The sequence below is a fragment of the Chionomys nivalis genome, chromosome X (genome assembly GCF_950005125.1).
Source record: "Chionomys nivalis chromosome X, mChiNiv1.1, whole genome shotgun sequence".
NCBI lineage: Eukaryota > Metazoa > Chordata > Mammalia > Rodentia > Cricetidae > Chionomys > Chionomys nivalis.
This window is the reverse complement of record NC_080112.1, coordinates 109,922,007-109,994,095: the sequence shown is the minus strand read 5'-3', so window position 1 is coordinate 109,994,095 and position 72,089 is coordinate 109,922,007. Positions and strand designations below refer to the sequence as shown.

General features: G+C 34.6%; 1 pseudogene; it reads left to right on the top strand.

Moving 5' to 3' along the window:
- The first annotated feature begins 29,105 nt into the window (after nt 1–29,105).
- Nucleotides 29,106–29,710, top strand: LOC130868162 (28S ribosomal protein S33, mitochondrial-like; annotated as a pseudogene).
- Nucleotides 29,711–72,089: the final 42,379 nt, after the last annotated feature.

The following is a 72,089-nucleotide window of genomic DNA, read 5'->3' as shown; positions in this document are numbered from 1 at the left end:
CACTGGTTTATCACATAATTTTATTATAGTTTTATGCCAATTGATTTTACATTGTTAAGCAATTGCTGCAATTGTTGATGCATATATCACATCAAAAAACATGATAGACCTTTCATACATATGACATGTGAATGTCAAAATATAAAATATCTTAAAAGAAACACTGATGTCTATAAATTCATTTACTTTTAATTCATTTTGATATGACATTTTTACTGACGGTCTTTTTACTGATGTGTGACTTAAGTTCTTGCTATCAATTAAATATGACGAGTAAGAAGAGTCTGTCTAGAAGTAGAAATAGAATGATCTGAAAATAACTAGGATAAGTAAAAACCCATGATTTTTCATCCCTTAGTAAAGCCAATCATTATTTAATAAGCCGGGACTTTAAATATTTTGGTGTAAGCATTTTCCCTGTTCATGGAGTGCAATATAAGTCAATCTATTTTGTTACCATATTCATGTTCAAAAGTTCAAAAGGAAGTGGTGGAGAATGATTAAATTATTTAACAAAAGACATTATTCTTTATCTTTCTTGTCTATAATTCCTAATTACATATAAAATATGTAATAAAACATAAATAATATGATGATTTTAGTAAAAATAGATTATTTGTACTATTAAGAAGATGTTGAATTTTTTCACTTTCTTGACTATGACAACATTTCAGAAAAAGTAATAAGATATGATCTTAACATATTCATCCATAAAAGACAAATCTGAGTGTCATTATATACTAAATTGATCTTCACTAAAGCTTCAGGTCCCATGTACAATTCTGTATATAAATTCAATTTAGATCAATGGCAATGGGTTTTTGATCCTACTGCACGTACTGGCTTTGTGGGAGCCTAGGCAGTTTGGATGCTCACCTTACTAGACCTGGATGGAGGTGGGTGGTCCTTGGACTTCCCACAGGGCAGGGAACCCGGATTACTCTTAGAGATGATGAGGGAGGGGAACTTGCTGGGGGAGGGGGAGGGAAATGGGAGGTGGTGGCAGGGAGAAGGCAGAAATCTTTAATAAATAAATAAAAAAAGTGATAAAAAAATAAAATAAAATGTCAAAAAAAATACATTATATCAGTGCTAGAAATTTGACACGGGAATTAAGAGAACCCACTATTGGGTTTTGCAGAGGACCTGTGCTCATTTCCCAAAGCCTATATTGGGTTGCTGGAAACAGCCTCTCAATCCAGTTACAGTGGGTCAAAAGCCTTGTACCACCCTCCCCGAGCACTGTCCCCAAACCCAGAACCCAGACACAGACACACATGTGCACACATAGACATAAACTAAAATTTCAGCTTTACCCATAAGATTTTAGCAAAGAGAGAGAGAGAGAGAGAGAGAGAGAGAGAGAGAGAGAGAGAATGAACATGGAGATTGCAAAAAAAAAAAAACACATCAAAACTTCAAGAAAGGAAATATATTATCTATTACTCCTGGACTACGTAAACTAGCTACGTAACTAGCTACAGATGATCTCAGAAATCAATATGCTACTATTTGTCACTTTGCATAGAAAAATTCTAAAAATGAAACTCTTTGTAAAAGACTGACTTATCAAACTGGGCAAGGAATTCCAGTATTTGGTGGCTCTCTTTCTTGTTATAAAGCAGTATTTCCAAAGAGAATTTATCAACTTTAAACAACAAACATAAAATACAAAGCAAAATAAGGATAGGACTATTTACATCAAACCCATCATTGTCCTCTCCATCCATGGAGCTCATTGCTTATATAGATTTCTCTAAACCAGTGTATTAGTTAGGGTTTCCTACAGAAATAGAATTTACAGAATGAATGAATATATACATATAGAATATATACATATATATATACACCTCTCTATATATGTGCACACACAAACACACATATATAAATAAATATGGGACTATTAGGATGGCTTATTTATTAGACAGACTATGTTCCAAATAGTCCAACAATGGCTGTATATGAATAGAAGTTTCAGAAATACAGTAGTTAGTTTTCTGGTCCATGAAGGTAAATACCTCAGTTTTCTTCAGTATATGCAAGAACCCTGAAGAAGTAAGCTTTAATGCAAGTGTTAGAATGGACTTGAATTGTTTAGTAAGGGCAACCAGGCAAAGAGCCAAGAGTTTCCTTATTCCATGTCCTATATATAGGCTACTACCAGATGGTATGGCCCAAATTAAAGGTTTGTCTTCCCACCAGAAAAGATCTTGATTAAAAGTGGAACTTTCTATTTTAAATAATTTAATTAAAAAAAAAACTTCACAGATGTACCCTGCAGCTTGGTTTTCAGTTAAGTCTAGATTTAGTCATGCTGACAACCAAGAATAGTTATAACTACCAGCTTTGACCAATCATTGCATTAAATTACGTTCTCTTTGCTTTGATTTTAATCCTAATTGTAAACAAAATGAATTTCAAACTAACTGTGTTATTATGAAAATTATATTCCAATATTATTTGTTTTCAGTTGCCTGATAGACCATTTTGTGTGTGTGTTTATATTCTTTCCATAACTGTTTTCTTAATCAGAAATATGCTTATTCTTCTTTACTTCTGTTCAAATTTATAATTTGATCTAATGAAGTTATCTTCTACATATCTATATTGCAAAATGTGAACAGAATCACTAAATACCATGTGTAACATTTTCTTGTATGATCACAATGGAAAAATGAATTATAATCCTGCAATCTAATATAATGATGAAGACAGACATGATGAACAATAATTTATGTCAGCTAATTGAAGAGAGTACTACCATAATTTGATTAAAAGATTCATATTCTTCATCAGATTTGAGAAAGGCAAATTTCAAAAAGCATTAAGATCATTTTTTGCTCAGCAGCATAATTCACTTAACAAAATTTCATTCAAATAATAAAGCTTTTTAAAAGTAGTGCTCATTTGAAACACAATGACAAGTCTATAAGTATTTGTAGCCTACAGCATAAAGATTATTTACATATTTCCAGGAAAACAAGATTTACTATAGGTGTTCACGTGTTTAAAGCATTCACACCTTTACATCATATATATTAAATATAAAACAAAATAAAGGCTGTTATATTTATTTCACACCCATTATGATCCTTTCCAATTGACAAGCCATTGCATTAATATTTTTAAAGACATGGATTTCAGTTGGTAGGAATTAGTAGGTCACAGATTAACTGTTGCTATAATAGTAAAGGAACTGTATCTCTCTTCATGTATGTGCAAAAGCAATTAAAGAAAAATATGCCATGGAATTGAAAGTAAACAAGGGGGCAGGATTTACATAGAAGATGTTACAGGAAGTAAATGGAAGGAAGGGGATGATAATATTATATTGTCTTATATTATATTATAATCTTAAAAAATGAAAAATGTAAAAATAGAGTTGGAAATTGAAAATATTTTCTTAACTATAGTCTTGATAAATCTTACACATAATAATAGAATAAATATTAATGATATATAATTAATCATTTCCATTAAATCACCATTAACAATAGTTCTATTTTATGATAAAAATGTAAACTACCACTTCTTAATGTACTTTCAGTGGATCACACAAGCAGAATGTAGGTTGTATCTATAAACTTAATGGGTATATTTGTAAAAATAATATCTCAGGGTGATCACAACAATATGACATTATAGAGGGTTTCCCAATTTTCATCCCCTAATAGAAAAAACTTACTCAAATTACCCATGTGTAAATATCATTAGAAATAAAGAACTAGCAAATTCAGGAGAAAAGCAAGGACATTTTAACAAAATACAGGAAAAAATAAACAATAAAAGAGGTCAGTAAGGCAGTCTTACCTTATCCAGATCATTTCTCTCTCAAGCACAGACAACATGGAAACAATTTGAGGGCCAAAGAGTTAAATAAACACTGAATGTTATCACAAAACACACAACCAAGAATGCCACACTTAACCCTAACACTAGGTCTCCACCAGCCTCAACTCCAGGATAGCCATATACCTATAGCTGTAATCCTGCACCAGTGCCCTAACTCCTGTGATTCATTATTCCATGCTATACTCTGTGTTCAGTCTGGCCCTATGGCCTCATGTTCTGTGTGGTCCCTTATAATTCTATTTCTTACATCTACCACAATGTCAGACCAGCATTCATTGTTGAGGCTCAAGGTTAATCTATACTCACCCCACTTCTAGTCTTATCCCATTACCTTGATGAATTCTAGTATCCTGTTGCTAAGCCAACATCAAAAAATCAAGTTCCATGTATTTCCAATGCCATTCATTTTTGTTTGGTATCAGGAACAAGGATAGAAACACTTGGATTCCCAAACTTCATCGTAGTTGCCCTAGATCCAGGCTCCAGAGCAGAATCGCAGGCTTCAGAAGCTGTTCCAAAACTAGGTCTTTTGCAGTAATCTTATAGTCTTTGTCTTCCCAGAATACTCTGTTGCTGAACCACTTGCTAAATAAACAGGTACCAGGGTCTCTTTTATGAATTCAAACTCAAGATTAATCTCAACATACTTTGGATTCAAGAAATCTGTGTACCTAGATGAGTGACACTCAATGCTTCCAGATCATGCCTGTAGGCACAAACTACAGGCCAGCCCCTAGAATCTCTGAGACACTGACTACTGATAAGTATGTAAGGGAATATGTTCCAGTTAATCCAGTGACAAGGCATACCCCTCATTTACAAAGTACTAGACTTGTCCCTGTAGATGTACTTATTAGACTAAGCTTCACCATTTTTAGGACAATGTCTTCTACAGAGACAACAGGCCCCATGCCTATTGTCAGTGACTCAATTGCCAAGTCTACTACACTTGACAAAAGAGTCATGATAGTCCTCTTGGACCCAGGCTTAATGTTCTATTTAATGAATTAAAATCAAAGACCATTCTCCTGAGTTTAAGACATGGATGTGCCTGCCCTACTGACTGAGATACCAGTATGACTCCAGTGAATCTAAATGTCATTTCATCCTGCTTAATAACACAGACCTCAGCAATCAGTCATATAAAATTTCTATCAGATTGTTTATCCCAAATCTCTGGGCAGGCTGGGTAATGAAGGGCTTTCTCTGTGGAAACCAGTCTTTAGAGATCGAAAGACATATTTATTTTGCTAATGCACAAGCTTGCATAATCACCAAAACATATCACCAAACCAAGCAAATAAAGCCCAATAATGGACCCAGAAGTAATGGATCTTGGTGCATTGTATGAAAACTAAAGCAATTGTTTAAAAGATTTGTAAGCTATAAAATGAGAGACAAGAGAGCAGATGCAAGTGTACCTATGTACCAGTTAAGACTGGAGACATGGTTTAAGAAACACATCATTAGGCAATATCATAGAAAAGGTTTATACAATCCTAGGTTGTATAAATCACCAACTATAGCTTCCTGGGGCAATAAAAAACATGATAAACAACAGAATATGATACTATTACTGTCAGAACTTGGCAATTTTTTTTCAGTAAATGCTTTTAAGAAGAGACATGTACGTTAAAATATTTTTAAATGTAGTAAACGTAAAATACTAAACTCAAAGTTTATTAACTTTTTACTTTATTTAATTTTATTTTTCACATAATTTTTTGCGTAATATATTTGTACAGCTGGAAAAATAATTCAATTGTTTACAATAGCAGTGCTACAGATACACATTGAAAGCAAAAAGTATGTTAGAAGTCCTACAATATCATTAGGAATTTTTCAGTTTCATTATAATTTTATGAAAACAAACAGAGACATATATTTTATAATTAACAAAAAAGTTATTTTGTAATATACAAGAGTAAGTGAAATAAGGAACATGAAAAAATTTAACAAAAATACAGGAATAAAAAATAGAGGTCTTAAGAGATGACTCAAACTTAAGAAAACTTGCTGCTCTTGCAGAAGAGTGGAGTCCTAGTACCTATGTAAGACATTTCACAAGTACCTGTAACTCCAGTTAAAGAGGATCCAATACACTCTTCTGGCCTCTCACGATACCTGTATACATATAGCACACATGTAAACATGTACACAGTTAAAAATAAAAAATAAATTGATTTTTAAAGAAAAAAGTAAGAAAACTGTGAAAAACAGTTTGGAACTGAAGACTACAATTAAAATCAACAGAAAATCAATTCCAAAATAAACAAAAGAGATCATTTGAAATAATCTAGTCACAAGGACAAAGTAAAGAAACCCTAAATTAATGAACAGTACAGAAAGCCAGTGGAGATGATGCTATATTACCATGATGATGATATATTACCATGTTGATGATATATTACCAAGAACACATTCATTTGGAAAATCTAGGAGGAGCAATACCAAAATAGTACCATAAGCATATATAAAGAAATCATTTCAGAGCACTTTCCAGTCTCAAGAAAAAGAGAGAGAGAAAGAGAAAAACAAGGTTGTGAAACTCAATAGGTCCAAATAGATTGCACCACTCTCACCTATGTATCATCTGTAATGTTCCTTCCAGAGAAATCAATTTGTTAGATGAGTATGTTTGAATCATAGTTACTGATTTTTTCAAAACACAGGCAACTATATATGATATTTGTAGAAGAAAAATAACAAGGTATTTTTTATGAACAGTTGTACTTTGTTCTTACAATTCCAGTCATGAATATCTATGACTGGCAGTGTCTCAATAAATTCTATTTGGATGTTATGTCTTCATCATTCTACACAAATTGTGTATTTGAGTGGCACAGGTATACAATAATAAAGTTGCCATTGCAGTTTTATCAAATGCATAGAAAAGCAACTTATCATTTTCATATTATTTGAATGATTGTCCACCTGTTCTTTCAAATAAATCCTTACAGATTTTATAGCTATGTTATCAAAAATATATCATTGCCTTCTTTGTTATATCATACCATGGGTCAGTATTACAGAAACAATAATAATTGGGCATATCACCTAAAATTTAACTTTGGGGGCTAAGGGTGGTGGCACTTCCCTTTAATCACAGCAGAGCTCCAGGACAGCCTAATCTACAGAGTAAGATCTAGGGCACCCTGTCTCAAAAACCAAAAAAGAAATGAAATGGATATGGCCATCCTTTGTTACTTTTTTATTGATTTTATTGAGCTATACATATTTCTCTGCTCCCCTCCCTGCCTCTCCCTTCCCCTTTAATCCTCTCCCATGGTACCCATTCTCCCAATTTACTCAGGAGATCTTATCTTTTTCTACTTTCCATGTAGATTAGATCCATGTAAGTCTCTCTTAGGGTCCTCGTTGTTTTCTAGGTTCCCTGGGATTGTGATTTGTAAATGTTTTGACTTACCTGTTTTTCCTTCTATCTATATGCCTCTTTAAGTAGCTTTTAATGATATTTTGTATGTCAAATAATTGCAAGGAAGGTTATTATTGGTAAATATTTAAGATCTTTCAGGTATTTATCTAAATAAGCAGTATTGTTTATTCATGTTTCACAGTACTATAGAACATAGATGGTTCCTAGTTTTTATGAATCAAAATTGCTTTTATTTGAACAGCAGTTTTATTTTATATGTTTATAAAGAGCTGAAAGTATGTGTTTGCTGTGTGCATATTTTTCTATTATATGGCTTCATATCTCAAGGGAATTTTTTTCCTCTGAAACAAGAATGGTTAATCATTACACACAAACTTACTGACTGCTTTCACCTTGGGCAGTATTGTCCATTGATTTTTACAGTGACACTAGCTCCTATGACTACATGTTTCAGGCAGATCAAGTTTTGCTTTACTTTAACCACATATTAATTCCCAGAAGGATACAGAATGCAAACCACTAACATTTGATTGAATATAGAAAATTCAGAGGAGGAAGAAAAGATTTACAATTTTAATATATGTGTTTCATAGGAGAAGTGTAGCTAATGATGTTGGATGGTGTATATACTGAAAATATTCACAAATATCTATTAATGATAAAAATAGTATTATGGAAATTTATAATAGTGAGATGATGCAGATATTTCCATAAGCATGCCATCACCTGTCCAGGATATGTAAGAGATCCCTGGAACTTCTGATCCCAGTACAAACTTATACTTTTACTAGCAACATGCAGCAGGAGCAGGTAAGATGTTCCCGGACCTCCTGTTAACCTTGAATACTTCCTCATTTTATCAAGATCTGTCTTGAGAAAAGAAGAGATCCAAGTAACACTGGTCTCATAGGCACACTTTTTCCACTAAGCATGCTCACCTTGGTCAGGCAATATGAACTCATATGGTGAAGCCAGAGAAACAAAACCTCATCCTCTGCCTCCAAATCACAACTTTACTAGTGGTCATAGTCTTTAACTAAAAAAGCAAAAGAATGTTAGCCACCCACACAGCTGGAACACACACATGACACCCTGTGTGTTTTTCAGTTCTGAAGCTAAATCTGGTGGGATACCCAGCTCCAAAGACACTACCCAAGTATAACTCACCACCCCACCTCTGCACTACACTTATTGTTGCTCATGCAGTGAGATGCTGCATCTTTGAAACTGGGCCAAGATCACTTTTGGCTATCTCATCCACAAATGAACACCATTAGAGACTGTCCAGAACTGAATCTTAAGTACAAGTTGACTAGGCCAAAATACATAAATCAGGGAGAGTAAAAATATTCAAAACAAATGGCAACTTAAGTATGCCAGAAAATCTTAATCTATCAATTTAGTCTACATTAGCATATCCCAATATTTAAAAAGTGTAGTATTATTCATCTTAGGTGTTTGTTTATCTTCTAGTGAGATAGAGAAAGAAAATGTGTTGAGTTGGGTGGATGGAAACATAAGGAGGATCTCAGAGACATTTGAGGAGAAACTGTAATCAGAATACATTGCATGAAAAATATATTTCCAATTAAATAAGTAATCTAGCAAAATGCCAAGAAAGAGTATTTCCTTCAAGAAAACATTTTTCAACCTCTTATTAATGAACCCTAGTGACAATGAGATTACAGACATTGAATTCAGAAGAATTATTACAAAAATATGCAGAAATCTCAAAAAAGACAAAAGGAGATACAACAATAAATTCAAAGAAGACAGGGATGAATCAACAAAGTGAACGAATAAAGAAAATATAAACACCTGAATGAGACAAGGAAGTCTATTATAAAGATGTAAAAATATAGTTAGGAAAGCGGGACTTGGATCCCTGGATCCCAAGTTGGAGAATTATGACAATTGTTTCTGTGGTTGAGTATGTTTTCTTTAAAGATGTTCCTCATAGTAGCCTGACCTCACCCAGTGGGTGGCTCCACACACATGAATAAATTTGGAGTACAAATTGGACTTGGTAAATTATTTTTGTAGAGAAGAGCATAGAGATGGGAATAGGTAGAAAAGTAGGAGCTAGGTCTGGGGAGAGTGAAGTTAAGAAGTTGGGGGTTAAAATATTTTGTACACATGTGTGAAGTTATCAAAGATTAATAAAAATGTTCTTTATGAAAAATAAAGTTCAACAATGAGATAAAAATACTGAATCAAAAATATAGTAGAAACTAATATTTCAATAAACTCCATATTGTCCTAAAATTACCAAAATAAGAGGGATTAATACACACATTTTATTAATAATTCATATGGATTATGACTGAGTTGGAGAAGTGACACCTCATGTTACAGACCCACATGCCTACTCCAGATCACATGTGCTGGGCAGGATGGAAGAAATTATGGTGAGCCACTAAATGGTGGGGAAGGGAGGGAGAAAGAAACAGAATGGTCCATGACTTGTGGAAAGAGAGAGATCTGAAGAAATGAAGGTGGTGAGAAGTGGACTGTAGTGAGAGAGTTGTTTATCACCCTGGGCCTTGGTCTTGGGCTAATACCAGGCCCATGCCATCATGGTCTGTGCCATGGCCCTGTTGTAATTGTTGTCTATGTTGATGTCCAGGGCTCTTTTACCATGAAATGCTAAGAGAATAGGGCTGTACAGAGTTAGCCCGGTGCCCTCACTTGCTGCAGCACTGGAAAGAATTGGTTATGCTCCTCACCAGCTGCAACACTCAGGAGAACAGGCCATGCACCTCACCTGAACAGCACAGTACAGCTTACTCTTTGTGGAGGTGCAGGTGATCAGGACTCAAGGGCATGGTAATGGAAGAACAGGCCCCACTTCTTGTCTCTCATTTGATGGCACTGGCAGAGTAGAGATAACTGCCCTTTGCCTCTTGCCCCTTGACAACTGTGGCAGGTGAGGCAGTTGATCCTGCCCTTTACTGGCTCTGGAACTCAGGAACGTGGGCCCTCCACTTCATCTGGGCTGTACAGTAGAGCAGACCCTGTTGATATGGGTGCAGGTGAGCTGGCTTTGAGGGCAGCAGAGCTGGCCCAACCCCCCATCATTTGGCATGTGGTAGTGTGGGTGAGAGAAAGATGCCCTCTTCCCTCTCCCCTTGCCACCTGTGACAAGTGACAGAGAAAACCCTCCCCCTTACTAGCTGTAGCACTCAGAAGAATAGGCCTTGTACCTCACCTGGGTAACACAGTAGAGCTGACCCTATAGGCAAGGGCACAGGTGAGCTGTCAGAGAACGTAAACTTGAGAGATCTGGCTTTTCCACTTATCTGACGTATAGTAGAATGGATGAGGGATAAATACCTTCTTCCTGCTCTTGCTCCTCACCACACATGACAGTTAGGAGAGCTGCCCCTGTGGTCATGATAGAAAGAGGGCTGTTGATGCCCCTTACCAGCTGTAGCACTTTGAAGAGTGAACCCTGCACATCACTTGGGCAACATAGTAGAGCTGGCACTAGTAGTTCAGATGTCAATAATCTGGTCTTGAGGTTATAAAGACAGAGCAGTTCCCTTTCCTTGCTTCTCTGAATAGAGTGAACTAGCCTGGGCAATGCTAATGAGCTCACCCTAGTGATGAGATGGGGAAAATTGGCCAGCTGAGCAACCCTGCAAATACCCAGGTCCCAAACCAGCACAATGAGTTGGTCCATCCCAACATCCAGCCCATCTGTTATTGCTGGAGCATACTTAGAAGCTCCATATCCAAAGCTACAGGGTCTCTATGACACATGGCAAAAACAGGATATCCAAGAAGATTCCCAGTGAGGGCCCACTATCAGTGTTATAGTAGAGACCAGAAGCTTTGAACCAGACCAATGACTCTTTGTAATGAACACTTGTGAGTCAAGATATATGGAATAAAGGGTATGCTTTGTGACCTACTGTGTCACACTGTAATTTCCATGACAAATTTTTGCATTTTACTTTTTTCTTAAATTTTATGTTAATTTATTTGGGGGTGAGTTTCAAGGGGAGAGGTAGATATAAAAGGATGGGAAGATGAATGGGATCAAAATTCATGATGTGAAAGCAACAAATGATAAAAGTTTAAAACAAAAAAAGAAAAGAATAATAATTTAATATGAATGGACTCAATTTTCTACTAAAAATACTCAAGCTAGTGAATTGAACCAAAAAACAGGATCTCTCTTTTTTCTGCTTTTAAATAACACAGCTCACCATCAAAAACATACACAATCCTAAGATGAAAGGATGGGAAGAGGTATCCCAAGTAAATGAAACCAGAAATTAAACAGGATTTGATGTTCTAAGCTCTGATACAATGGACTTTAAAACAGCAAAGATCAAAAGAGAAAAGGATTATTACATAGTAATTAAATAAGTAGTCCGTCAAAAGAACATTAATATTCTTAACATATTCTTATTTAACACAGAGGCATACAATTTGTTAAAACTATTTCTTAAAATAAAATCTATTTATTAATAGATTTAATGTTACAGACTGATGTAGGAGTGTCTTCTATCTATCTGTTGCTTTCATTGGTTAATTAATAAAGAAAACTGCTTGGCCTGATAGGTCAGAACATAGGTAGGTGGAGTAGACAAAACAGAATTCTGGGAAGAAGGCAATGAGGCAGACGCCATTCCTCTCCTCTCTGAGACAGATGTGGGTTAAGATTTTTCTCAGCAAGCCACCACCTTGTGGTGCTACACAGATTACTAAATATGGGTTAAAGCAAGATGTGAGAATTAGCAAATTAGAGGCTGAAACTAATGGACCAGGCAGTGTTTAAATGAATACAATTTCCTTGTAATTATTTTGGGTAAAGCTAGCTGGTGGCCAGGAGCAGCTTCATCACTACAACAGATTAATCCAAACACAATAACAATCAATGACTTCAATATATAGCACTTACCAACAAATATTCCATGGATACTATATAGGAATAGAGAAACACTGTAGCAAAATGGTACCAATAATTGAAATAAACTAAAAAATTGCCTTAAAACATTAAGTTTAAACGTTACAAAATACATAGTTTTCTCAGAAATCCATGGTAAATATTCTAAAACTGAAATAAAATGATTCCCTTTATTCTGTGAGAACAATGTGATGAAAGTATAGAAATCAAGAGCAGAAGCAAAAACAGATCATACACACATTGGTAGAAAATTAGTAGTACTCTATTGAACAAGGATTGGTTTATGAAAGAAATCAAGCAAGAAATTTAAGCATGCCTACAACCAAATGAAAATAAAAACATATCAAAATTGGGATGCAAAGAAGGCAGTTATAAAAAAGTGAAAATAACATCTCGATATTTCCCATTACAAAGAAAAATTTCAAATATAGAACTTTATCTTGTGTCTAAGACCTCAGAATACCAAGGCAATACAGATACAAAGCTAGTAAACAAAATGATGCAGTTAAGATGGAGAAAGAAATCAATGAAACAGGAATTGAAAAAAAAACAATTGAAAAAAATCAAAGAAATAGAGAGTTGGTTTTTTGGAAAAGTTCTCTAAACAATATTAAAAGTTCTCAAACAAGTTAACCAAATGAATAAAGAAAGATGCAAATGTATATTATTACAGACTTAAATTGAGACATTATGGCATATACCATGGGTTGGAGAGATGATCCAGTAGTTAAAATCAATTGTTGCCCTTTCAGAAGACTTAAATTTAGTTCACAGTAAACATATTATAACTGTTGGGGGAGGCTACTTATTTGTTTTCTGACCACTCAAACTCCCAAAACAATAGAACAGAAATTTGTATTGATTGCAACACTGTTTGGCCAATAGCTTAAGTATATTTCTGGCTAACTCATATCTTAAACTATACCATTTCTATTAATCTATGTATTGCCAAAAAGGAAGGTTGTAACTTTAACATGGCAGGATTACATATAAAAAAAAACAAGTATCAAGCAAAAAATTTCAAAGTCAGTTCCACATATATTGTCAGTTTGTCGGACATTTTCTTCTGTATCCTGCAGAATGTCTGGCAGATTCTTTTATGAAGCAGAAACCCTGAAGGACTGCCTCACCTTTAGGCAAATTCAGCCATTATTTTTCTCTGGATCCTGCTAGTCCAGTCAAATAGTTCAGGCAAGAGCAGTTTCTTGCCAAAATAGCTAACAAACTTTATGAGGATCTTCTTGGATGCCCATCATCCTCTTGAAGTAGATTGGTGCTGCCAAGAAAAGATGTGTCTCACTGTCATAAAAAGTCCTAAATAATTAAAACATTTTAAATGTCATATCCTTCAGTCTTTGAAAGATTTGAAGAATATCTATTAGTCTGAAATAAATCTCTGTACATCTAGAAAACCTAATATGACTAAGGTTGAGTATTATAGATGATCCTTTATTAACCTATATTTCTTAATCATACATTACATTTTTAAGTTAGCTGCTTAATCAAGAGCAGAAATACACATATAACAAAATTGACCTCATACTTGTATCAATAGACCAAATCCATGACATTGCAGATCTCTATAGCATATCCCCCTTTAAATGTAAACAAACATTTATAAACAATATTTATGAATTTGGGTATAGTTCTCTCTAAACTGCTTCCTGCATTTTGTTGGGCAAAGTGAATTTGGGGGGTGTTCTTGGCAACCATCTGGGGGTTCTTGGTCCATCAAACTTTATTTGTCTGGAAGGAATTGCAGGTTCTCATCCTCTGTGAACACAAAAGCAGAACCTCTTTTCCAAAGCAACAGATTGTTAGGCCCAAATTCTGAAGTCAAGATGCCTTTAAAATATATATGTTGGTTTATCTTAACAGCCCATACAATAAAATGGCACTTTGTACTTAGCTTTTTCACAGTCAAAAAATTCAAAGTAAACACAATAATATACATAATCCAGACCCTCTATGTATATTACATCTTTACATAGCTTATTTTTATTTTTTTACCCTATAACTATCTGTACTCTACCTCTTTAAAGACTTTGTTTTATTTTTAAAACCATTCACTTCCTGTTATAACTGTCCATATATTTTTTCTTCTCTCACCCAAGCTCACACTCAATTATCCAGTAACCCATTTAGAGCTCTTTTTCTTCTGAATTTGTCTTTGTTACAAAAGTATCTCTAATTATTTCTGTCCAGAAGTGATTTCTTTAATGCTAAGTGGGTATGCCTAGGATCAACTCTGCAGTCCTGCCTGTGTGCAGTCCAACATGGCAGAGACATGTTCACTGCTTCTGAGATCAATTCTTTCCTCCACAGTTCCAGGGTCACAGCAGGTCTATGTCACCATAAGGTAATTTGTAACTCACTGTTCCCAGACCCCCATTTAAATGCTCTATAACCAGACCTCCCCAAAGTGTCAGACAAATCAAGAAACTGTCATTTTTAAAGAAGCTGAGTAATTTTTACTGCTAAAGCTGAGTCAGGAAACTTAAAGGAACCACATCTCTTCTTTCAGACAGAAAACAGCAAGAGCTGCTTTAAACTCTGTTTTATTGTATCTAAAATTCCTTTTCAAGATCCCTCAGGTTTTTAAAGTGGATTTAGTTGACCACATTGCCACCAATTTGTTGGCAGGAGGCTGCTTGTCCATTTCTCAGCTGCACAGACTCCCAAAATAATTACACAGAAATCTGTATTAATTTCAATACTGTTTGACCAATAGCTTAAGCATATTTTTAGCTAGCTCTTATATCTTAAATTAACCCATCTCCATTAACCTGTGTATCTCCACAAGGTAATGGCCTACTGGTGAAGTTTCAACAGGCTCTGCCAGAGGCATCTGTCTCCTGTGGCAGTTACATGGATTTTCTTGACTCCACCTACTCTCTCCATTTTTAAACAATCTTTATTATTTTACATATCAATTCTAGTTCCCCTCATTCTACTCCCACCACCTTCCCACCCCAGTCTTTTCACTTTTCAGGGAGTGTAAGGCCTCATTTTGGGAATTTGAAAAGCCTGGCACTTTCAGCAGAGGCAGAGCCAAGCCTTTCCTCCCCTATATATAGACTGAGAAAGGTATCCCTTTGTAGGGATTGGTCTCCAAAATACCAGTTTGTGCACTATAAATAAATTCTGATCCCACTTCCAGTGGCCCCACAAACTGCCCAAGCAAACAACAGCAATCCATATACCTAGGGTCTAATGTGTTCCTACTCAGGTTCCCCATTTGTAGGTCTAGAGTCAGTGAGCTCCCACAAGCTAGGGTCAGATGTTTCTGTGAGTTTTCCCATCATGGTCTTGACCTCTTTACTCAAATTATCATTTCCCCCTCTTTGACTGAGCTCTAGGAGCTCAGCTCAGTGCATAGCTGTGGATCTCTGCATCTGCCTCTATCAATTGTTGAAAGGAGGTTCTATTTAAGGTAGTCATAAATCTGATTACAGGGGAAGGCCAGTTCAGGTACCTTCTCCACTATTGTTTAGAGTCTTAGCCGATGTCATCCTTGTGGATTTCTGAGAATTTTCCTAGTGCCTGGTTTCTCACTCACCTGATAAAGTCTCCTTTTATCAAGATATCTCGTCCCTTGTTCTCTTTCTCTGTCTTTTCACTAACTCAACCATAACATTGCCTCATGTTCTCATCTCCCCCCTCTTCTTCCCATACCACTCTTCTCCACATTCCCAATTTACTCAGGGGATCTTCCCTATTTCCCTTTTACCATTGGATCCATATATGTCTCTCTTAGAGTCCTCCTTGTTACCTAGGTTCTCTGGGGTTGTGAATTGTAGGCTCATTATCCTTTGCTTTATATCTAATGTCCACCTATGAGTAAGTACATACCTTGTTACTGGGTCTGGAATGCCTCACATAGGATTTTTTTTCTAGTTTCATTCAATTGACTGCAAATTTCAAGATAGTGTTTTTTTTTCTAACTGAATAGTACTCCATTGTGTAAATGTACCACATTTTGTATATCCATTCTTCAGTTGAAGAGCATCTAGGTTGCTTCCAGGTTCTGGCTATTATGAATAATACTGATTTTGACATAGCTGTGCAAATATCCTTGTGGTAGATATGAGTGCACATCCTTTGGTTATATGCTCAAGAGTAGGACTGTTGGGTCTTGATGTAGATTGATTTCCAATTTTCTGATAAATCAACCTACTGATTTCCAATGTGGCTGTATAATGACATCTTGAAATTTGCAGACAATTGAATAGAACTATAAAAAAAAATCCTATGTGAGGTATTCCAGACCCAGTAACAAGGTATGTACTTACTCATGAGTGGATATTATAGTGGACATTAGACATAAAGCAAAGAATAATGAGCCTAGAGTTCACAACCCCAGAGAAACTAGGTAACAAGGAGGACTCCACAAAGACAGAAATTTTTTTCCTAATTACTCATCCACTCCAGCATAAGTTGTCATTAGTGTTTTTGATCTTAGCGTTTCTGACAGGTATATGATGGTTTCTCAGGGTTATTTTGAGGTGCAGTTCCCAAATGGCTAAGGATGTGGAACAATTCCTTAACTGTCTTTTGGCCATTTGAGCTCCTTCTGTTGAGAATTCTATGTTTAGAAATATACCCCATTTTTAATTGGATTATTTGTTCTTCGATGTCTAGTTTCTTGAGCTTTTTGTATATTTTGGAGATTAGCCCTCTGTCACACATGGGGTTGATGAATATCTTTTCCATTATGTAGGTTGATGTTTTGTCTTGCTAACAATGTCCTTTGCCTTAAAGTAGTTTCTCAGTTTCAGGAGGTTCAATTTACAAATTGTTATTCTCAGTGTCTGCACTACTGGTATTATATTTAGAAAGTGGTCTCCTATGCCCATGAATTTAAGGCTACTTCCCACTTTCTCTTCTGTGGGTTGAAATCCTAATACAATTCTTCAGTGACCTCAAAAGTATAATACTCGATATACCATAAAAGACGTGATTAACAGTGCCCCCAAACAGCAGGAGCCAGTATGAAAAAACCTATGCACATATATCCAAATATTGTCTATAAATGTTTGTTTACATTTAAAGGGGGATATGATATAGAGATTTACATTGGTATGCATCTTGGTTTATTGATACAAATTCAAGGTCAGTTTTGTAATATTGTATATGTATATTTCTCCACTTAAGATACTGTGTTTGTGTAGCTCATTTAAAATGTAATGTATAATCAAGAGATATAGGTTAATAGATAATCATCTATAATAGTTAAGCTTGTAGTCATGTTAGTTAGATTTTCTAGATGTATAGAAATATATTTTAGGTAAGCATTCTTCAAATATTTCAAAGACATTCAGAATATGGCAATTAAAATGTTTTAATAACTTAGGACTTTTCAAGACAATGAGATACATCTGCTCCTGGCAGCACCAATAACTTCAAGAGAAAGATTGGCATCAAAGAGACTCCTTATGGAATTGGTTATTCTGTTGAGCAAGAAACTGCTCTTACCTGGACTGCTTTATGGTATGCTATATACCTGGACATGCAGGACCTGAAAAGAAATGACTGCTAAACTTGCCTAAAAGTGAGATGATCATTTGGGGTTCCTACTTTATTAAAAAAAAGAAAAAGAGTCTGACAGACATTCTACAGGACACAAAAGAAAATGACAAACTGCCAATATAGGTGGAACTGTCTGTGAAATTTCCTGTTTTGTGTAAAACTCTGCTGGATACTATGGTCCTGTAGGCTAAATATGGATGCTCCAACATTACAGAAGAACTTTGGGTGACTGTCCAAGCAGTGAGATGTCTCTGTAAATTCTAGAATTTTGAAAATTGCTTACAATGCACTTCCTGTTTAATTAGGCAATATTATATGCTTCTGGAGTCTTTGATGGAGTTAAAGAATTTATAGTGATATAGTTTTCCTTAGTTATGATAAAAATAAAGTAGATATAAATATTGCAACTGTAATTCTTGCTTGATACCTGTTTTGTTATATTTAGTTTTACTATGTTAAAGTTAAGACCCTATTTTTTATTTAAACAGAAAAGGGGAGGTGATGTGGGAGTCCCCTCTGCTTGTTGTGATTACCATTAATGAATAAAGAAAATGCCTTGGCCTATTGATAGGGCAGAACTTATGGAGGTGGGGAGGACTGGACTGAATTCTGGGAGAAAGAGGGGCAGAATCAAAGATGCCATGGAGCCACCACAGCCAGAGATAGATGTGTTGAAACTTTGCTGGTAGGTCACATCCACGTGGTGATGCACATATTAATGAAGATGGGTTAAATGAAGATATAAGAGTTAGTCAATAAGAAGTTAGAGCTAGTGGGGCCAAGCAGTAACTTAATTAATACAGTTTTTGTGTCATTATTTTGGCTCTGGGTGGCTGGGAAAAACAAGTGGTCCCTCCTCCTAAAATATGGAAGAAAAAAAACACAATAGCCAAAATAAATATCCTGTACAATAATGGAACTTCTGGAGGCATCACCAATTCTGACTTTAGCTCTACTATAAAGCTACAGTAATAAAAACAGCTTGGTATTGGCATAAAAACAGACAGGAGGACCAAGGAAATCAAATCAAAGACCCCGATATTAATCCATACATATATGAACCCCTGCATTTGATAAGCTAAAAATATACAATGGTAAAAGGAAGACATCTTCAATAAATGGTTCTGGCATTACTGGATGTTGACCTGTAGAAAAATCCAAATAGACCCATATCTATAACCATGTACAAAACTCAAGTCCAAATGGATCAAAGACCTCAATAAGCATCCTTCCTTTTCTTCTTACCCATCCAGTTTCCCAACTTTCTCACTGGTAACCATTATCTATTTGATCCATAGCTCTAATGTTAAAAGCATAAGCTGTGTTGTAAGTCACAAATGAAGTTTCCTTACTTGGCACACCTATAACTAAGACAGAATGCCTAGTAGGCAGTATCTGTGGTTACAGTGTCATTCAGAGTGAGGGATTGTTTTGTCTCTGGTGGTTAATATTTACATCTTTTGGCTTCTGGGTTCTCACAATAAACTCATAGGCAAGGGTATATAATATTCCTTCTACATTCTATGATATTCTGTCTTCTTAAGAGATATATTATGTTTTTCCTTTCATCCATTCATGTGGGCAACATAACCTGGAAACTTACTCTTAATAGTTGACATTGTTTTGCCCTTGATCTTATGTCCTTCTCCTCTGAAATTCTTAGAGTATTGGTACAACTATGAGATAACTGTAGGCTTCTAAGATTCTACTTTATTCCCTGTCTCTAGATTGTTCCTATTAACTTTTGATACCTATTTATTAGTATTTCTCCAAGACTCTTGTGGCTAAAATGATTTGCAGAACAGTTATGCAAATATGTCACATAAAACTTTATGAATTTCTGTGACTCTTTCACATTAGTCACAAGGTATCTTGGAAAGGCAACAGTCTGTTCTTAAGAAGCCTGAATTCATGATCACACCTGAAACATCAAAGACTTTAGGAGCTTAATGAATTCCACTATGTATTTTTCACAACTTTCCCTTCGACACACCCAGAAGAAAGTCAACAGGGAAAAGTTTTCCTTTTATAATAGCTATTTTATCAGTAACTCTGAGAAAATAAAACTAAAGGTAGTCAGTAATATGGCTAGCATAGTGAAAGCAAGGAGAGCAGGTAGCAGATATGATCCTGGGATCATGCCCAGAATAATGCAATGAACTGCCCAAGGGTCTTGCAAAATTGGTCAGGATCTCCAGGATCTTGCCATAAGAAGAACTTGCACATGTTATTCTCTGGCCTTGTTCACTGAAGAAATCACATGGCTCCCACCAATTATCTATCATATTCACGTCAGCATCATTCCAGAAATGTAGGTATGCTTCAATACACTTGAATGAATAAATGTAATATGCCAGAAGAATGAACTCAAGGACAAAAATGACATGATACTCAAGAGATAAATGAAAGACCTTCAATAAAATCTAACATTCATTCATGAGAAAATCCTGGGTAGATGAAAAATGAAGAAAACTTACATGAACATATTAAAGGTAATATACCATAAGCCTATAGTCAACATCATGCTAAATGAAGAAAGACTCAAACAGTCCTACTAAAATCATGAACTTGACAAATATGTCCATTCCTTCAACTCCATATCAATATGATACTTTGAATCTAGTGAAAAGCTATAATAGAGGAGATGGAGGATAAATATACAGATAGTAAATAAGGAATAAAGAATATTCTTATTTTACGCCTGTATTATACTATATGCAAAAGACCTTAAAATTTTATCAAAAAGCTACAGTGAATAAACACTTCCATCTAAGGGGCATGATATAGAATTAACATACAAAATTCAATAGAAATTCTGTATCCCAATTACAAACATATTTAGAAAGAATTCAAGGGGAAAATTCACTCACAATAGTCATTAGAAATTAGAATACTGTTTGAAATATTACCATGACTGATTTTAAATGATAATATAGGACCATAGTGCATTAGCTTACTTTTCCCTTGCTTTGGTAAAATACTAACCAAAAGCTCTTGAAAGATAACAGGATTTATTTAGCTGCATCATTGTAGGAAGTAAGGATAAGAGTTTAAGAAGAAAGTAGCAGAGACCATGAAGGAATTCTTTTGTTTAGAGATTGTTTAATATTCTAATGTTAGGTCTGACTGTTTAAGCTATATAGGTATTAAGAATTATATATAGGTCAATAGCCATATAGGTTTATCACACCTGTATTTAGACTAATCAGGTTCTTTAGAAACACAAAGAATGTATTTGGTATAGATAGGAAATCTTTAACCACTTCAAAGAACTGTAGAATATGGAATTTAAATAACTAAGGGTTCTGTTGACATGAAATATGATTATTCCTGAAAGCACTGACCTATTCCTGAAAGAATATTGGACACTGAAGACACTTTACTTGGAGCTTGTTTTCTTTTAACAAAACTGAAGCATAAGCTTGAGAAAAAACATCTTCAACTAATGTTGCTGGAAAACTGCATATCTATAGGCAGAAGAATGCAATTATACCCATATCTATTGCTTTGAAAAAAAATATATCTCTAAAAAATCAAAGACTTACACATTATATTATGAAACACCGAAACTTCTGGAGAAAATAAAGACAGTATCCTACAAGATACATATATAAAACAGAACTTTCTTAATATGAACCCATTTGCTAAACAATTTTAACCAATCATTGTCAAACTTGGTGTAGGATAATTGTTTGTATACTGTCAATCATGTTTTAAATAAATGCTGATTGGCCAGTCAAAAAGTATAGGTGGAAAACCAGACAGGAAGTAGAGGTGGAACAATAAGAATAGGAGAATTCTGGGAAGCAGGAAGCTCCCTTGGCATTCCTGCCCAGACCACCAAAGAAACAACATGTGACCTGCCCCACTGTGAAAGGTACCGAGCCATGTGGTTAACATAGATAATAATAATGGGTTAATATAAGCTACAAGAGTTAATAAGAAGACTGAGCTATTATTATATTTAGCTGACAGCTATCATCAAATTAAACGGAGAAAAACTCAAAGCCATCCCACTAATATCAGGAACACCACAAGTCTGTCCATTCTCTCCATACCTCTTCAATATAGTGCTTGAAGTTCTAGCAATAGCAATAAGACAACATAAGGGGACCAAGGGGATTCGAATTGGAAAGGAAGAAGTTAAACTTTCATTATTTGCAGATGAAATGATAGTATACATAAGTGACCCCAAAAACTCCAGCAAAGAACTCCTACAGCTGATAAACACCTTTAGTAGCATGGCAGGATACAAGATCAACTCCAAAAAATCAGTTGCCCTCCTATACACTAAGGATAAGGATGCAGAGAGGGAATTCAGATTAACATCATCTTTCACGATAGCCATAAATAGCATAAAATATCTTGGGGTAACTCTGATCAAGGAAGTGAAAGATCTATTTGACAAGAACTTTAAGGCATTGAAGAAAGAAATTGAAGAGGATACGAGAGAATGGAAGGATCTCCTTTGCTCTTGGATTGGGAGGATCAACATAGTAAAAATGGCAATTCTCCCAAAAGCACTTTATAGATTCAATGCAATCCCTATCAAAATCCCATCAAAATTCTTCACAGACCTTGAGAGGACATTAATCTACTTTATATGGAAAAACAAAAAACCCAGGATAGCCAAAACAATTTTTTACAATAAAGGAATATCTGGAGGCATTACCACACCTGACTTCAAACTCTATTACAGACATACAGTAGTGAAAACAGCTTGGTATTGGCATAAAAACAGAGAAGTCGACCAATGGAATCAAGCAGATGACCCGGACTTTAACCCACAAACCTATGAACACCTGATTTTCGATAAAGGAGCTAAAAGTATACAATGAAAGAAAGAGAGCATTTTCAACAAATGGTGATGGCATAACTGGTTGTCAACCTGTAGAAGAATGAAAATAGATCTATATCTATCACCATGCACAAAGCTCAAGTCCAAATGGATTAAAGACCTCAATATAAGTCTGAACACACTGAACCTGATAGAAGAGAAATTTGGAAGTACTCTACAACATATGAGCACAGGAGACCACTTCCTACATATAACACCAGCAGCGCAGACATTAAGGGCAACATTGAATAAATGGGACCTCTGGAGGTTGGGATGCTTCTGTAAAGCAAAGGACACTGTCACTAAGACAAAAAGGCAATCCACTGACTGGGAGAAGATCTTCACCAACCCTGCAACAGACAAAGGTCTGATCTCCAAAATATATAAAGAACTCAAGAAACTAGACGTTAAAATGCTAATTAACCCAATTAAAAATGGGGCACTGAACTGAACAGAGAATTCTTGACAGAAGTTCAAATGACCAAAAGACACTTAAGGTCAGGCTCAATGTCCTTAGCGATCAGGGAAATGCAAATCAAAACAACTTTGAGATACCATCTTATACCTGTCAGAATGGCTAAAATCAAAAACACCGACGATAGCCTTTGCTGGAGAGGATATGGAGAAAGGGGTACACTCATCCATTGCTGGTGGGAATGCAAACTTGTGCAACCACTTTGAAAAGCAGTGTGGTGGTTTCTCAGAAAATTTGGGATCAACTTACCCCAGGACCCAGCAATACCACTCTTGGGAATATACCCAAGAGATGCCCTATCATACTACAAAAATATTTGTTCAACTATGTTCATAGCAGCATTATTTGTAATAGCCAAAACCTGGAAACAACCTAGATGCCCTTTATGAAAGCAATAGAGTCCCTCAAACAGCATGTAAAAAATGCCCTTATAGAAATGGATGAGAAGTATAACAAAAAGTTTGAAGAAATGAGTAAATACGTAAATGATACCCTAGGAAACCAAGAAAAATCAATCAAACAGGTAATGGAAACAGTTCAAGAATTGAAAACTGAAATGGAAGCCAGGAAGAAAACACAAATTGAGGACCGGCTGGATACGGAAAATCTAGGTCAACGAGCGGAGACTACAGAAACAAGCATAATCAATAGAAAACAAGAGGTAGAAGAAAGAATCTCAGATTCTAAGGACACTATAGAGAAAATAAACACACTGATCAAAGAAAACAGCAAAGCCAACAAATTCTCATCATAAAACATTCAGGAAATATGGGACACAATAAAAATACCAAACCTAAGAATAATAGGGATAGAAGAAAGAGAAGAGTCTCAGCTCAAAGGCCCAGAAAATATTTTTAACAAAATTATGGAAGAAAACTTTCCCAACATAAAGAAAGATATTTCTTTGAATATTCAAGAAGCATACAGAACACCAAATAGACTGGATCAAAAAAAAAATCCCCTCGCCATATAATAATCAAAACACAAAACATACAGATTAAAGAAAGAATATTAAGAGCTGCAAAGGAAAAAGGCCAAGTAACTTATAAAGTTAAACCGATCAGACTTACACCCGACTTCTCTATGGAAACCATGAAAGCCAGAAGGTCCTGGATAGAGGTATTACAGAAACTAAGAGACCATGAATGCAAGCCCAAGCTACTATACCCAGCCAAGCTATCATTCACTATCAATGGAGAAAAAACATTCCAGGATAAGAACAAATTCAAACAATACGTAGCCACAAATCCAGCCTTACAGAAAGTAATAGAAGGAAAATCACAACCCAAGGAATCCAACATTGCCAACACTGCCTACAATAACTCAGGTATCTAGCGACCCTTCACCAGCACAACTCAAAGAAGGGAGACACACAAACTCTACTAACAAAAACAATAAGTATAACCGGAGTAAACAACTACTGGTCATTAATATCACTTAATATTAGTGGACTCAATTCATTTCATTTTTAGAAAACATCAAACTGACATATACTTACTGAGGCAACTTTATATTTGATATTCATCATGGCACTGTTTAATACTGAAGAGGAATCAATAAAATTCCTCCTAGATTTTCTTCATATAAAAATACCATTTAACTCTCTATGATTAATTTATTATATATTAATCATATATTATATATCTCATCATATTAAGAAGCTACTACCCTGTTGCCATTCTATATTGTTCTGACTTGGAAGCCATCTGAAATCTATTTACGCTCTGCCTCTGCAAGTTAGGAAAATTACATAAATGTACAAGTTCCCCATCCTGTCAAGTCTCTCATGTACATAAAATGACACTGACACTATTTGATCACTAAACTTACCTTTCTTGGATTCTGAGTTACTATGCCAGAATGAATTTTTCATATTAGCACCCTTTACCTTTACCAATGTACTGATGTTTTTACAACCCCAATCATGCTCAGACACTCTCGTCTGAGCCATTAAGGATTTTCACCCCACCTCATCCACAGCAAATGTTATCTTAATCTATACTACCTAAGATCTTTTGTGTTTGGTTTTTTTTTTTTTGAGACAGGGTTTTTTTTTGTAGTTTTGGGGCCTGTTCTGGAACTAACTTTTGTAGACCAGGCTTGCCTCGAACTCACAGAGATCTGCCTGCCTCTGTCTCCCCAGTTCTGGGATTAAAGGTTCACACCACCACTGCCAGGTCCTATTTAAGATCTTAATAACATCTTTTTACATAATTAAAAATACAATAGGATATGTATTATTGCAATTTTATTATACTTTTCCCTTTAATTATTGACATACTTTTATATATCACTTTATTATTCAAGACTTCTTTTATATTAATTATTTGTTTGTAGATTTATTCTATAAGGAAAATTAATCCAATATCATAAAAAGGTATAAATAAAAAGACTCCATCACTTTTTTATAAATAAAATAATTATATGCATTAGGCATCCCTACACTTCCCAAGAACATCATTTCAAGCAACAAGCACTGATGGCCTCCAACATCAAGCCTTCAGAGCTTCACATATTTTGTTCCTGAAGCCCAGCCTTTATAGACTCCTGTAGCAAGTAGGGAATCCAATACTCCCCTGCACTTGCCCAGGGACCTCATTCCAATCACCAGCCTCCTGCACCATGCCCATTCACTGATCCCAGTATTCTTTGTTGTAGAAGCCAGAGGACACAACCTCTAACAACAAATAAGGGGTTCTTGGCTTTGCCTGTTGAGGCCTGCGTATATAGTTCAAAAAAATCACTTATGTCAGGAGTCTAACTGATGCTGCTTTCTGCATCATGTAGGGGTCCCCAGATTCCTGTATGTAGGGACAAAAACCTCTATACAGATACCAAGCTACTTTGGTACAAATAAGGCACAGGGAATTGTTGTAGAGGGGAATAACACATGGTCATTTGAACAACACAGGAGACTCTGGATTTACCTATGCAGGCTCATTAACACTGCCAAGGAATTTTCTTCACCTACTCACAGAGGTAATCAGCCTCTCAACTCTCTAAGATTTACTCCTCTTCTGAACATTGTAAACACCTACAGTGACAGAAGAAATGCAATATTAATTAAAAGAAAGAAGTAAGGAATAAAAGAAGAGCAAAAGAAACAATTCAACCTGCAAACTACATGTACAAATTCCATCCAAGAAATAAAAACAGAAGGGAAAATCAAGACAACTTGTCACATAAGAAGATTACTAATCTCAAAAAATAACCTCTAAAGAAAACTACTTGAAAGAACTTCCAGACAAAGAATTTCTAAAAATTGATTATAACTATGTTCAGTCAACTCAAATAAGATATTAGTATACTCCAGGAGAACACAAACACAATTGAATTAAGTAAAAAGTCAATAAAAGATATGAAAACAGAACTCAATAAAGAGTTAGAAATATTTAAAAAATAACTGAAGTGATACTGGAAATAGAAAACCAATAAGGCAAATAAAAACTCAAGTGGAATCTCACCAATAAACTCGACCACGAAGAAAAGAATATCAATGATGGAAGACAAGGTAGAAGAATTGGATCACTTGGTAAAATCCAATGATAAATTTAAGAAAATTTATCTAGAATACAGTGAAAAGATATAGTTTTAATGTGATTCAAGTCGAAGAGAAAGAATGCATCACTAAAAACAAAGAAACTATTTTCAGTTAAACCATGAAAGCAAGTTTCTCAAACCTAGAGGAAACAATACCCTTTCAGGTAGGAAAACCCTACAGAAAAACAATACCAGAAAAGCTCCCCATGACAAATTATAATGAAAACTTAAAAAAAATTAATATAAGACACTAAATTTTTCAAGAAAGAAATCTCAAGTAAGTTATCAAGCAGGTCAGAGTAACACCTGATTATTCGACAGATTTACTAAAGCCAGAAGTCTGGAATGATATGTTCCAAGTTCTGAAATATCAAAACTTCCAATGTAGATTATTAGACTCAACAAAGTTATCTACCAAATAAGGGAAGAAGTAATAAAATGTTGCCATGATACAAACATACGAAAGGTATTTATGAACAATAACAGTTATACAGATGATAACGGATGAATATTTAAGTATAAAGAGAATGATAGACAGATAGAAAGTCATAAGGACTAAATAGTAATACAATAGCTAACGAAAATATGTTTAAAAACACAACAAATCTCCAAAATGACATGGATACCATCTTTCAATAATAATGCATTAAAATAAAAGTCTCAGTTCCCATGAATTAGCAGATTGAAAAAAAAATATAGCATTTATCCATTGTCTGAGATCATAAAACACACTACAACATCAACAATATATGCCACAATAGAGTAAAAGAATGGCAAAAAGTACCCAAGCAAATTGAATTAAGAAATAAGTTGATATAGCTATTCTAATATCTGAAAAATAATCCTCAAACCAAAAGAATTTAAAATAGGTAAAGACAATGATTTCATATTCATCAAGGGAAAAACACATCAAGGAGATATTTTAATTCTAAATGTGTATGCCAAAAACAGCACACAAAATTTTATACAACGAACATTATTATATCCAAGACATGTTAATTCCAACACAGTAAAAATTGGTGAATTTAATACTCCACTCTCACCAATATAAAGAACATCGAAAAAATCTAAACAGAAAAAAACAGTTGGCAAATTGACAAACAGAATTTCATGAAACTAAAAAGGTTCCATACAAAAAATGGCATCATTGTTCAAGTTAAAAGGTAATCTACAGGGGCTGGAGAGATGGCTCAGAGGTTAAGAGCATTGCCTGCTCTTCCAAAGGTCCTGAGTTCAATTCCCAGCAACCACATGGTGGCTCACAACCATCTGTAATGGGGTCTGGTGCCCTCTTCTGACCTGCAGACATACACACAGACAGAATATTGTATACATAATAAATAAATAAATGTTTTAAAAAAAAGGTAATCTACAGGAATGAAAAATAAAAATATTTACCAAATGTATATCTGACTGACGTTTGTTGTTAGAATATGCAAAAATAAATTTAAATACTAAACACAAAGAAAACAATCAACCCAAACAAAAATGGATAGAAAGATCTCAAAAGAATAATTACAAATGTCTAGAAAACACCTAAATAAGATGTTCAACATTCTTAGCTGTAAGGAGCTGTAAAGGAAATACACATGAAAACTGCCTACATCAAGAGAATGTAGATTAAAATTAACTATGTTAATATTCCATCTAACTCAAAGAAAAAACATAAATCATTGAAAACATAAATTGCAACTAATGCTGACATGAAAATAGGAGAAGAAAATATTTATATACCATTGTAGGGATGTAAACTGATAGGAATATAACCAAAGGACTTTTGATATCTTACTTCAGAGCTAATTATACATCATTACTACTCTATTCATAATACCCTGGAAATGGAACCAAGCTAGATGTCCACCAGCTGGTAAATAAATAGTTTTAAAATGTGCTACATGTACTTAATGGAATATTACTCATTTGTAAAGGAGGTTGAAATCATGAAATCTGAAGGCAAATATATGGAACTGAAAAATTTTATATTGAGTGAAATCATCTAGGTCCCCCCCGCAAATGACACATACTCTCTCTCATATAAAAATACTAGCTTTAAATAGTTTGTTTATTGTAGATTATTTGTTAGAGATTAGGAAATTATAAATGGGACATTGGGGATATACTAATTGAGGAGATGGGGAATAACCAAAAGGAAGTGTGCATGAAGAAGTTCCTTCTGAACCTTTCTGAGTCAAGTGCAAGTACACAATAACAATGAATAGTAAGTTGAACATAGGTGATATGAAAGTATGGAGAAGTCTTTAAAAAAATCTGGGAACAGCATGGAAGGAGTACAAAGAATGTAAAAACCAGATCATGTAGAGGAGTGCTATGAATGCTGTGCTCTGAATATGGCAACTGTTAGAGAAGGATTAGAAACTTTTCTTTAGTAGTTTGAAACTGGTATATTTCACATACCCAAGTGGATCAGCCCACATCCATGTGCATATGGACAACATTTATTCTATTTAGTGGGTAAAATAATAAATAAATAAATAATGACATACAGTTGGGCAAGAGATATGATATAGGATCCATTACAAGGGAGGTACTCGGGGCTTTCCTGGACGCATGCGAGCAAGGTCGGACGCAGGGAATCTTGTACCTCACAGCTTAAGAAATGGCTTCGCTTTCAGAATACGCACAGCGCATGTCTCGTCTAAGTGCCCGGATCTTTGGTGAAGTGGCCAGGCCACCATGAAAGTGGTGAATATGTTCAGGGAGCAGCCCTTGGCCAAAAAGAAAGAGACTTACGACTGGTATCCAAATCACAACACGTATTTTGCACTCATGGGCACACTCCGTTTCCTTGGCCTCTACAGAGATGAGCATCAGGATTTTAAGGATGAGCAAAGACGTCTAAAGAAGCTCCGTGGGAAGGTGAAACCAAAGAAAGGAGAAGGGAAAAGAGCTACAAAGAAGAAATAGTACCAGCTTGTCAGGAAAGAAAATGTCTTCCTCGATGACTAAGAAAGTGTATCTCGTTATCTTTTCATATATTAGAGGAACGTGACCTTCCTCAGTAGACACCAACCCTGTGTTCACATCCACTTCAGTTAAACTGTAACTGGTTTCTTGAAGATATTCTAATTCTTCAAAATTATACTTACTTTGGTTTTGTAATATGAAGTTTACCTAATTCTCTAATGGAATTAATAAACTATTGTCTTGTGATTTGTTAAAAAAAAAAAAGGGAGGTCCTCTAGACTTACACCTGCAACTCTACCCATAGCCATCTCAGGATCACAAGTCCCACAGCTGCCTTTTGACATCCTTTCCTACATCCTCTCTTTAGGTGGGGATCCTATACTCCAAGAGAACCAATTGTCCTGAGAGCCTCCTCCAATTGCTGAAGATTTGTTGTGACAATATTCTAAGTTTACAGAAGTTCTGAGCTTAGAAATCTCACCTGAATCTAACTGAGTTGGAACAGCTCTAATATGATATATGAACCTCCCTTAATTAAGATATATACTTCCCTACTCCCATATCCACCCTGCCTCCAGCCCAACCATCCCATTCCTCCAAGCTCTCCCCATCCTTCCCTTCTCACTTCAAAAAAATAGACAAGATTTCAAGAGCAAGATATTACCAAGCACCTAACCATAATCCTGGTTGTCTATATTCTATTATAAATACACAAACATGACTAAACCAAACAATACATTTACACTGAATTGTATTACTTCTATAGTATTGTCCTCTCAAAAAAAGTGACTTTGATATAAGACAATAATATCACAATAAAAACAAGAAATATTACTACAAAATTTAAAGAAGTTATGAATAAATACCAGAAAGAAAACCACAAATCACAGAGTTGAATTAAATAAGAAAATAATCCAATATATGAAAACAAGAATTTAATAAAGAGATAGAATCTGAGAAGTCAAAATTAAATAAAATTTTAAATGAAAAATTCAGGATTTCAGATAAAATTTTTGAAGAAAGCTACACCAGCAGTTCATGTGAAGCTCAAGACAGAATATTAGATTTTGATATAAGATAGAAGAATTGGATAACTCAGTCAAAGAAAGTGTCAAATGCAAAACAAGCCAAAATAAAGTACCCGAACATGCAGATCTAGGACACTATAAAAAGATTAATGTTATAAATAGTTAAATTTTTTACTACTCTTTTCTCTTTAGTGTCTTGTCACCAACTTCCTAATAAATACATGAAGCATATACTTATGAATGCCTGGGCTTGTCTCTAGCCAGGTTTACTTAATGTAAATTATCCCATCTTCTTTTTATTTCTGTTCTTTTTTCCTTTCTCTATTCTATATTCCTTTCTATATGTCTTACTGAGTTGCTGGTTATGTGGCTGGGTGACTGGCCCATGACATCCATGCTCCTTTTTTCTCTCCTCTCTCTTCTTCATTTTAATCTCTCTACCTGAAGGCCTCATCTATTTCTCTCCCCTGCCTAAGTATTAGTTATTCAGCTCTTTCTTAGACTGATCAGATGGAGAGGAACACAACATCATAGAGTTAGACAAATGCAACACAAAAATGCAACATGTCTTTATGTCATTAAACAAATATTCCACAGCATAAATGAATGTATGAATGTAACACATCTTCAACTAACTAATATTCCCCAGTACTTATTAATAGTAAGCATACATGAAACTCAGTTCAAAGGCACAGAACCTATATTCAACAAAATCATAGAAGAAAATTTTCCTTATCTAGGGAAAGAGATGCTTGTCAAGTTAGAAGTGGCAAATAGAACACCAAATAGAATGGCATAGAAAATTGAATTCCCCTTATCAAATAATAATCCAAACAGTAACTGCATAATAGAAAGAGCAAGTTAATACAATGGCAAACCATTCAAAACAAAAGCCATTTTTTCAATAAAAACTATAAAAGCCAGAAGGGAGTATACCTACATTCAATAAGAAAGAACACATACAGCAGTATAACCTACTATACTTAATATATTATCAGTTATAATTTAAAGGTAAAAAGAAATTTTACATGATAAAACATAGTCAAGGCATTTATATTCACTATGCCAGCACTACAGAGAATTCTTTAAAGAATAATTAAGTATGAAGAAAATTATATTTGACCAAGAAAGCACAATAAATCAAAAAGAGGTATTCAGAATTATCTCTTAATCTGAGTGGTTTCAGATCCCCAATAAAAAGACACAATAATAGTTTGGATGAGAAAACTGTCTTTCCCTTCCTCCAAGAAAAACAATTTATGGCTAAAATAGGCACCAACTTATGGTGAAAGGAAAGAAAATATAACTAAAGGAAAGAAAATTGGAACTAAGAAGCCAAAAGCATACCTATTTATTTATTTATTTATTTATTTATTTATTTATTTAAGATTTCTGCCTCCTCCCTGCCAAGCATACCTATTTTAAAATCTGAAAAACATAACCTCAAAGTTGATCATGAGTCACAATATTGACAAAATTTTAGATAAATTAACCAAACGAAAGTGGGAGAATGTGAATTGATAAAAATAGAGATAAAATAGAGACAATAAAACAAATAGAGTAAAAAATAATGGAACCATGAGAATATAATGATGTTTGAATGTTTAAAATTTTCTAGGGAAATTTTAGGAAACTACTTTCAAACACATTTTAAACATCACATCTGAATTTTGCACTGTAGGAAACTATGAAAAAAGTAGTTACATAAGGCATGAGCAAGTTCTAACCCACCTATAGTCCAAGGTGAGAGAATGAGCTCACAAAGCTTAGTCCCAATTTAAAAATATAAAGACAGGTTTGCCAGGGTGCTTTGTCTCATGAGGCGAAAACTTTCTTTGATGTAGTTAATTGTAGTAGGGAGCAGGCTCCTTGTTTGTCCCGGCTACTCCGCTAGCTTACACCCAAAATAATCACACAGAAACTGTATTCATTTAAAAACTGCCTGGCCCATTAGCTCTAGCTTCTTATTGGCTAACTGTCACATCTTGATTCAACCCATTTCTAATAATCTGTATATCACCACAAGGTGGTGGCTTACCAGGAAAGATTCAGCATGTCTAACTAACAGCTTCATGGTAGCTTTCTCTGTCTGACTCTCTTTCTTCCACCCAGAATTCATTTCTGTCTCCCCTCGTACCTATCAAAAGGCCAAGGCAGTTTCTTTATTCAACCAATGAAAGCAACACATAGACAGAAGAACCTCGTACACCAGTTAATGGTTGTTATGTAGGAGTGGCTTCTGAGGCTTTACCCTGTCTGAGAATTTATAGGTCATTAAAGTTTTGCAAAGGAGTGGTTCATGAGCTTCTACCCTCTTCCCCCATACTTCATAGACAGTAAATAAATGCTTGCTGAGACAGATAGAGACTTTTTTTTCTCAGTGGTATACTACTGGTATTTTGTTCATAGTTCTACAAACTCTCTCTGTCCCAAGATTTCATAACTATCATAATGAAACACATTGAGACAACAACAGCTAAAACAAAACCGTGAAGGATAAAGAAGATATTTGGGAACAGGAAGGGGATCAGTAAGGGTATAAGGGAAACAAGAGAGAAGAATAGAGTAGTAGATATTTTCAAAAGTACATTGTATAAATATAGGAAAATATTTGCAGATTAATAATTATAAATGCTGATAAAATTTTCTAAATTTCTACATTGTGAGAATCTCTCATTAAAATTATCATCATCTTAGGTATACAGAGATATTTACTTACTTATTTGCTCTGAAATATTAACAAAAGACTTGAAAGACATTGGATGGATTCTTTCTATTTTAACAAGTATCTCAAAAGCCTATTTTTAAGATAGATATAATGTCTATAATGTGAATCAACATTACAGAAGAACTTTGTATCACCAAGTATATTAATAATTCCTGGGACTATGTATGAGATGTGAAACCTTAAAGAGGTAGAGTTGATGCACTTATAGTGAAAGCCTTATATAGAAATTACATCATAAAACATTTTCAAAAGTCAAATCATTCTGTGTAAACTGTTCAGAAACTAAAAAGTATCTCTGGGAACAATTCCAGGAATCAGAGTATATATGCAGTTTCTTTTCTCAGCTACTTATACCTTAGAATCTCTCTTTAGTCTCATTTCTCCAAATTTTCTGGGAGTCTTTCTGCTTCAGTTCTTCTGTCTTGGCTATTGTTGTACTACATATCTACTTCTTGTTCTGCCTTTAGACAGCTGGCTGATTCTCAGCATGCCCACACTAATTGCTACCATTTTTATTCTTCTGTGTCAGCTACTGCTCTGGTTTCTTTTTATCAACAACATAGTCCACACTACTGAATGTAAGCAAAATTAACCCTTCAAGAGTTATATTTTGAATGGTCTAATACTGCAACACTAATAAGGTAATGTGGGTATTTCCTAGCTGACTCATGAGGTAAATCTGATAAACTACTTCTATATCACTCAAAGAAATATGTGTACCATTCCCCTCTTTAGCACAATTTTTAGCTTTTAACATGAGAGTCCAAAAATGTCACTTTGTCATAGGTGAGAATAATTTCAAAGTCATCTAGAATTCATGGAATTTGTGATAGCAAAAAGTTTGATGCAACATATTTCAAAGACTCTTGACTCAGGAACCAGGCCAAAAAAAAAGTGATCAGTATGTGTCTTTCTTAAATTATCTGTTACACTTTCAAGATGGGTGGTGCTGCCATAAGTGTTCTCCAGGAGGCTATTTGACTGACAGTCCTTTATGCAAGGCAGCCAGACAGCAAAATGTCAAACAACTGGAAGTTATGGAGTAAAACTGCCCTATACCTTAATGTCTTTGCAGTTCTATAGTAAAGAGAATGTCATAATAATTTTCCTTAAAATAGGGTCTTATCTTAGCATTCACTGTGATTTTACCAGTGTTTTAAACAGTGCATAAAACTTGCCAATGTCTCATTGAAAAGTGGTTCTCCTCATTTGTCTCATTTGGAAGATAAATAGATTTCTGAGAATAGATCAATTGGCCATTCTTATCAAATGGCAGATTTGAATGATCTATACAAGGCACATGTTTGGTATAAAAGTAAAATGAAAAATATAAATTTTTAATTTTCATAATAAACAAAAGGTCATAACTTAATTGTTAATTGAGTTTTAGATCAGGTTTTATGTATTCCAGGCTATTATCAAATCAACTATGAAGCTCAGAATGACTTTGAAATTCTGAATTTCTTCTATTAGTAAAAGTAATGCTAATGCATTTTAAAATATTCTATTGTTTGGTACACAAAGATAAAATTTATTTTAGTTAATTCATTGTTGTGTATCATCTCTACTTTCGTTATCTGTGTGTGTGTGTGTGTGCTTATCTGTATGTGCATGTGTGTGTGTTTCTGCTAGGTCTCCTGTGGCTGTCTCAAATATTAATATTGTTGTCATAATTATTTTTCTATTGCTGTGATAAAACATGAAGACGAAGGTAACATTTAAAATAAAATGTTTTAATGGGAATTATAGTTTCAGAAGTTTCAGGATCTGTTTTTGGTGTTGGAGCATGGAAGCAAGCAGCAAGCATGATGGTTGGAGCATCTGAGAGCTTTCTTCTTGGTCTGCAAATGGAAGGCAGAGACAAATAAACTGGGGATTGAACAAATCTTTTGAAACCTCATACCTACCCTCAGTGATATACCTCCTCCAACAAGGCCATACATCTTAGTCCTTCTCAAATAGTCCTACCAACTGGGAACCAAATAGTCAAAAATAGTCACTTCACTTTTAGTTTGATATATGTTGACATGTATTAATTACATTATAAAGCTATATTTAACATGATTTTTAAGAAATAAAAATTGCAATGTTTTTTTTACATTCTGTCAATCTGTCATGACTTGGTCTATTTACATCACTCAAACTTAATGCCAATATTGCTCTATTATAACACATACATGCCATTTCATTATTAACTTTATATTCTCCCTTCATTTTTATTACTCAGGATTTTTGTTTGTTTCTTTGTCTACTAATATTGCTTTTCTATTTCCTAATATTATAACAAATAACCACAAATCACACATTTTTGGCTTAAAACAACAAATTTCATTGAGATACTTTTCTGGAATTATAAACTTTTTATAATGGGTTCCAGAGGTTTCTGTTACCTAATAATATATAATTAAACACGAGCTGTATGTTACATTTACATAATACAGTTTATATAATTCTATAAGAGTTATATATAAGACATATAGTTTCTCATAGATATAACACATTCATATACATACCTACATATATACATGCTTACATACATACATACACACATACATATACGAAGACGTATACTGCATCAGTGTTTTTCTGAAACAGGATTTAATTTCTCTGTTATATCAGGGATCAAATACAGAGAATTTTGTGTGCTAAGCACATACTGAGCTAAATACATTGACCCTGATCTCTTAATTAGAAGGCTTATATATAATTCTTCCATTAATTATGGTTAAATGCATGTTATTTTATTCTTTTTAAAATATATTTAAATATGTCATTTACTTGTTCCTTTAACATTATTTATCTTTAAATGTGGTGAAATTTTCAGATTTAGCTATTGATTATATATTTTTTCTGGTAACAAGGCCCAAACTGTTGTCAGTTTTTTAGTTAATTGCTTGATACTTGAATTTGTATGTGTGTGGTATATGTATGTAGAACTTTGAGTGTGTTTTCTGCTTAACTGTTACAGACAAGTGGATCTAGGACAGTGCAAAAATAATCTCTCTTTGCCATCTGTTGCAAGCAGGCAGCTTGGAAAATTTTGCTCCTTTTTGTGAAACCAACGTGATTGCTTAAAAGCCAATCATCTATTGATGAGGTCTGTTCTGATCATTCTGCAAAAAAAGAGATTAGGGCTTTTTCAGTTTCTCTGGGCCTCTTAACCTGAAGATACATAGTGCATCTATTTCTGACTTCCGCAGGCATGAGAATTTTTAAATCCACTCCTTCCTGGACTTCATTTTGAATTCTCCTACTTTAGCAGTGTTTTAGACCTTTTGTGCTTATTTGCTCTTATATTTCTTTGTTATTTCTTAGTGAGTTTTAAGAAAAGGTGAAAATTTTCATAATATTAGCATGTTTAAATGAACATCCTAAACCTAGTATGTCATCTTCCCCCAAATTCTGTAATATTTAAATGTTTTTACAATATATCTTTCTGTATTGTCCTCTATCTTGTTTCTCCTGTTAAGCCTAATATTTTCCCCATTTCGTTCTTGATATCTCTGTTTCCAGATACAACTCCTAATATCTCTACCTCCTGAAGCTACAATTATTACTACTATATGTAGTTTATAGGGTGCTACAAATCAATCCCGGGATTCATGGTTGCTAAACACTTGCCCAATGTGGTAGTTTGAATGTAATGTCAAATGTTATAATGTCATAGGGAGTGGTAGTATTAGGAGGTGTGGCCTTGTTGGCATGGTATGGCCTTTTTTGAGGAAGTGTGTCACCATAGGGGGGGGGCTTTGAGGTTTCTTAAGCTCTGGATCATGTCTGAATTGACTTCCTGTTGTGTGCAAGCTGTAGGATGCCCATGTACACCTCCAGCATCAGGTATGCCTGTCCGCCAGTCATGCTCCTCATCTTGATGATAATTTATTGAACCTCTGGAACTATAAACAAACCCCTAGTTAAATGTTTTCCTCACAAGAGTTGTCATGGTCTTATGGTATCTCTTCACAGAAATAGAAAGCCTTACTAATCCACCAATTAAGATTCCTCTCTATCCCTAATAAATAATTTAACTATTTCTCCATACTATATTTTCCTGTTACTAAATTTTTATTTTTTAACTGTTTTTATTGAGCTATATATTTTTCTCTGCTACCCTCCCTTCCGGTCCCCTTCTCTTCTACCATCTCCCATGATACACATGCTCTCAATTTTCTCAGGAGATCTTGTCTTTTTCTACTTCCCATGTAAATTAGATCCATGTGTGTCTCTTTTGGGGTACTCTTTGTTGTCTAGGTTCTCTGGGATTATAAATTGTAGGCTGTTTTTTGTGTGCTTTATGTCTAAAAACCACTCATGAGTGAGTACTTATGATATTTGTCTTTCTGGGTCTGTGTTACCTCACTCAAAATAATGTTTTCTAGAACAATCCATTTTCCCACAAATTTCAAGATGTCATTTTTTTTTGTTTCGTAGTACTCCATTGTATAAATATACAACATTTTACTTATTCATTTTTCTGTTTAAGGGTATTTAAGTTTTTTCCAGGTTCTGGATATAATCTAAAATGCTGCTATGAACATAGTTGAGCACATGTCCTTGTGGTATGATTGAGCATCCTTTGGGTATATACCCAAAAGTGGTACTGCTGGATCTTGAGGTAGGTTATTTTCTAATTTTCTGAGAAATCACCATACTGAAATTCAAATCAACTGTACCAGTTTGCATTAATGCCAGCAATAGAGGAGTGTTCCCTTTACCCAACAACCTGTCCAGCATAATTTATCATCAGTGTTTTTGATCTTGGCCATTCTTACAGGTATAAAATGGAATCTCAGAGTTGTTTTGATTTGCATTTCTCTGATGCTTAATGATATTGAGAATTTCCTTAAATGTCTTTCAGCCATTATAGATTCTCTTGAGATTTTGTTTAGATTCTGTTGAGCATTTTCTGTTTAGTTCTGTAATCCATTTTTATTGGATTATATGTTCTTTTGATGATGAATTTTTTTGAGTTCTTTGTATATTTTGGAGATCAGCACTCTGTTTGATGTGGGTTTGATGAAGATCTTTTCCCAAACTGTAGTCTGTCATTTTGTTGACCATGTACTTTGCTTTACAGAAGCTTCAGATTCTGGAGATCCCATTTATTAATTGTTTCTCTTAGTGTCTGTACTACTGGGGTCTTATTTAGGAAGTACTCTCCTGTGCCAATGCATTCAAGTGTAATTTTCACTTTCTTTTCTATAAGGTTCAGTGTTGTTTGTTTTATGCTGAGGTCTTTGATCCATTTGGACTTGAGTTTTTTGCATGGCAACACATATGAATCTATTTTTATTCTTCTACATGTTGATATCCAGTTATGCCATCACCATTTGTTGAAAATGCTTTCTTTTTTACATTTTATATTTTTTGATTCCTTATCAAAAATCAAGTGTTTTTAAGTGTATGAATTGATACCTGGATCTTCAATTTGATTCCATTGGTCCTCTTGTCTGTTTTTATGACAACACAAGGCTGTTTTCAGTACTGTCACTCTGAGGCAGAGTTTGTAGTAAGGGATTGTGATGCATCCAGATGTTCCTTTATTGTGCAGAATTGTCTTGGCTATCCTGGAATTTTTTTCCTTTTCCATATGAAGTTGAGTATTGTTCTTTGGAGGTCTATGAAGAATTTTGCTGGGCATGGCATTAAATTTGTAGATTGCTTTTGGTAACGTTGCCAGTTTTACTATGTTAATTCTACCTATACAAAAACATTGAAGATATTTCCATTTTCTGGTGTCTTCTTCAATTTCTGTCTTCAAAAATTTAATGTTCTTGTCATACGGGTCATCCAATTATTAGGTTAGAATTATTCCAAGGTATTTTATGTTATTTTTGGTTACTGTGAAGGGCAATGTTTCTTTGATTTCTTTCTCATCTGTGTAAAGGATGTCTGCTGATTTTTAAAGTGAATTTTGTGCCCTGCTTCATTACTGGAGGTGTTTATGAGTTGTAGAAGTTCCTTGGTAGAATTTTTGGGGTCATTTATATAAACTATCATACCATCAGCAAATACTGAGAGTTTGACTTCTTCTATTCCAATTTGTATCCCCTTGATCTCCTTTTGTTGTCTTATTACTCTAGCTAAAACCTCAAGAACTTTATTGAATAGACATGGAAAGAGTGGACAACCTTGTCTTTTTTTTTTTCTTCAGAGGAATCACTTTGAGCTTCTCTCCATTTAGTTTTATTTTGGTTGTTGATTTTCTGTATATTGCCTTTATTATGTTTAGATACATTTCTTGTATCCATGTTTTCTTCAAGACTTTATCATGAAGAGATATTGTATTTTGTCGAAAGCTTTTTCAGCATCTAATTAGATGATCATGTGGTTTTTTTCAGTGTGTTTATATGGTGGATTACATTGACAGATCCTTAGATTTCTAGGATGAAGCCGACTTGTTCATGGTAGATGATTTTTCTTATGTGTTCTTAGATTTGGTTTGCTAGTATTTTATTGATTTTATTTGCATCAATGTTTATTAGTGAGATTGGTCTGTATTTCTTTCAGTAATGTCTCTCTGTGGTTTGGATATCAGGGTACTTGTAGACTCATAAAAAGAGTTTGGCAATGTTCCTTCTGTTTCAATTGTGTGGAACAATTTGAAGAGCATTGGTATTAGCTCTTAGAACTCTGTGCTGATAATATCTGGTCCTGAGATTTTTTTGGTTGTGAGACTTTTGATGGTTCTTTCTATTTTTTTTAGCAGTTATAGGTATATTTAATTTGTTTATCTGATCTTGATTTAATTTTGGTTAGTGATATTTATCCAGAAAATTGTCCATTTCTTTTACATTTTCCAATTTTGTGAAGTACAGGATTTTGAAATTTGACCTGATGATTCTCTGGATTTCCTCCATGTCTGTTGTTATATACCTATCTTCATTTCTGATTTTGTTAATTTGGATATCCTTTCTCTGCCTTTTGCTTAGCTTGGGTAAAGGTTTGTTTATTTTGTTTATTTCTTAAAGAACCAACTCTCTGTCTCATTGATTCTTTGTATTTCATTTTGTTGATTTCAAATCTCAATTTGATTATTTCCTGCCATCTAATCCTTCTGTGTGAGTTTGTATCATTTTGTTCTAGAGTTTTCAAGTGTTTTGTTAACTCACTAGTGTGAGATATTTCTAGTTTTTTTATATAGGCATTTAGTGCTATACACTTTTAACACGGTTTCATTGTGTCCCATAAATTTGGGTATAATCTTTGGGCATGGTGTGGGAGAATTGTCTGTATTCTGTCAATCATGTTTTAAGTAAATGCTGATTGGCCAGGCAGGAAATATGGGCGGGTCAACCAGACAGGAAGTAGAGGTGGAGTGATTAGAACAGAAAAATTCTAGAAAGGAAGAAGCCCATTCTTCCCAGTCCTGCCCAGATCACTGAAGAAGCAGGATGTGACCTGTCTGCTGAAAAAGGTACTAAGCCATGTGGCTAACACAGATAAGAATAATGGGTTAATATAAGTCATAAGAGCTAAAAAGAAGCCTGAGCTAATTCCTTGCTCATGTTCTCCCTCCTTCTGCTCCTCATTTGGACCTTAAGAGCTCAGACCGTTGCTCCAAATTGGGTCTCTGTCTCTGTCTCGATCCATCACCAGATGAAGGTTTTAAGGTGATATGCAAGATATTCATCAGTATAGGATAGGGTCATTTCAGGTTCCCTCTCCTCAGTTGCCCAAGGTACCAGCTGGGGACCAAGGAATCAGGACCACGAGGGGTGCACCCACCCACTGTGACAGTGGAACTGATCTATTGGGAGCCCACCAAGGCCAGCTGGACTGGGACTGAATAAGCATGGGTTGAAACTGTACTCTCTGAACATGGCAGACAATGAAGGCTGATGAGAAGCCAAGGACAGTGGCACTAGGTTTCGATCCTAATACATGAACTGGCTTTGTGGGAGCTTAGCCTGTTTGGACGCTCACCTTCCTGGACCTAGATAGAAGTGGGAGGACCTTGGTCTTCCTGCAGGGGAGGGAATTTGGACTGTTCTTCAGTATCAAGAGGGAGGGGGAATGGAGTGGGGGGAGGAGAAGAGGAGTGGGGATAGAGGGAGGGGAGTGAGGTGAGGGGGCAATATGTGGGAGGGGGAGGGAAATGGGAAACGGGAGCAGGTGGAAATTTTAATTAAAAAAGAATAAAAATAAATAAATAAATAAATAAAAGAAGCCTGAGCTAAAGGGCCCATCAGTTTATCATTAATGTAGACTCTCTATGTGATTTTCTTTGGGACTTGCTGTGTGTGGGAACTTGCTGTGTGTGGGAACTGTACAGTACAGAAACCCCAATGAGCAGGCCCTCATACTACATGGGCATTTTCATCGAATTTGAGTAAGTCCTTAATTTCTTCCTTCATTTCTTCTTTTACCCATTGATAATTCAGGTGACCATTGCTTAATTTCCATGTGTTTTGGGGCTTTCTGGAATTAATGATGCTGTTGAATTCTAAATTTAAGCCATGATAAGTCCGATCTGATAAGATTCATGAGCTTATGCCAAATTTTTTGTATCTATTGAGGTTTGCTTTGCTACCTAGTATGTGGTCAATTTTTGAGAAGGTTCCATGAGGTGCTAAGAAGAAGGCATATTCTTTTATGTTTGGATTAAATGTTCTATAGATGTCTGTGAAGACTATTTGTATCATAACATCTGTTAGGTCCCTTATTTCTCTGTTAATTTTATGACAGACCTGTCCAGTGGTGAGAGTGGGGTGTTGAAGTCTCCCACTATTAGTTGTGTGTGTTCAATGTGTGATTTAGAGCTTTGGCCATGTTTCTTTCACATATTTTGGTGCCCTTGTATTGGGGGTATAGGTGTTCAATGTTGATATTTCCTCTTAAAGTATTTTTACTGTGACTAGTATGAAATGTCCTTCTTTGTTTCTTTTTATTGATTTTAGTTTGAAGTCTATTTTGTTAGATATTAGGATAGCTATACTGTAGAAGGAGCTGCGGGCTGTGTTCCTGCCACCCCAGCTCCCAGTCGCATGGCTAGCTCATGCCCTAAAATAACGACACACAAACTGTATTCTTTTAAACACTGCTCGGCCCATTAACTCTAGCCCTTACTGGCTAATTCTCATATCCCGATCAACCCATCTCTAATAATCTATGTAGCACCAGTCTTACTGGGAAAGATTCAGCATGTCTGACCTGGCGGCTTGCTTCATTGTGTCTGTCCCTGAGAGGAGCTGCCCTACATCTGAGCTCACTTCCTCTTCCTCCCAGCATTCTGTTCTGTTTACTCCACCCACCTATGTTCTAACCTATGAGGGCCAAGCAGTTTCTTTATTTTTAACCAATGACCTTCCTCCATCACTATACCAGATTGTTTCTTAGGTCTATTTTATTGGAAAACGTTTTCCCCAATCCTTTATTCTGAAGCAATGTATGTTTTTGAGGTTGTATTGTATTTCTTGTATGCAACAGAAGGATGGACTCTGTTTTCATATTCAATGTGTCTTTTTATAGTTGAATTGAGTTCATTTACATTAAAAGATTTTAATGACCACTGATTATTACTTCCCATTATTTTAGTTTTTGTTGTTGGTAATTTTATTGTGTGTGTTTTTCCTTCCTTGGAATTTGCTGCTGTGGGGTCATCTATTGTCTGTGTTTTTGTGAATGTAGCTAACTTCCTTGGGTTGGAGTTTTCCATCTAGTTCTTTGTGTAGGGCTAGGTTTGTGGCTAGATATTGGCTAAACCAGGTTCTGCCATCAAATGTCTTGTTTAGTCCATCTATGGTGATTTAAAGATTTTCTGGGTATAGAAGTCTGGACTGCATCTGTGGTCTCTTAATGTATGCATAACACTTAACCTCGAAGTTCTTGGTTATTGTTTCCATGAGAAGTCAGGTGTAATCCTGATAGGTTTTTCATGAAATATTACTTGTTTTTTTCCTTTGTAGCTCTTAATATTCCATCTTTATTTTATATGTTTAGTGTTTTGATTATTATGTGGCAAGGTCACATTTTTATCTAATCTATTTGATGTTCAGTATGCTTCTTATATCTTCATAGGCATATCTTTCATTAGGTAGGGAAAGTTTTTTTCTATTATTTTGTTAAATATATTTTCTGTATTTTGAGTTGGACTTCTTTCCCTTCTATCCCTATTATTCCCATGTTTGGTCATTTTTTTGGTCCCATATTTTTTGGATATTTTGTGTTATGCTTTTCTTAGATTTCATGTTTTCTTTGAAGGATTAGTCTATTTTCTTTATTGTATATTCATCACTTGAGATTCTGTCTACCACCTCTTATATTCTGCTGATTATGCTTGTATTTGTGGTTTCTGATTGTTTTCTCATATTTTCTGTTTTCAGAGTTACCTAAGTTTGTGTTTCATTTATTGACTCTATTTTGTTTTTTAAGTCATGTATCATTTCTTTCATCTGTTTGATTACTTTTTCTTCAGTTTCTATGAGGGATTTGTTGATTTTTTCCAATTTTTTATTTATTTTTTCCTCCATTTCTTTGAGGGAATATTTTATTTTATCTAAAAAGGTCTCAAACATTCTCCTAAAGTTATTTTTAGGTCATCTTCTTCTGCTTCTTCTATATTTGAGTTTACAAGTCTTGCTGTTGTATAACCAGTAGTTTTTGGTGCCATGTTGATCTTTGTGGTGTTGAGTGTGTTCTTACCTTGTTTACCCATGTTTTCCTCTGTTTAGTATAGTTGGGGCTATGTCACATTGTGGCAGTGTCTCTGTTGATTTTCCAGGTGCCAGTGTATCCAAGGCTTAGATGTTTGCCATTTGTGGTCCAGTAAGGGTCATGGTTCCAGTCACCCTGGAGGTCACTTAGTGTTCCTAGTGGTGCTTCCAGGAGTCACTCTGCAATCCCAGAGGTCATTCCGGCCTTCTCCCATGGAAGTCACTTGCTTGGGGATGATCCAGTAGAGGCTGCTGGCTCAGGCCCATTCTTACAGATGTCCCTGGTTCAGACATGCTCCCACTGAGGTCACTGGTTTGGGCCCTGTCTTACAGAGGTCTCTGGCTCGGGCCTGCTCCCTTGGTGGTCAATCTCTTGTACCTGTTCCTGTAAAGTCCACTAAAATTTTCTTTGTACAGCTCACCATTTTTTTCTAATGTTCTTTAAGGGCTAATTATTATTTAATGAAACACATTTTTTTACTGAAGTTTTAAGAAATTCCACTTTGCTGATGCTTACATATAGGCAAATATTTATATACATAAAAAGATAAAAACAAAATAAAGTTTTTTAATACGGTACTATCTTGAGAGATTACCAGAGCAGTTAAGAGTACTTTCTACTTGTCCATGTTTGGTTTCTAAAGCACACTTTTGTGGCACACAGTTGTAATTTCAACCCAAGGGACCTGATGCCCTCTTCTTACCTCTGCAGGCACTAGGAACACACATGGTAGAGATACATTCATGTAGGTAAATACTCATACTCATAAAAGTTGAAGATAAACATGAAAAATCCTCTCTTTATCTTAAAATTTTTTATGTTAAGCATTTATATGTTCCCTCTTTTTCTGAAGGACCACATTTGATATACAATATATATTTATAATGTATATTTTTATGTGAATTATATTGTACACCAAAGAAAGTAGAAGAAAATGTGGCATTTTTAAATAATATTTTCAGAATATTTACCTTTCTTTTATAGATAACAAAGTAACATAGAAAAGGAAACTGAGGTTTAAACCAGAATCTCAAAAATAATAGTAATATCAGCTTTAAAAAGATAGCCTTGACTCTAGAACAATATATCCCTGAATTAGTCCAATATTTCTGTGTTTAACACATTTTATAAAACAATTTGAATTACCTTTAAGAGTCATCACGTATGCTTGATTATTTTCAGTGTCATTTTTGTTATGTGAGATGAGTATGCCATTCTGTGAAGCTTGGGTTTTCTGTGACAAAAATGAAAGAAAACTCTTGATTAGAAAGATACACATATCTCTTAATATTCTACATCCACACCATTGACTAATGAATTTCCTCTTGCATAATTTTGTGAAAGCAGAATATATAGGAACAAACTTGTTTTCCTATTAATAAAAAAATTGTTATTATATAATAGAGTGTATAATAAACAGCAGTAGAGTTCAACCTATGAGGAAAAAATGTTCCAAAATTAAAAATATATTTCAAAGTCATTAAGTTCAAATATCATGGCTTTTTTAACTTTCAGAAGTATTTCCTCTTTATACTTACTATACCCAATACTGAATGTGAAGCCTCATAATTGAGAATTTAATATAATGTAGACAATGGTTTATCTGGAGCAAATAGATATTAGAACAAATCTCACTGAAGTTCTTTAATTCAGGACTATAATAAGTACTATATAAAAAAGAAATTAGTTGTGACTTACTGGATGTACAATTTGTTGGGAATACTTTGTAGTTTAAGACAGTAAGCTATGTAGGAAATATAGCCAAATCACAAGATCCTTGTTAAATAAGAGGAATATATTTAAATATCTAAAAATTATAAAATAAAATAAATCATGATCTAATTATATTAAAATCAACTTATATATTTATTAAGATTAATGTTCAATTCTGTATTTCATGTTACTAAAATAGATTATATTGTGTAATAAATGAAAACAAAATATTATAAAAACATGTTTCATATTTTCACCAACTTTTACTTGTATTAGTGGAGAATTTAATATTATTTAGCAACTGCTAGAAGATGTATGTGTGCCTGAGCTTATGCATTGTATATATGACTGCATTACATACATTAGCATAGTTCAGGATAAAAGAATCATGTGCATATACAAGATCTCTGGAATACCTAATAAGTGCTAAAATTTCATCTTATTTAACACTTAGAGAAGAAACTAAAAAATCATATGTATATATCATTTAATACTTTTTTATTTATTATGTAATATGATATTTAGTTTGACAAAACATATGAAACAAATAAGTGAATTTTATATGAGCTGCTCTATATATCTCCATAACCTTTTTTGCTGAAATTTTAGAAAAAAAAATTTGAGGTACATTACCTATTAGGTGACCTTAAGTAAGTAATTTACTTGTTTCTAAACCCAATATCCTACTATAGCTAACATTAAAATACTTGCTTTATATTTCGATTAGAGAGATGAACATGTACAAGTAAATCTGATGCCACATGAGAAAAACATTGTGAATTATAATTATACCTTATATCAAAATTAAAAATAATAAAAAGAAGCTCACCCATTTGATATCACCCACAGAGCTAATTATAGATTCCACAGATATATTAGCTATTTTTCATTGTTGCAATGTAGACCAAGTGGTCAAATATATGCACCTATTGGCAGATTTCTTATTCAAAACACTATACTTTCTCTTGTGGTCCCTATAACCACCCCATGATGTAAAATTTATTTAGACTAATTTTAAGTCTCATGTATTTTAACTATCTCAACACTGTTCAATTAATCAAAACAATCTATCAAATATGAACCCCTATTAAATGAATAAAGTTATATACTTCCAACATAAAATGTCATAGGATATATGTTTCCATCCCAAAGAAATTAAAAAGGAAATGGTGAAGAAATACTGGAGCAGTACAAGACAAAATTCCAGCAAAGAAAGGAACAAATCCTACACCTCAAAGTCTACTATATAGATAATTAGTTTAAGGGACTCAGATGATTCCACGTTTGCATCTTACTTTTGACTGGTTCTACTCCCTAGCTGTAGCTCCCCATGACAACTGTCTCATGTTCTAATATATTTGTGTCTCCACTGAATCCCAGCTTCATTTTCAAAGCATCATGCAACTGCTGCTGAGGATCTATTGACACCCATGGCCATCTCATATTTATTCCAGCACATCTCCAAGTTGCCTGTCCTCAGCTGTTCTCTGAAATCAAGAATGAAAGGAGTCATGTGGCATTTTGCCACTGATGCAACTTTCAAACCTCCCAAAGCAGTACCAAGTAGATAACACTACTAAATCTAGCAGCCACCTTGGGATGGATCCTCCCTCATCTACTTTGATATTAGCAGTGGTTTTTATATTTTGAAATAACTGCTTTTCTAAGAGGTAGCAACCCACTTGGATTTCTCCCTTCATGGTTTGAAAGCACAGCTGTACAGAGTCTTATCTTGAAGGCAACTTTTAGTTGTTCCAGTGCAGAGCAGGAGACCTCTACTTAATGGCACTAGTCTCCTTAAGAATTATACTCTTTCTTTCAGTAAATTTCTTGCCTGCAACATTAAACTTCCTAGTGTTTTTTTTTCTCTCCCTCAAAAAAGTATATTTTCATATTTTCTTACTGCCCCGCTTGCTATTTTTTATTGTAGACCTCCACAATACTTATAAGCAGTAACTATGAAACAGGCTCAACCTTATCAGTCCTGAAATTTACTCCATCAGAAAAAAATTGATGCAGTTTTTAATTAGTCTCATGTAAATTAGAAAACTGATTTTTTTGCCAAAAATATTATACACATGACCTCTAGCCTAGCTGCAAATACTGTACCCCTGTGAAACCTTTTGTACCATATCTCTATTATGTGCATTATTTTTAGCACTTTTATCTTCTAAGCTCCCAATAGAATGCCCCATTAATTAAGTTCTGCTTGCAGCATTAACTGTTTTTTAGTCAAAATTTCCTAAGTTCCCACATTCTAAAAAAGAAAAAAGCATCAATTTCCTCAAAGCAATAACCAACTCAGTGGTACCAACATTTTTATTCATTACTTTGGGATGTTACAACTCATAATGCCCAAAAGCAACTTATGAAAGAAAAAGATTATTTGAGCTATGGTTCCAGAGATTTAGAGTCCATAATTTCTGGGATGTACTGGCAGGAGGAACTTAGAACAGAAGGCTGGTCACATTTCTTCAATACACCAGCAAATAAGATAATTGAAAGTCAACAAGTCTATAAACAAAACCTAATCCTAGTGATATATGTTTATGAGGGAAAGCACAGAAGCCACTTAAACAGAATAAGAATTTATTCTAGAGCTGAATATGAGAGGTTGAGGCTGGCAAAGATGGAAGTAGTTTACCCAAGGCCATCTTTAATCTTAAATGGTTTCTTATCCTTTTTTAAATAATGGAACAAAGAATATTATGAATCAAGACCTTTTCAAAATCTGTTGAAGAAATCACAAAGTGGGTATTTATGTCGGAAAGATCAATGTCAACTATAGGCTGTTGTGGAATAATCCTTTTGTGCACTTTGAAGATTTGTCACTTGGATAGGTTTAACAAATGTTGCGTGTCCAGCAGCAAGGCAGTAGTTATAGGTGGGACAATCAAACAAGGAGAATGATGGGAAAAAAAGAGTGGAGTCAGAGGAGATGCCAGGCAGCCACTGAAAAAGCAGGACATATAGAAAGTGAGGTAACAAGCCATGAGCCACATGGCAAAGCATAGGTAGGAAATATGTGTTAATTTAAACATAGGAGTTAGGTAGTAATAAGCCTAAGCTATTGGCCAAGCATTTTTGATCCTCTGTGTGGTGATTTGGAACTGGTGACTGGAAAAGAAAACTTCACCTACAAATGGCATCCAAGTATTTGACAACATCCACATAAAACCTGAGAGAGCTGTGGAAATGGTTCTAGACACACAGAAACTGAACCAGACACTGCTTCCTGGTTTTGTGTTTTTAAAGCCGGATGTAGAATAGGGTTGTATCTCATGGTCACTGTCTCCAGGCTTGGGCTGCTTGTGGGCCATGAGCTAAGAGACATGGCAGGTTATAAAAGTCTTTCACATTGGCCGTGAGCTAAGCCAAGCAGTGGGTTACTGTAGTCTCTCATGCAGGCCACAGTATAGAAAAGCATCTCCTGACAATTGCCTGTGGGAGGGAACCAACCAGAAACCATCAGGCACTACTACCATGTGCAAAATTGAGCAAAGCCAGTAGCTGAAATAACAGTTTAAGATTTGTCTCAGGTATGCAGTAAAGACAGATTCAGCTAAAAAAAAACCCTCTAAATAGGTAATAATATGCTTAAAAATATATGTAGGCTTAGGAGAAACAAAAAGAAAAGGGGTAGAGAAATTTCTTTTAAAAATAGCACAATAAAATATATAATTATCCACATGAAGATGGGAAATACACAGAGAGTCTGGGACTTATGTGTTATCATATTCTCTTTAAACTTTTTAGCTGCTAAGAGACACTGGATTATAAAACTGTTAGATTCATCCAACCTATTTTATTTTAAAATAACTTGACTTCAAATTAAGTCAAAATGTATGGTGCTTTGGGAGAGAAGTTAAGTTTTTATTTCCACAGAAAATTAAAAACTGTAAATTCATTCCAGGTTAAAGTAAATCAAATTTGATTGAGAAAAACACCCTGAACATCCTGGGTAAAGCATAAAAAATAAATCAGACAAATAATATATATTTTACCAACTCAAACACACAACCAAAAAATCGTTGGCTAACTTATATACAACACACAGTTTATATTTGTTTGAATAAAGATACGTACATTACCTATAAACATTTTTATGTTTGCAGAGTAAGAGCACTAGACACCAATAAAAACAGATGTTCCATATAATTCAACAACAAAATCAGCTTCAAGGCTCCTGACTGAGATGATCCAGCCTCACAGAATACTCCAGTTAAGACTTAAAAATTATCCAGATTTTCACAATGTTTCCCCAAAGATGTTAGCATCCCCCAAGCAAAAGGAAGTAGTCCAGAGAACAAAACACATATTTTCCCCAAAACTGGTTATAGGTATTTGTTATTATTTAAAGGGGGTGGTTACAAGTTGTTATTGATCACAGTAAAAAGAATTATTAAAATAAATTAAATTCAAAGAGCTCTTTCTATAGGAAAAACATAGAATATAGAAATGATAGCATAAAAAGGCACATTATTGAATCTACTTTTAAACCAAAAAAGAAACTACTAGTCTTATATATTTTACATTTGTATGGATTTTTCTATACTGATGCAAATTTGAAATTAATTTTGTTATACCATTTGTATTTTTTACTCTCATTTGGGACATTGTACTTATGCAACTCGTTTAATAGTGATCTATAATAGCCAAGCTTATACTCATGTTTGTTATGTTTATAATGTCATATACAGATATATTTAGATACATAGATGATCTTCAAATGCTTCAAATACTTACAGAATATTGCATTTAATATATTTAGTAACCTATGACTTTTAAGGACAGTGAGACCCATCTGCCCCTGGCTGTACTAATCCACTTCAATGAAGATAAGGGCATTAAAAAATTTCCATCCTGAGTTTGTGTGGCGGCGCAAATGAATGTAGACAGATTATATAGATATATACAGCTTTAATAAGGAAATAGACTTACAGGACCACAGGTTCCCGTGGAGCACTGGAAAAGCGGAGCAAAAGAAAAAAGGGCTGCTGGGCTCACGCCCGGCAGATTTATCCGTAAACATTAGCCCGAGGCGAACACGCCCCCAATGGGTGGGGCTATGTCCCTACAAGTTTGTTTTCCTTGTGACAAAAGCTAACCATATGGACAAAGCAACTTCCCTTGTCTCAATCGCTAAGAGATAAAATCTAAACTCAACCAGTGGGATGCAAAAAAGGTAACTGTCAAAATTTGCCAGAACAGGGTAGGGCAGTCTTTAAAATATTCCTTACTTCTCAAAAATGTTTGTTAGATATCATAGACTTGTAGGCAACAGCTGAATGCCACAATGTCACAGAGGAAGCTTGTGCAACTCTCTAGGCAGCCAGATGTCCCTGTCATTAGGTAACATTTCACCCTTCTGGGTTTCTGATGGAATTGAAGAATAGATAGCCATACTAAGTTTTCCTTAGTTATGATAAAAGGTAAATTATAAATAAAATTTTAATCTCACAAAGATAAGATAGATAATAAAATATTTCCTCTAATTTTATCAAATATAAATTTATTGAATATTGGAATTGGAATTCTTACTAAACTATTGTCTTGTATATAATCTTACTATATTAAATTAAAAACCTTCCTTTTTAATTAGACAAAGGGGGAAATTGATGTGGAATAATTTTTTGGTGCATTGCTAAAATTTGTCACTTGGACTAGTTTAATAAAAAAATGATTGGATGGTAAGAAGGCAGGATTTATAGGTTGCACAATCAAAATATGAGAATGATGGGAAAAAAGAGGCTGGAGTTTAAAAAGATAGCTGTCAGTCACAAAAGAAGCAGGATGTATAGAAAATGAGGTAAGGAGCCATGAGTAATGTGGCAAAACATAGATGAGAAATTAGAGTTAGTTTAAATATGAGTTAGCTAGTAGCAAGCCTGAGCTGTCAGCTAAATATTTTTAATTAATATCAAGTTTCTGTGTCTGTTATTTGGGAGTAGGCAGTCAGGAGAGTAAAACTCCACCTACAATAGGCTGCAGATGCTACCTCAGAGCATTCTTAGACATTTTGTTGGTGGAGAATAGGGATCCTTAAATTATTACAATCCAAAGGGTTTTATGTATATCAATATTTTATGTCTGATGGGATGGCTTTGGGGGAATTAAGATAGCTCAAAAGATATTTTAATGAGGCTATCTGATCAGTAAGATTCTAAAAGTTTCATAATCATCAAAGTTTTTAATCAGTAGACCAGTCTATGCAAATAGCTAATTTCCAGAAATTCTCCTTTATACATACTCTGTTACTGGATTTTAGGGGTCAAAATCTGTATGTCAACAAGTCAGACTCACTCACCAATGTTCATTAAGTTAACTAATGCATCAAAATTAATAGAGAAGAACAGATAAGGAGATTTAATCCATGTAGTCATGATAGGAATGGCAACAAGGTGATCCGGAATCTCTGCATGAATCTGTTTCCAAGGGTCCTAGCATGAGGCTAGGATTTAAATATAATGAATGAGATAGGATAACTGAATAGTTCAGCAAAACATGGTCACATGCTTACCCTCTTCTCATTTCCAAGTCTTTCTGGAGTATTCAGTCTGTCATGAAAGATTACCACACAAGGTATATATCATTTTCTAGGAGACCAATTCCTACTCTGTATGCTCCCAGGCCTTCAGTTATTTCCTCTACTAGGAGAAAATTCTTTGAGAAACATTAATTTCTAGCCATCTGTTATTTCAATAGCATGATACAAAAAAGGGAATCGTAACTGATACATATTGATTGATAGATAGATAGATGATAGATAGACAGACAGACAGACAGACAGACAGACAGACAGACAGACAGATAGATAGATAGATAGATGATAGATAGATGTGGGTACAGATATTCCTCCTGTTCAGGTTGTTACAATTTCTACCATAAGTTTGAACCTTCAGAAAGGTTATTAACCTCTCTACACCTCACCAACAACTTGGAAATAGGCATTCAAATGCTGGAGATCTTGTTGGGCATTATTCATTAAAGTCACCAATAAAAAATGCATTTATTGGACAAAATTATTACTAGAATGTACCTTTGTGTTTGATATAATCTTATATAATACTTAGTGTTTTTTTTCTATTGTAAATATTTATATTATAAAGTGTTAGAACAAAAATACTCAGAATGACATACACCAAAGGAATTTCTTAGGCTACTTAGTCAAAACTTACTTCCAGAAATTTTCCCTTAGTATTTCAATGATTTAAAATTCTCCATATAAAATTTATGAGTAACTTATTAGCAGTTTTACCACTCTTAAGAAAGTTACATTTCATTTTTAAATAATATCAGTTCTTTTTTTCCTTTTCCTTGTTTCCTATGCCACTTTAATAATGAATTTATATAAATATCCCTAAAATATACAAAGACCTGAACTATTAATCAAACCTCTTGTCATAGACAATAAGGAAAAAATCCTACATTTTATTATTTTTATATAACAAATAATAATTTACAAAGATTAAATTTATAGTAAATGAATATTTGGTATATTCTGCATTTTAGAGGGAATGGCACCTGTTTGCAAGATCTTGAAATAGAACGATAAATAATAAAATAATTCACAGTGAAGCTCAAAAATGGCAAATATCAAAGGGAAGATTATAAAGTATGGGATATTGGTAATAAAAACAATACCAGATAATAAAGCTCTTACTATGATACTTTTCTTTAATTGTAAATTAGCATCTTTATGAAAGTACCTAAAACTTATTTTTATATCAAGTACTTGAACCTTCTAAATTTAAATTATAAAATTAATGTGGATAAAACATAAAATACTTGCTCTTAAAATCATGAGTCATTCTTTAAGTATTTTATTGTTTTGTTGAGTTTCATATAATGTATTAGAATCAAATTCTTTTCCCAAATCTTAATTCCTTCCAGAGCCTCCCGACCTACTCACCACCTAAACTTCATACTCTTTTGTAGTAATATTTTGTTTATGTAAATAAAGCTTGCCTGAAGATCAGAATGTCGACCTAACCATTAATGGCCAGAGAGTAGTGGCACATACCTTTAATCTCAGGACTAAGGAGACAGAGGTAGAGGGATCTGTTAGTTCAAGGCCACCATGGGCTCCACAAGATTGAATTTGTCTAAAAAAGAAATCGATCTCATACAAAGGGAATCCCAAGAGATCCCATGCTTTTAATCCTAGCACAAGGGAGATGAAAACAGGAAGGGATATAGTTGGGTAGAGAGAGGAATATAAAGTGCGAGGAGACAGGAGCTCAGAAGCAGTCTGAGGTTTGGTGGAGACAGTTGCAGCCTGTTTGGTGGAGATAGATTTGTCTGAAAACTGAATTACTCCTTCAGTTTGAGTATTGGTAGCAGTAAAAGAATTCTCTAGTGGCTGACTATATGTATCTGGGATTTTATTATTAATACCAATAGAGTTCATGCTATGTTCTTTCTCTCTTAAAAGGACACAATAGAAAAACAAAAATCATGGAGTTAATTTTTTTGTAACCTAACTACACCTAAGCTTGAGGTCTCCCTACACTGGAATGTGGTTGATAAACCCAGTGTCACTTTATTGAAAAAAAATGATTTTATCTCTCCTAATAGCTATTAATTGCTGATTGCTTTTTGGCTAGATCAGGAAAGTTGTGTCCACATTCCCTTTCAGATGTTGGAATTTTGTCTGGCTTGAGTTTACACAGGTTTTGTGTATATTGTCATTATTGCTGAGTTCATATATGTGTATGTCTTCTTGTCTGGAAAACAATATTTCCTTAAAGTTCTTTTGTTCTTCATAAAACTCTGAGTCTTCAGGAGAGGGATATAATATAGGTATGTGGTGTAAGAGGTCTTTCTGTTTATGTGTTGCTTTCATTGGTTAATCAATAAAGAAACTGCTTGCCCTGAAAGGGCAGAACTTATGTAAGCAGAAAAGAAAGAACTGAATTCTAGGAGAAAGAAAGCAGAGTGAGAGAACTGCCATGAAACTGCCAGAATCAGACATATGAATCTTTCCTTGTAAGCCACGACCTCGTGGTAATACACAGACTAACAGAAATGGGTTAAATCAAGATGTGAGAGTTAGCCAATAAGAGGCTAGAGATAATGGGCCAGGCAGTCTTTAAATGAATGCAGTTTATGTGTGATTATTTTGGGTGTAAGCTAGCCACGCAGCCAGAACAAAGGACACACTCTCCATAAAACAGGCATCCCATTTAGATGTGAATGTTCCCAAATCACTCTGTGATTGTTGCCTTGTCATGGAATTTTGGGTTAATTGACATCTACTACAGGAAGAATTTTTCTGGTAAGGGTTGAGCAATTCCTTCATCTAAGAATATGACAACACATCATTAGGACCATTTTATTATACTGTTCATTTAGCAGAAAATTAATAGTAGATGTTTTTCTTAGTGTCCACAAACTGTCTGGTTTCTTTCTTGACATTATTGACAGTATATTGGTTCCCACTCATGGAGCAAGCTTTAAGGACCATGATGGGCTAGACTGCTTGTTAACATTCTTGACATAATTTAGTCACTCATATCCATCAAACAGAGCATGGCTGTAGTTCACAGTGTTTATAGTTTGCAAAAATGTAGAAATTGATGTTTTATCATCTAGTATCTTGTATAGCACCTTACTAAACTGGGAATACTATGTAAAAGGTGCTAACCTCCCAGTTGAGTACCAATTAGATTTCACCACGGTCTAGGACACAAGTATGTAGTATCTTACTGTGATAAATGACTGTCAATTTGAATACTTAAAATTAGTCTCATTTCATTAAAACAAGGAAGGATATTGTACTCCTGATTTTGTATGTAAACTTGACACAAGCTATAGTCATAAGAGGGAGGAACTCCAGTTGAGGATATGCCTCTATGAGATCCAGCTGTAAGGCATTTTCTCAATTATTGATCAATGAGGGAGGGCCCATTCCATGCTGGGTGGTGCCATATCTGGACTGTGTAGTCCTGGGTTCTATAAGAATGCAGGCTGACCAAACCAAGGGAAGTAATACAGTAAGCTCCCCCCATGGCCTCTGCATCAGCTCTTGTCTCCAGGTTTCTGTCTTGACTTCTTCAGTGATGAACAGCAATGTAGAAGTGTTATCCAAATAAACCCTTTCCTCCCCAATCTGCATTTTGGTCATGGAGTTTTGCAACCTAATTAAGCAATAAAAACCCTAAATAAGACATATATTGAGTGAAGTGAATCAATTTTCTTTTAAATCAAATGAATAAAATCTGTTCTCTTAATAAATGGGCAGCTTCCATTTAAATTTGTTTACCATTTAAAGTAAATCAATTGTTTATGGACTGATTTTATTCCAAGCTTTTTAGTCAAAGTTGAAACAACCCTGTACTAGACTTTTAATAACACCAATAATTTATATAAAGTTAATGTTATTTTCTAGTTGTAACCAAGTGCAAGAGATAATGTAAAGGAGGGTGGATTATTTTTGTTCAGAGTCAGAAGTAGTAATGTGGTGACATAGTCTTCCTGTTTCTAGACCTCTTGTGTTGCAAAACATCATTTGAGACATTAAAGGGTAGAGGAAAACAGACCACTACATACATACATGAAGTAAATATACCTAAAAAGGAATTTGGACACGGTTTACCTAACAGAACACATCAGCCATTTCCTTAGTTCACTAAGTAGGTAACACCTCCTATTTTCTAACACCTCCAGATAACAACATAAAATTTTAATTCATTAAGGGGTTAATCTATTAACTAGGTAAGAACTTTTTGATACCAATTACTTCTAAAAATACATCTTCTTTCAACTAAGCCCTCAACCTGAGCCACCAAGGAACATAGGAAGTTTATTATATACATTTTCTCTACAGTTAACCATGGTTACCAAGATAATAGGCACTAAAAAGTATTAATTAACATTCCATTTACTTTAAGAAACATTTATTTCACTGTTAAAAATAAGTATTTTCCCCTAGGGAGACAAGACTATTTGTGAAGTTGTATTTATTCCCATGTTTAACTCTGATTTTGGACAGTGTCTAAAATAAAGGATTTAAAAAATTATTATTATGAATGTTCATTAGAAAAGTTAATATTTTTTATTCAACTCCATTATGCATATATTATTTAATAAACCTTCTTAAGTGCTATCACTATGCCGCAGTATATAAAGACACTTGGTGCCAAGTTTGTCCATCTGATTTTGACTCTCAGGCCCCAAATAGTGGAAGGAGAGAACTGACTTTTGCAAATTGTCATCTGATATCCACACATGCACTGTGGTGTGCACACACACACCAGCATACATTTCACACACTCAATGAAATAAGAATTTCTAAAAAAAATGAGTCTAATGAAAATTATTTGAATTCCAATAAATAATTCTGGCCTAAGACGTTTAGCTTTATTCTTTTTAAGATTGTATGTTAATGATTTCCAAAGCAACTGTGCCAATTTACTTTCCCACCTATAGTAGATGAGGGTTCCTCTTTCTCCAGGCACCTCTTCCATCATTTGTTTTCAGTTCTGCTAATGTTGTTGTTCTTAGCCATTCTGACTTGGGTGAGATGAATTATAAACTTTTTTATTTGCATTTTCATAATTTCTAAGAGTGATCAATACTTTTGAGGTATTTCTTGTCCATTGTTATATTTTCTATTTTGAACTCAGTTTAGAACCCTAGCCCACTTTTTTATTTAGGCTACTTGTTTCCTTTATTTTAATTCATTATATAATCTGTATACTTATCTACTGTTAGATCTCTAATTCTATAAAGTTCTTTTTCACTCAATTGTTTCCTTGGATATACAGAAGCTTTTAAATTTCATGATGTCCAACTTACCAATTGTTGACCTTAATTCCTGGCTAAATGAAGTTTTATTCACAAAGTCCTTTCTTATACCTGTACATTATATGGTACTGCTTGTGTTTTGTTATAGCAGTTCTAATGTTTCGGATTTCAAATTGAAGTTTTTTTATCCACTTGGATCTAATTTTTGTACATCTATATTACAGTGTCTGCCTTTATAGCTCAGAGAACCTCACAGAAAGGGTGGTAGGCAGAATTTAAGAGCCAGGAGTATTGAAGTTTCTAACATTGGGAACACGGAAAGAGTACTGTGAAATCATCTATCCTAGAAATGGCTGCATAGACAAGACTGAAATAATGGCAATATCAATGGACATGCTGTTGTGGAAGGAAAAATATTTTTTGGGTTCTACATCTAGACAAAGAACTACCCACAGCTGATGACTACTGGGAGGAGAATTATCTTTCCCATGAAGAAGCCACTTATTGGCTGTCAAATATAAAGAGGTCAGTCTTGAAACTATGTGTACAAATAATAAAAATCAACTCAATATATTGTATTTATATATATATATATATGCTCATGTGTGTACATGCTCAGATGCATACACACAAACATATAAAACAAAAAAAATTAAAGCAAAAATAGGCTATCATCTTGAGAGTGCATGGAAGTGGTTGGAGGGGGTTATCTGGGAGGGGCTTTAGGGAGGAAAATGAGGAGTGAATTTGATGTAATTCGATGTTAATTAAATACGTATTAAAAATAAATAAGGAAAATAATCAAGTTTTTGAAAAAAAATTTAATTACATAATAGAAAGAATATATTTTAACATTTTATAAAATTAAGAAAAAATATATTAACATGTTGTTTCATTAAGATTATCGAGTATTCACAATGATACAAATAAAAATTTAAAAGGAATCTCTCTGTTTCTCCATACCCAATATGCTCATGTGTGTACATGCTCAGATGCATACACACAAACATATAAAACAAAAAAAATTAAAGCAAAAATAGGCTATCATCTTGAGAGTGCATGGAAGTGGTTGGAGGGGGTTATCTGGGAGGGGCTTTAGGGAGGAAAATGAGGAGTGAATTTGATGTAATTCGATCTTAATTAAATACATATTAAAAATAAATAAGGAAAATAATCAAGTTTTTGAAAAAAAATTAATTACATAATAGAAAGAATATATTTTAACATTTTATAAAATTAAGAAAAAATATATTAACATGTTGTTTCATTAAGATTATCGAGTATTCACAATGATACAAATAAAAATTTAAAAGGAATCTCTCTGTTTCTCCATACCCAATCCTCAAGCTTATCTGTAGCACTGCAATAGAATACCAGATGCAGCATCCCCTCTGTTGTGTTCAGGCCTCTTTTGGACACTACAGACAATCTAGCCCTGACTTCCCTTGCACTCTCACCTCTATGTCCCAGCCCCCAACTCAGGCAAACACCCCTTGGTGAACCATTGGAAATGCCTGTCAAGATCAGGTAGGCTGCCCTTGAACCTTCTCCACTCTCTCTGTTCCTCCAGATCTAATCCTCAGGGCTGTCTGTAGCTCTGAAGCAGAACGCTAGCAGTAGCCTCCTACCCCACAGTCAGTGCCACCGGTGGATCCCACAGATCTTCATCCGTGGCCTTCCCTTCACCAAACTTCCAAAACCAGAAACTACATTCCATGAACACACCTGTCAAGTAGACCAGGCACACAGGAAACACCTAGCCAACATATTTTCTGATAATCCAGACAGGGGAAAAAAAAAAAAAAAACAAGAAAAAATAAACACCTACCCAACAAAGACAAATTGAGAAATCAGCACACAGCCTAGGTGCCAACATAAAAACAAAATCAGTAACAGTAACAGTAAGAGCAATATGTCTTCATCAGAGCCAGATATCATACAACACCAGGCCCTGAATGTTCCAACATAGCTGAAGCACAAGAAAAACACCTTAAATTAACTATATGAAGATGTTATAGGTCCTTAAAGAGGAAATGAATAAATCCCTTAAATAAACCCAGGAATACCTGGTGGTGGGACATGTCTTCAATCCCAGAACTCAGAAGGCTGGTAGATCTCTGTGAATTCAAGGCCAGCCTGGCCTACAGAGTGAGTTCTAGGAGAGCTAGGACTGCACAGAAAAAGTCCATCTCTAAATAGCCAAAAAAATTAAAAAAAAAGGAAATTTAGGAAAATACAAACAGAGAAAATGAATAAATCCATGAAAGAAATCAAAGACAAACAAGTTAAGGAAAGAAATAAAACTATTGAAGAACTAAAAGTTGACATAGAAGCAAAAAGAAAATATAAATTGAGGGAAATTTGGAAATGGAAAAATTAGTAATGTGAACAGGAACTGTAGAGACAAGCTTCACCAACAGAATACAAGAGATGGAAGACAGAATCTAAGGAACTAAAATTACAATAGAAAGGCATATGTAAGTCAAATAAAATAGTATATCTAAAATAACTCCTGACACAAAACATCCAGGAAACACTATGAAAAGACCAAACTTAAGATAATAAGAATAAAGGAAGAAGAAGAATCCAAGCTCAAAGACCCAGGAAGTATTTTCAACAAAATTATAGCAGAAATTTTTCCTAACCTAGATAAGGATGAAACAGAGACTAGCGATAACAGAAATCTAGAACTTCTGCTTTGTCCAGTTGTCACCAGAGAGGCTTCTTTGACAGGAGACAGGAATGGGTGCAGAAACACATAGCCCATCATTGTGAGGAACAGTGTCTAAATTAGAGGTCTCCTTTGAATCCTTCCCCTTGGAGATCCACAAACTCTGCAGAAGAGGAAAATGAAAGATTATAGGAATCAGAAAGGATGGAAGAAACCAGGAGAAGATGACCCACTGAATAAACTATTCTAGGCACATATGGGCTCACAGAGACTGAAATAACAATCATGGGGTCTGCATGGGTCTGCTTCAGGTCCTCTGCATGTAAGTTATGGCTGTTAGTTTAATGATTTTCTGGAACTCCTAACAGTTAGAGCCTGTGTGTCTCTGATTCTTTAACCTGCTCTTGGGATGCTTTTCCTCCTATTGTATTGCTTTGTACTTTCTAGTTATATGGGGCTTGTGGTGGTTTGAGAGAAAATGGCCCTCATGGAGAGTGGCACTATTCAGAGGTGTGGTCTTGTTGGAGTAGGTTTGGTCTTTTTGGAGAAAGCATGTCGCTGTGAGGGTGAGATATGAAGTCTCTGTTCTCCAGTTTCACTCAGTGTGACAGACAGTTGATTTCCTACAATCGTCTTACCAAGATTTAGCCAGCACCTCATCTGACCTATGTGTCACCATGATGCCTGTTATGATGAAAATGGACTGAACCTCTGAAACTGTGAGTTATGACCTCAATTAAATATTTTCTGTTTAAGAGCTGCCGTAGTTAGGGTGTCTCTCCACAGCAATGGAAATTCCAACTAAGACAGAAGTTGTTACCAGGGACTGGGTTACTCCTGTGATACACTTGACCATGCTTTTGTTTGGAATAATATGGACTTTGGTATTTTGGATTAGGAAAGCAGTGAGATGATTTAGGCACTGCTTAATGGTGTATACTAGTAGCAACAAAGAAGGCAATGGTGCTGATAATAATTTGAAATGTTGGGTACTTGCTCAAGAGATTTCAGGGAAGAATTTTAGAATGTTGCCTAGAAATCATTGTTGTGGTATTTTGGTAAAGAGAGTTGCTGCCTTTTGCTCTTCTCCAAAGAGTCTACTTGAAGCTAAAGTGAAGTGTTTTGGATTCTTTCCATTGGGAGAATAAATCTCAAAATAGCCTAGTATAGATTCTGTCCTATAATTATTAGTGGTAACTCTAATGAAGATATATAGTGAAAAAAAAAGCAATGTGAGGAGGATAAATTAAAAAATATAAATTTTGAGGAAATAAAAGTACCAGGAAGTGGAATGGTGTTAAATCTTGTGTCTAAAGAGATAAGCAGATTGAGAAATATAATACAGGGACTGATGACCTCAGGACAAGATCCATTCCAGCTAAATTTCCATCTTGCCTAAAGGAACTAAAGAAAAGTTTACAGCTAGGTGTTGTTAGATGCATCTTTAGTCCCACTACTAAAATAGCAGTGACTGTCAGATCTCTGAGTTTGAGGCTAGACTTGTCTACAGAGCAAGATTCAGGACAGTCGATCTTAGGCAGCGAAGGAGAGAAAGCTGGTGAGGATTGCATTGAATGAGGGGACCATCTTCAAACCCCAGTGAGCAGAAGTTGGCAGCTTCAGTCACATGGTTCTAGCTTTAGCATTAAGGATAGAAAAAAAGGAATTAAAGAATAAAGTCACTGAGGCCAGGCATATGTCAGGGTTTCCCTGAATGGAGGTCCACTAAAGAGGTCCTTGCATCCCACTGAGCAGTTGAATCCTAGATTGCCTTGGAGAACCCAAGATGTTAGAGATGCCAGAATCATTGGATAACTGCTGAGGAGAGTTCCTAATGGGGAATAGAACCATCCCACAAGAAAGAAGTGTGTTGCAGTCAACAAAGCTGAAAGGAGTTGGAAATCTGAAGAGCTTTTTGATAACAGACATGAAGATACAGACATTGGATTTTGCCCAGCTGGTTTGGGGTCTTATTTTGGTTCAGTATTCCCTATCTCTGCCTGCTCCCTCTTCTGCATTTTGGAATGATAATGTATATCCTATGTGGCAAGCATGTGATCTGCTTTTTAGATTTTACTTTTACAGGGGATTATACTTAGTGTATTGCATGAGCCTCCAAATGACTTTGGACTTTGAAGCAAGCTTGTGACTGTTAAAGACTATGGGAACTTGTAAAGCTGGAATAAATGATTGTTTACATTATGATAGACTACAAGCCTTTGATGATCAGGGAGTGGATTGTGGTGGTTAGAAAGAATGCTTCCCCCAATAGAGTGACACTATTAGGTGTGGCCTTGGGAGAGTAGGCTTTGTCTTATTGGAGGAAATATGTTGCTGTAGGATGGGCTATGAAGTCTCTTTTCTCCACCTTTACTCAGTGTGACAGTCTGCTTCATTCTGCCTTCTGGTCAAGATGTAGCAAACACTACATCTATGTGCATGTCACCATGTTCCCCATCATGATGATAATGGACTCAACCTCTAAACCTGTAAGCCACCATATCAATTAAATATTTTTTGTAAGACTTTCCATGGTTATGGTATTTCTTCACAGCAATAGAAACCATAATTAATACAAGGGTAACTTGTCCTGATGTATCTTATTTTGTTGTGTTTGGTTATTATCTTTTGGAGGCCTGCTCTTTTCTGAATGGAGACAGAGGGGAGTGTATCTGGAGAAAAGAGGAGATTGGGGGCACTGGGACAAGTGGAGTAAGGGAAAATTGTGGTCAGTGTATATTATGAGAGATGAATCTATTCTCAATAAAAAAAAACCTGAAATGCTCTAATTAACAGAAATGTTTCTTAAAATAACTGACTTCAGTATCACAGATGCCCCCAACGCAAGCCTCTGGGTCATTAATTGAAGAGGTTTACAAGAGCCAGATGTCTAGGAGGACTGGAACAAATTAATGTGTTCCCATCATGACAGTGCCACTACATTTACAAACTCACAATTGTGGTTGCCCACCCTGGACCTGTAAAAGGTACACCCAGTCAGTATTCAAGTACGTAGGGTGTAAGAGCTCAAAAGTCTCCAGAGAAACTGAGAACCTATGGATGTTTGATAGCTACTGATGGTGGGTTAGGTTTCTTTAGTGTAGTCCCTGATAGGTTGTCCATGTGCTAGAGAATGGCTCTACATCCATTAATACATACACAGTACATCCTGTACTCATTGGGTCATTGCAGCAAAAGAACATGTGGTTTAAATGTCAGAGTAAGGGGTAGAACTTGGGAGAATTTAGAAAAGGAATTAAATATTAATATGGCCAACATATACATTGTATGCAAGCATCAAATCTCAAATGACTAATTAAAATGTTTTAATAAAAATTGGTTTCACTGACTTTTCATATAATAAATGATAAAAGATCACAATGAAAGAAAATAGTCAAAGCAAAGATGAACTATTCCAGAAGAGTAAATGTGATTTGCCACAAAGAGTGAAAATTCTGTTAATACAGAGGTAAATATAACACCTAGCAAGGTGGGGGTAGAACTAAATATGTTATGTGCAGGTGTAAAGTAACTCTCTACAACTATTTTAGAAAAATCACATGCTTTTCACTTTTCACCCATAGTGAAAAGTATTTTTCTAGGAAGTTTTGATTTGTCAGAACTACACAGAATTTCCCAATCTATCCAAATGACCTCCAACTCACAACCATCCCACCTCAGACTCCCTAGTTCTGGGATTACAGACTTCTACCAACACACTCAGATCTGCTAGTGATAATTTATCTCTTAGATACTTCTGAGTTTTTAACTTTTACAAATACTTAATTTGTAATAGTATATTTATTGCACTTTATTTAACAGTTAAAACCACCTATGTCCTTAAAATATTGGGTGCTTTGATTTGTTTTTTTACTATTTCTAGGACAACTTCCTCTTTCCTTATCATCTCTAAGTATCACAAGATACACATTTTTCCTAGTAATATGCCTTTGTTTACTTAGGCAGGTGGAGGGATGTACCATCAAGTGGGTTATTCATATAATGAAACTATTATTCCTCATTGTTATTAAGGCTAGGAATCAGAGAAAAAGATGATGAAAGGATTTAGTTTCATTAGGTTCTTTTTTACTGACTTCTAGATCATGGTTTCCTGTATATTTTCATATGGTAACCCTCTGTGTGTATGTGTAATAATTGTATGCTTAAAAGACCAAACATTCAATTTAATTTCACTCTAATGATATCAATAAAACTTTAATTTCCTTTTTAAAGGTCATGGCTCAAAAATACACCAAATTTTTAAGTAATTTGGATTTCTTCACTTGAGGCAAACATGTGTTGGCCTATAACAGTGTTCTTGATGTTATACTTTTTGAGTAGACAAATAATAATTTATATACGTGAAATAAATTGACAGAAGAAAAGTAAGAAGATAAATCACAAATAGAGACAATAGTTACAGCTCATAACAAACAAAAATGTCTATCTTACTAATTCAAAAACCTCTGCTAGTCTAGTTAAGTGATAATAGTAGATTCATTTCTAATGTCAACAAGGTCACTAGCTGCAGGAAGCTGGTTAGGTTTTCAGTACAAGGAAGATACCCATCCAATTGAACAGCTCTTCATTATGAGCCACATGTGAATGTCACATACCGCACCTCCATGAATATCTTGTCATGCTGTTAATTTTGGCAATTCATTAATGTTTCCGCTTGGTAGGATTATTTAATTGCTTCTCTCCTTTGGCAGTTTGTATATTGTATTATGGTAACATGGAAGCTATACCAGAGAAAAGAGGCTCTCAGGTGAGAACTATGACAGATCATGAGCCTTGTGCCGTAGCTATCTGGTAGTTTTAGCAATAGGTGTATACCCCCAACCACTGAGGGGTGACAATTGCCTATAACTAACATTGTATTGTTTGGTTAGTCACGATTTAACCAACTATTTGAAAGAAAGATTTTCTTTAAAGCTAATATCCATGTGTAAGTGACATACCATGTTACCTTTCTTGATCAGGGTCACCTTATTCAGGATGTAAATTTTCCTGTGTTCCATCCATTTCTCTGCAAATTTCATGATACCATTGCTTTTTAACAGCTGAGTAATATGCCTTTGTGTAAGTGTAACATATTTTCCTTAGCCATTTTTTAGTAGAGCGGAATCTAGGTTATTTCCAGTTTCTAGCTGTTACAAATAAAGCTGCTCCAATGTATTATAGGATACTTCCTACTTTCTCTTCTATCAGGTTCAATGTGACTGAATTTATGATGATGCCTTTGATCCACTAGTACGTTCTATTTGTAATCATCTACAAATTTATATCCAGTTATGTCATCATCATTTGTTGAAGATGTTTTTCTTTTTCCATTGTACTATTTTTGCTTCTTTCTCAAAAAACCAGGAGTTCTTAGGATTAATATTAGAGTCTTTGATTCAATTCCATTGGTGACATGTCAGAATATATGCCAAATCAAAACTGGTTTTGTTATTATAACTCTATAGTAGAGGTTGAAGTCAGGGATGATGATGACTCTGGAAGTTCCTTTATTGTATAGGATTGTTTTAGTAACTCTTCACTTTTTTTGTTTGTTTTCCTATATGAAGTTCAGTATTCTTCATTAAAGGTTGGTGAAGAATTGTCTTGGGATTTTGATGGGGATTGAACTGAATCTATATATTGCTTTTGGTAAGATTACCATTTTCATTATGTTAATCCAACCTATCTAAGAGCATGGGAGATCTTTCCATTTACTGATATCTTCTTCAATTTATTTCTTTGCAGACTTAAATTTCTTGTTATACTGGTCTTCTGCTTGGTGGTTAGAATTACCCCAAGATATTTTGGGTTTTTTATGGCTATTGTAAAGGGTGATGTTTCTCTGATTTCTTTCTCATCCTGTTCATCATTTGTATATAGGAGGGTTACTGATTTATAGGCCACTTATTAAATAGAACACCAGTAATACAGAAAATTTCAATCAATAAATGGGACTTTCTGGAACTGAAAAGCTCCTGTAAGGCAAAGGACATAGTAAATAAGACAAAATTACAGCATACACAATGGCAGAAGAGCTTTACCAACCCTACATCTGACAGAAGACTAATTTCTAAAATATATAATGAACTCAAGAAACTAGATATCAAAGACAAAATAATCCAACTAAAAATGAACTATTCCAGAAGAATGAATGGGATTTGCCACAAAGAGTGAAAATTCTGTTAATACAGAGGTAAGTAGGCTTTAAATTCATCCAATGTGTGGGTAGGTACTACTACATTTATGGCACTATTGCAACAATATTATCATGGAAGCAGGCCGCTATTGTAGATCAGAGGATTTGTAGCTGGGCTGGTGGTTAGTTTTCTCTTCTGATGGCATGCAGAGTAGCTTTGCATCCCATAAACACTAGTCAATAGGGTTTAAGACTCTGGATAGTCATCTGCTAATATTCACAAATCATTTTTAAAAGAATAAAATCACTTGAGGCCTTGAATTCTCAGCTCCACTGTACCTTTGGAGAAAATAATTGTGTCCTTTGGGGAGTATTTTTTTCTAATTATATTGTTAATTTCACACTCAACAAGAGAATTTCCAGATAATAATAAAATTATTGACTTAAATTATAAGATAATTTAACCTTTTAATGCAAAGTATGATTGCTGTTGTTAAATTTTGGATGCTTTGTAAATATTACAAATGGTTTTAGTATTTTTTCAGCATTCTTTGATTGTTGTTTGTCCTCATATATAGCAATACATTACTATATCCATATGTGCTCCATGTCAGCATCTTATATATTAAAAAGTGCATACAAGTCATTCCCTTTGATATTTGCTTACATTTTAAAGTTTTACAAAGGATAACCTCTGGATAGACCCTTAAATCTCTTCCTCTTGAAAAACAATCACTAGAAAACCATATTTTAAGTTGTTTTTCCATAGCTAAAGAATTTTATTTACGGCAAAATATTATTTTTCTTTGCAGTGCCCATGCTACATCTTTGTGTTGTTGAATATTTCTTTAACTGGAAAATATGTGTTACATTTGTTTATGTTATGGAATATTACTTTAACTATGTAAAGGTGTGAGATTTGTTCATGCTAAGTTTGTATAATTATGTAAACATGTGTTGTTGTTTCAACTTGCCTGTCTATCGCACCTGATTGATTTAATAAAAAGCTAAACTGCCAGTAGCTAGGCAGTAGAGGCCTATATGGGGCTGGTGGGCAGAGAGAATGAGTAGGAAGAGTAATCTAGGCTCAGAGAAGAGGAGATGAGAAAGAAGAGAATGAGAGAGAAATAGAGAGACATTCCCCAGCTCAGAAGACCGGCAGTCACCTGCCAGCCAGACATGAAAAAGATAGGAAAGGAAGATATACAGAATGATGGAAAGGTAAAAAGGCAAAATGTAGATGAAAAGAAACATGTTGATATAAGAGCTAGCAAGAAGCAAGTATTAGATAGAACATTCATTCACAACTAGTATTAAGTCTCTTTTGCCATGATTTGAGGGCAGGTGCTCAAAATAAGCCTGCTGCACTTGTTTTGTTACATTAACTTCACCCGAGTTGGCATGAAAGGAATTGAAATGCCAAATTATAGAAATTTTACTTCTAAAACATTCAATAGTGTATTATCAATAAACAACAAAAGAAGGTGGATCTCAGTGTTAGAGCATATCCTAGCATATGTATGATCCTGAGCGTAGTGAGTTGTCTCTTCACAGGGCGTGGAACATAGTCTCCAAATAGTATATAATTCAGCTTTTGAGACTATGTCCATTATACCTTATGCTCACTAGCTCTTTATTCTATCCCCTAAGATTGCCACATTTTAGTGAAAGAATATGGTCTATAATTATTATTATAGAAGTTTATTAGCCTTCTGCATTGTAGGAGAAATTTGGCCTTAAGAAAGTGCTTTATATTTTGCATAGTCTATATATTATTTATCACAAACTCCTTTGAAGGTACAATTAAAATGTAAGATATTTATGGTTTTTCATTTTTATTTCCCTTCTATGTCCTTTTATTGTTATTAAGTACTCTGAGTAGAAAAAATATGGTGATTCAAGTATAATTGGAGGATATCCACCATTAATAATTAAGTGATAGAAATTTTTTCATAGTGTGATGTTATATGGGTCATTGATCACTTTAGAATAAGGTTTTGTGGAAAGTGCAAGGGTCTTGACCACCTTTGGAAAAGACCAATTCTAGTCTAATGGAGTTGATGAAGTGCCTTAAAGTAGATTGCTAAAACCAGCAACAACAGCAAAGATATGAGCCTGTCTCCTACTGAGTTTATTTCTTCCTATCTTGTTATGTGACTTTTCTACCACTTGTGTCTACTCTCACCCAAATAATATTTGTCATGCTATAATATAGGAGAAAGACTTTTACCAGGTACCAACCAGATAGGAACAGCCAACATTTTAAAATACATTTACATTCATTCCTTGAGAATTTCCTACATGAATAAAATGACTTTTGATTATATTTACCCTTAGTTCTTCTTCCTAAATCTTCATGGATTCACCATCATTTCAGAACCTCTTCCCACTGTATGTTTTTAATTTTGTTGGTCACATAGTCATCGGTGGGGTCCCATCCACTAGAAAATGGTTGATCCACTTTAAAAAATAATAGCAGGTTCACTCCTGGGACCTATGAGCCCCACAGCCATATATTCTTGACTATATTTTCAGTACCATGCATGTGAAGACATTGAAAGAGAGGACATAGAAATATTTTAAGTGATAAAAAGATTAACACAGGTATTAAGTAGTGGAAGGTAGAAAGAATTGGAAAATGTTTTGCTATAGAAGAATATTCTTGTACACTGTAAAGATTTCTCACTCATATTGGATTAATAAAACACTGATTGGTCAGTAGTCAGGCAGAAAGTATAGGTAAAGCAACCAGACAAGGAGAATTTTGGGAAAAGGAAAGTCAAAACTCAGTTACCAGCCAAATGCAGAGGAAGTAAGATTAGAATGCTGCACTGAGAAAAAGTGCCAAGCCACATGGGTAAATACAGACAAAACTTATGGGTTAATTTAAGTTGTAAGAGCTAGATAATAATAAGACTGAGCTAGTAGGCCAAACAGTTTATAATTAATATAAGCCTCTGTGTGTTTCTTTAAGACTGAATGGCTGTGGGATTGTGAGGGAAAGAAACTTCCTTCTACAAAGTTTTAAGTAGGGAGAGAAAAAGGTACAACAGAGGCATAAAAGGAAAGAGGAGTAATTAACAATAAGGATGTTTGAAACATGCATATACAAACCCAGTATTTTACAAGCTTAATATGTATGAGTATATTCATTCTTTGTGAATTTCATATGAAGAGTTTAATTGGAGATAACCTACAGAAAAGAAAATGTTCTGTCCAGAGGTCATATGTTTCTGTTAGGTTTACTATTTCTGTGAAGATACTGAATGGCTATGACAAACATTATAAAGAAAACACTTAATCGGGGATGATTTATAATTCATAGGTTTAGTATTTTATCAACATTGCAGGAAGCAAGGTAGCATGCAGGTATACATGGTGCTAGACTGGTTGCTGGAGAGTTCTACATCCAGATTTGCGAGAAGGGAGAAATAGTGGCACTAGGCCTGGCTTAAGCATCTGAAAACTTAAAGCCCACCCTCAGTGACACACTTCCTCTAATAATAGCACACCTACTCCAAAAAAGACACCTCCTAATAGTGTCACTCTCTATGAGCCCATGGGGGCAATTTTATTTAAACCATCACACCATAAGTTGCCAAATTAAAAAAGCTTGTTTTTAGAGTACAATGTGCAGAATGCTGAATGCCTCCCATGAAATTGTTCGTTAGAGACCCAGAAAAGCAATGCAAATTATTATTGCTCTTGATTGTTCACTAGAACTTCATAATATTGATGAAGACATGCACATTTTGGTCAAGAAGACAAGTGGAAATCCAGCTTAATTTATTGGGAAGTTTGCTCCCTGCCATGAAGCTTTCAAAATATTAGTTGTTTCTATGCAAATTTCTGGGATAGAGAAGTTAGCACCAGTCTTACACAGCTATGAAATTCACCAGGCATAATAATGACCAGTCTGACATGAGATGCCTAACAGTATAATAGTTATTAAATTATCCACATTCTTACTGATTGGAAAGGCCAGTCTTTAAACTTTTATACTTTAAGATTGTAAGCCTAATAAACATCTTCTTTATAAACTACACAGCCATGGGTATCCTGGTAAACCAATATATACTTGCTTAATTCAAGCACTAAGAACATACTGATACCCACTGTATTTAGCAGGTACTATTCTGATCTCTGAATCTATTAACATATGATTTATGGTTACCTTCTAGTTCTTTTTATTTTAGTATATATTTATCATACAATGTAATATGTTTCATTTTAACTACAAAATTTGTGAATGTATATGCCATGCACATCAAAATATTTGTCTCCATTATATTTATCCAGTTACGCCTGTCCTTTTCTACTTCCACATTCCCACAGAGCAACTACGTTCCCCACTCTGTTTCACATCCTTTATCCTTTAGAGTCAACATTACAAAAGAAAAATGCACCAATATGTGTATTTGTAAGACCAGTTGATTTCACTAACACTGATATCTCCAGTCCCATCTATTTTCCTATGAAAATTCTTTCATTGTATGATTGAATAAAATCCCAGTGGGTTTATAGATCACATTTCCTTTATCCATTCATCTGTTGATTACCTTGCCAATTCTCTTGCTTGGATATTATGAAATTCTACAATTATATATATCAATTGCTTTATTAGATACCGATAGCATTGTAACAAAATACTCACTGTCTGATTAAAGATATTGCAACTTATAATAATTCTATAAATAATTTTAGGTGTCTTGAAGGTATACAGTGATTGAACTGATCTCAATCCTGATGATGCAGTTTTTAAGAAGTTATAAGACATGAAACTTTCTAAGGTTTTACTCAAATTTTTGCATTCCACTTAGATTGGGAAATCTGAAGTTTGGATAAGCCTCTCTACAGGTATTTCTCCCAATCCTATACTCATATACCTTTCTATGATATTTAGTTTCAAAATATGGAAGGGAAATTCTTTTACCTCTTAATCTTTAAGGCCAGATGAACAACATTAACCCTGATATAATCTATGGTAAAATATAACTCAAAAGACTCTATGAGGTCCACTAGATTTTTTTTAATTTTTTAAAATTTGCATTGAGATTTTGCCTTCATGTATGTATGCTTGAGGGTGTCAGATCTTGGAGTTACAGACAGTTGCTAGTTGTCATTTGGATTCTGTGAATTGAACCTGGGTCCTCTGGGAAAACTATCAGTGCTGTTAGCGAATGAGCTATATCTCCAGCCCTGATCCATATATAGATGAGCTTACATTTTTGCAAGTGGCATGAAGTTGCAGAAATTGGAAGAATTGTTGAAGATTGGCAGAATTAGTACATTACTCTATGTTAATCAGTGCTTAATAGTTTCTAGGTTTAATTCTGGCTGAGGCTACATTCAAGATTATGGGAATGTTTATCTCTAAAATGTTACCTAGAATAAAATTCACTAGAATGGTTAAATAATCAACATTTGTGATATTTCACTCAATCCAAAACATGCTAACAGAAACATAACATGTTGAGCAAAATATAACTCATAGGCATATTTCAAAAGAACTACTTGATTTAGTTCACAAGTAGCTTAGCTTTCTAAACCCTTAACATCTGAGGCTAAGTACACTATAAACAGCTCTACTGACAGGTGACTATGAAACCACTTTAGGATTTTCAAAGAGATACCCTATTAAGCTCATTTTACTATACACAGCATAAAGCCCAAAAGTGGGAATAGACTTTTTAAATCATTAAATGAAAAAGGCAAACAAAGAATGTTTCTTTTCTCAATTCATTGAAGCTGAACATTAAAACAATGTCTGCTTCTTAAGAATCATTAATCAGCTTTAATATATTTTCTGAACTCTAAAATTTAAAATGAGTTCTATTCAAAGTATTTTATGTATTATAGAGTCTTAAATATGACTTGGAGACACAATAAACTAAAGGATTTTAAGAGAATATTTTTAACATTTAAAGGGATGAGGC